This window comes from Trachypithecus francoisi, unplaced genomic scaffold, assembly GCF_009764315.1.
Source record: "Trachypithecus francoisi isolate TF-2019V2 unplaced genomic scaffold, Tfra_2.0 Lachesis_group10, whole genome shotgun sequence".
In the NCBI taxonomy this organism is placed as follows: Eukaryota; Metazoa; Chordata; class Mammalia; order Primates; family Cercopithecidae; genus Trachypithecus; species Trachypithecus francoisi.
In genome coordinates, this window is record NW_022681455.1 from 98,059,132 (window position 1) to 98,120,079 (window position 60,948).

Consider the following 60,948-nt stretch of genomic DNA (forward strand, 5'->3'; position numbering starts at 1 on the left):
ACAAATCCACAAACCCTGGCATCTCTATTGGAGATGTGGCAAAAAAGCTGAGTGAGATATGGAATAACTTGAGTGACAGTGCAAAGCAGCCTGACATCACTAAGGCAGTGAACTGAAGAAGTGTGAGAAGGGTGTTGCTGACTCTAAGTCTAAAGGAAAGTTTGATGGCGCCAAAGTTAAAATTGCCTGAAAAAGGTAGACGAGGAAGAGGATGAATAAAAAAACCTGTTTATCCATCTCCTTGTCAATATCTTAGAGCAGAGGAGTGTCAGAATCCAGGGGTCCCCAACCCCTGGTCCATGGACCAGTACTCACCTGTGGTCTGTTAGGAACGAGGCGTCACAGCAGGAGGTGAGCGGTGGGTGAGCAAGTATTACCACTTGAGCCTCCTGTCGGATCAGCGGTGGCATTAGATTCTCATGGGAGCCTGAACCCTGTTGTAAATTGCGTGTGAGCGGGATATAGGTTGAGTGCTCTTTAGGAGAATCTAACTAATGCCTGATTATCTGAAGTGGAACAGTTTCATCCCAAAACCATCCCCCTTGTCCCCACCCCCGACCCCCGTCCGTGGAAAATTTTCTTCTGTGAAACCGGTCCCTGGTGCCAAAAAGGTTGGGGACTGCTGCTGTAATTGACTCATCTCTTATTTGAGAAGTATCTGTTGCCCTCATTAGTTTTACTTATAAAATTTGATCACGATCATATTGTAGTCTCTCAGAGCGCTCTAGAAACTGTCAGTGGTTTACATAAAGTGGCCATGGGTGTCCAGAGCACCCTGAAACTGTATCAAAGTTGTACATAATTCCAAACCTTTTTTTGTTGTTTTTTTTTTTTTTTTTTTTTGAGACAGGGTCTTGCTCTGTCGCCCAAGCTGGTGTGCAGTGGTGTGATCTCGGCTCACTGCAGCCTCCACCTCCTGGGCTCAGGCGAGTCTCCCACCTCAGCCTCCCCAGTAGCTGGGATTACAGGTGCATGCCACCATACATGGCTAATTTTTAAATTTTTTGTAGAGATGGTATTTCACCATGTCACCTAGGCTGGTCTTGAACTCCTGGGCTCAAACCATTCGCCATTCACTGGCCTTGGCCTCCCCAAGTGCTGGGATTACAGGCATGAGCCACCATGCCCGGCCTCCAAACATTTTAAAATGAAAAGGCACTCTCATATTCTCACTCTGTGCACTTTACTGTTGGTGTGACGGGACATTTAAAGATGTTTCTGGGCTGGGCATGGTGGCTCACACCTGTAATCCCAGCACTTTGGGAGCCTCAGGTGGGCAGATCACCTGAGGTCAGGAGTTCGAGACAAACTTGGCCAACATTGCGAAACCCTGTCTCTACTAAAAATACAAAAATTAGCCAGGCATGGTGGCGTACGCCTGTGGTCCCAGTTACTTGGGAGGCTGAGGCACGAGAATTGCTTGAACCCAGGAGGCAGAGGTTGCAGTGAGCCGAGATTGCACTACTGCACTCCAACAGGGGGGATAGAGCGAAAAAAAACAAAAAAATGAAAAAAAAAAAACCCAACCAAAAAAAAAAGCCATGTTTCTGTCATTTTTATAATTTGTAAGATGGTGTTAACTATGTGGTTATTGGCTGGAAATCCTGAGTTATCAACTACATACGTCTATAGTTTGTAGAAAGAATAAAACAACTGAGGCAAGTTTTGATGCTTCTTGTCTGGCGTTGAGGCTGTGGGGAAGCTGCCTTTTGGAGGGACCATAGCTCAGGGCATGCACCGTGATGCTGGACTGGTTGACTGCAGTGGGCATTCATTTAGCTTTAAGTTGTCTTGTTTCTGTATATGGTGACAGCTTTCTGCTGCCATTCTTAGCTAGGGGAAAAGGTGGGGGGTCAGCTGGCATGAGAATTGTTTAGTTTTAGTTTTGTTTTTTAGTTAAGTGTGGTGGTTTTTAAACAAACTCTAGAGCTCTTCATTGTCAGTAAAGCAAAGAGCCACTGCAATGAAAGTTCAGGAACCTTCTGTCCTTAAACACGATTTGCAACATTCTGTTATTATTATTTTTTGTATGTTTAGAATGTTGAAATGTTTTTGAAGTTTAATAAACAAACAGTATTACTTTTTTTCAGTTGGGTAAAGGATATAAACATTTGTTTCACAGGAGAAGAAATAAAAATGGATGATGAAGTTACGAAAATGTGCTCGGTTCCACTCAGAATTACAATAGGCACACTAAAACAATTTTTTGCCAATCTAGAGACATCACCTTCACACTGGAATGGAAATGGTGGGACTCTAAATTGGTACTACTTTTTAAGGGAAGCAATTTAGCAGTGTCTATGCCTTTTTATTTTAGACAGAGTCTTGCTGTGTCACCCAGGCTGAAATGCAGTGGTGCCATCATGCTCACTGCAGCCTTGACCTCCCTGGCTCAAGTATCTGTACAATTTTTAATTGCACAGTTCTATAACCTAGTAATCCCTCTTTTAGATATCTATCCTTTAGAAATAGCCACATGTGTGCCAAAATATATATGTTAATTACTGCAAAGTGTATTACACTAAAGAATAGGACCCCTAAATTTCCTTCAGTAGAGGGTTATGGCTAAATAATTTTACATTCTATGCAATGGAATTCTTGTATTAATTAAAAAGAATGAAATAGAACTGTACATTCTAAGCTGAAATGATATCCGTTATAACTTGGCAAGAGAAAGAAAAGCAAGTTGCAAACACTATGTATAGCACACTAATTCTATTTTTGTAAAACAATTGCATATATGAGTTAAAGGGATATATAATAAAATGTCTTGCAGTTACTGAATGTTTACTGTATATACCAGGAGCATTGAATTATTATTACCCCTATTCTACGTGTGAGAAAACAGGAACAGAGTGGTTAAGTAATTTGCCCAAGGCGGCACAGCTGGTAAGTTACAGAGCAGGGATTTGAACTCTGGTAACCCAACTCCACGGTCTGAGCACTTAATCCTGTACATGGCCTTATAGGCCAAAAACACTTCTGTTAACAGTGATGACCTGGAAAATCAACACTGGAGGGGCAGGGTCACTTTTTAATAAATAATTCTAAACAGACATTAAAAAAACATGAACTGGTAAAAAGGACTTATAATGAAAAGCCCCAGTTTCCTGCAAGCCCCCTCCCCAGGGGCAACCACTTCTAATAGTTTGAGCTCATGTGGCAGTTACCTCCAGAGCAATAAATAATATGCTTATACTGCCATTTCCTGATTTATTAACCTTGGACATTGTCTGTTGACTTCTACAAACACTCAGAAAAGGAAAAATCAGCTTATCTTTTTTCTCCTTTCTTCTTGTTATGTTGCTTCTTGATAACAAGGCTGTTTGCTGACACTGACTCTGGTCTAGACCCTGGACTGGACACTCGACCGCACAGTTGCCAAGACTAGGCCCACTGAGGTTCAAGACGGAAAAGGGACTTGCCCAAAGTCACTATGAGTTGGTGCTGGAGGTGGCACCCAGCCCCTGATCTGCGTGGCTCTAGGACCGGGCTGTCTCTGTGATACCCTCTGGCCCACCCGAGAGTGACTGTTACACGGGCCTCTCTCACTCTGGCAGAGGCTTAGCGTGGCTGGGGTGGGTGGCCCTGGCTGGGTTCCCGCTGAGGGCTGGCTGAGGCCTCCTGCTGCTAACGCAGGGGCAGGCGTATTTGCAGAGCGGCAGGTGCAGCCTCCCAGTGTTTGGCCAGCCAAGGGTTTTATTCTCCACCACTGCCGGGTCTAGACTTTGACCCTCAGGGACTTTTACACAGCTGGCCTTCCAGATCACTGCCCCCATAGCCTCTATATCTCCAGGGGAAAGTCTGAGCCAGTGGCTGAGACTGGCAAAGCGCCGAGCACTGGATACCTGGGACCCTAAGGGCAAAACCACCAGACTCACATGCCCTGACCCTGCAGTCACCTGGGGCCATCAGGTGGGGGTGGGGGTGAGGGTGTATAGGGGTGGAAAGAGCTTTAAAAAATTACCAATGCGGGCCAGGCATGGTGGCTCATGCCTGTAATCCCAGCACTTTGGGAGGCCGAGGCGGGCGGATCATTTCAGGTCGGGAGTTTGAGACTAGCCTGGCCAACATGGAGAAACCGTGTCTCTACTAAAAATAGAAAAATTAGCTGGGCGTGGTGGCACACGCCTGTAATCCCAGCTACCCGGGGGGCTGAGGCAGGAGAATCACTGGAACCTAGGAAGTGGAGGTTGCAGTGAGCCGAGATGGTGCCACTGCACTCCAGCCTGGGCGACACAGTGAGACTGCATCTCAAAAAAAAAAAAAAAAAAGAATGTCCTGAAGGCCTCTTCAGCCCAGAGAGACATGAGCTCGGGGGCTGTGGGCAGACAGCAAAGAAATACGGGGTTAGGGTGCAAGCCTGGGACTTATAGGGGCCCCTAGCAGTGAAGAAAGGCTTTGCCTAGCACACAGTGGCCCCTGAGAGGGTGCGGGTGGCATGGTCCCCACCCTTGTAGTCCCTTTTCCCAGATGTGAGCTCCCGGTAGCTTTATTTGGGGTAGAGGAAGGGTCCTGATCATGATGTGTCTGCATTTACAAAGGCTGTTCACTCATGAAGTCACAGACTCCCCCACCTTTCTGAACCTTGGTCTCCCCATCTGTAAAATGGGTACATGGGCAGGATTGGGGGTAGGAATTGAGGATTGCAGGAGCCTTCTGGCTTTAAAATTATGAGCCCTGAGGAAGATCCCTGAAAAACCCTCTGCTAGGTAAGTTATGACTTTGGCTGCTGTAACAAACTCAGAGTAAGAACCCATACAAACAAGAAGCTGTTTACTTCCATCCTATGCGAGGGACAAGGCTGCAAGGTGGCTGTGGTGGCTCCTGGACTTTGGGCACTCATACCCCTTCCCTTTTTGCTCCTCCAAAAGGGTGCACGTCTTTTTTTTTTAAGGGCATGATGCAAGAGTTGCAGACTTTACTTACAGCCGCATCCTATTTTTCAGAACTTGGTCATGTGGCCACCTAGTTGCAAGGAACGTTAGGTAATAATGTCTTTATTCTAGGGGGCCATGAACCCAGCTGAAAATATGGGGTTCTATTCATATAGAAAGGGGAGGTGGATATTGAGGAACACTTACAGCTTCTGACATGGAATCTGGAGGTTGCTTGCTGGAGGCCCTGTGGGTGAGATCTAGCCTTAGATAGGCTTTGTTTGGCTTAAGACAGGCTTTACATCCATTTGAATTCATCCCCAACTTATAACAATTAAGATTTTCATATTAATTGCAAATTTCTGGCTTCCTTGAAAAAACTGAAGGATCAGGCCACATGGGGCTCATATTTCCTCAAGTGACAGTTCACTGGAGCTGGGCAGTGCTTCCCCGCGTGGCCCGTACTCTCCAGTTCACCCCAGGTGCCCCCACTCTCTATTGTCTCCCACCCCGCCCCCTCCTGCTCTTGTTAGCTTTGCTGCCTGGGGACTATGGGCACTGCAGTTTGTGATTCTCGGCCCAGCACAGCCACCAGCTTCTATAAACAAGGAAATTGAGGCACAGAGAAAAAAAGGGACTTGCCCAAGGTCACCTGGTGAGCCTGGACAGAGCTGGGACTGCAGCTGCCGCCTGCACACTCAACCTCAGTGTACTTTCTGCCACACTGGTCACTTGAGGATCACCTGGGTACCCATGTGCTCAGGAGAAGGGATGGCCCAGTGGTTAAGCCATTAGGTGCTGGAATCTGATGGGTCTGGGTCTGAATTTTGGCTCTGTCACTTTCCAGGGCAAGTAACATCAGCTCTCTGAGCCTTATTCTCTTTCTTTCTTTTTTTTTTTTTTTCCTTTTTTGGACAATGGAATGGGATAATAATAAATTTGCCTAACAGAATCACATGAAGATTAAAGTGAGGTGAAGGGCCATTGGCAGTGACGGTGGGCACCTCCTTAAATGTTACACCCTAAGTATTTTGCTCTTTCCAGCCTGCACAAGGAATACTAATTACTGGGACAGGAATTCAGAGACAAGTGGAAAAGCAAAAGGCTTTATCCCTATGCAACTGGGGGACGTGGCTTCCCCTTCTGTGCAGTGCAGCTCAGTTTCCTCCCTGTAGGGCCACAGCAGCCCCAAACTGCTGAGACCAGTCTGCAGGGCGAATAGAATCTGTGTCAGGCTGCAGAGGTGGGCCTGAGCCATGTCTGTGCCGGGCTGTCCCGGAAACACAAACACCCTGTCTGTCTTAGGAGCTGCGCCCACCTGCCCTCTCTTTCTTCAGCAGCCAGAGCTGCCTGCTTGGGTTTTAGTTCTGGCATGAGTTGGCATAACCTCAGGGAGGCACCACTGCATCTCCTGTCAGCTCTTCTAAAGCCATGCCTCCAAGTATGGCGTGCTTTGGGGCCAGCTGTGACAGCTGGGGGGCAGCCCCAGTGTAACCCCACCACAGTCCAACGTTTGGTTTCAGATTCTGTTTACATAGATTTATGTACCTAGATGCTTGTGGGTTTGGTTTGGTTTTGTTTTGATTGCACAAATAACATTAGAACAGCTATAATGGAAACAATTCTAAAATGGAAAGAAAAAAAGGCACGCACAATGCTATCGGTTGGTTTGGCTTCCTAAAAGCACTGCTTAAGTGCTGGCAATAAGCCTGACACTGTGCTGTCTATGGTTGATCTCACTAAAGCTGCACAACCACCCAGTGAGGAAGAAACCTGTCACAGATGGAGAAACTGAGGCACCAAGAGGTAGGTCACTTCCTCAAGGTCACAGAGCGAGGACTGGAATCCAACTCCAGGGTCCTGTGCTCGCCCCCTCCTCAGGGCTGCCTCTCCTTGCCTCTCATCCCTGCCACCTCTCAGCTTGCCCTGGAAGCATCAATTTGACATCATTGTTCACTCTGTGCAGAGCTTTTCCAAGCGGCCCCTGGGTAGCAGCCCTGTCTTTGAGTGGGGAAACAGGTCCCTGAGATAGGTGGAGACATTGCCTTTGTTTTCTGCTTATTTCACTGAATTTTATATTACAGTCATCCCCCAATATCTGTGGGGGACCAAATTGTAGGATGCTCAAGTCCTTCAGTCATGCCCCCCACGACTTGTGCAGAGGGCTGACTGTATAAGCGTTTTCCTTTTGTTGTGACCACATGACCATGAGCTGGGGGTGACCAGCTCTCTCAGTTTACTGGAACTGAGGGATTTCCTGGGAAGCAGAGCTTTCAGTGCTAAGCGGAGACAGTCCCCAGCAAAATGAGATGGTTGGTGACCCCAGAGGACAAAACTGGGTTGTGCTTTCTGAGCCATCTCCTGGCTCAGCTGAGCACTTGGACAACTTCAGCTCTCCACTGGTCAGGCTGGACAGCCCTGTGACCACAGCTTGTCCCTGGAGTGTCTTTTCTTCAGGACCCCTCCTGGGTAGGAGGAGACCAGGCTTTGGAGGGTCCTCAGAGGAGATGTATGGGACCTGAGTACAGCTTTCCTGACCCATCGCTCAGAGGAGCCTGCAGGGAGGTGAGATGGGGACCCAGGACAGGGCTGAGGGCAGGCAAGGGCCAGGGGCGTGCTGGAGCTTGCTGTTTTGGCTTGCAAGAACTGGTGGTTAAATTTTTAGGCATTTTGTGAGTTGGTTGTTAAACATAGCCACTGTTAAGAATTAAATTACATACACAAAATTAAATTACAGTCATGCATTGCATAATGATGTTTTGGGCAATGACAGACCACATAGATGATGGTGGTCCCATAAGATGATATGGGGCTTGTAGAGAAAGCTACATATAGCACTTGATATTGGCCTTGCAGATCAACTAGGGGGAAATGATTGATATTCAGTAACGGTGCTGGGACATTTGGTTTTCCATGTAAGAATATATACATGTTAAAATGCATCCTCTAGGCTTGGATAAGGGCACTCTATGATGTTTGCACAACAGCAAAATCACCTAATGACACATTTCTCAGAACGTGTCCTTGTTGAGTGACTCATGACTGTATATTTAAAAAGATAATAAATACTCAGAATGAAACACTTTCTGATTATTTTACCACCATCATTCATTGTAATGGATTGAATCCTGTTCCTCTTTGTCCCAAATTCATATGTTAAAGTTCTAACCCTGAGTACTTCAGAATGTGAGCTTATTTGGAGATAAGGTCTTTACAGAAGTAAGCAAGTTAATTGGCGTTTATTAGCATGGGCCATAATCCAATATGACTGGTGTGCTTATAAAATGGGGGAATCGGGCAGAGACACACACACACAAGGAGGGCACCATGTGAAGATGAAGGCAGAGATTGGAGTGAAATTTCTACAAGCCAAGCAGTGCCAAAGACGGCCAGCCAACCACCAGAAACCAGGGGAGAGGTGTGGGACAGATTCTCTTGCATAGCTCTCAGAGGCACCAACCCTGCCGACACTTTGATCTTGGACTTCTAATGTCTAGAACCGGGAGAGAATACATTTCTGATGAAGCCACCCCGTTTGTAGTCCTTTGCTGTGATCGCCATAGCAAATGAATCCCTCTGTGCTCTTGAGGTTGCCATCTGTTGCATTTGTAGAGTAGAAAGAATGGTGAGTTTCTGTGCACCTTTTCCAAATGCTGTGTTCCTTTGCTATCTTGCAATTGGCCATGGCAGAAGTATTTATGTATTACAACTTTTTTTTTTTAGGTAGAGATTGGGGCGAGTCTCAGTAGGTTGCCCATGCTGGTCTTAAACTCCTGGCCTCAAGCGATCCTCGCACCTTGGCCTCCCAAAGTGTTGAGATTACAGACACTGCACCTAGTCAGAGAATATTAAAACCATGGAAATCTACAAATGTTACAAATCAGGACTTGCTTTGTTGTTTTGTTGATTGTCTAGATAGAGTTGACAGTGGTGAAATGTTACTACAGCACATTCCATGCAATCGATGTGTCATGTCTGTAGCAGTTACATCATGAACAGCACAATTTGAAAACCATGATTGGATTCAGCCAACTATTCAAAATCTGTGTTCAAAATCAGATTCAGCAAAGATTCCAGTATCTGAAGACTATTATCCCACTTGGCAAAAAATTGCTCACGTCATTGATGGACAAATGAGATACTGACATATCTTTGCTGTTTCCCTTTTTCCTTGTTAATGTAAATGAAAAATAGCAATATAGGTATCCAAACAACACTTAGAGAGCCAGTTGTTAATGTTTAGCAGCCCACCACTAATGTGGGGTGGAGGAGGCCAGCTCTGGCCCGTCCAGGACTGAGGGGCCCAAGGCTGCAGGGCCTGTACGGGTGGGTGGACCGACTGCCTGCCTTTCAGCTGCTCTGGGTGAACCAGTTCCAGTGTCTCCTCCCTGGGAGTGGGGTAGGGGAGCTCCCTTCCTACCCTCTACTCTGGGGGACTTCTGTAAGGCTTCTGCTTGGTCCCTAGTGGCCTCTGGCTATCAGGATCCTGTGGTGTTAGTGGCTGAATTTATTTTTCTTTTTTCTTTTCTTTTTTTTTTGAGACAGAGTCTCTCTCTGTCGTCCAGGCTGGAGTGCAGTGGCACGATCTTGGCTCACTGCATCCTCCACCTCCTAGGTTCCAGCGATTCTCCTGCCTCAGCCTCCCGAATAGCTGGGATTACAGACGTCTGCCACCACAGCTGGCTAATTTTTTGTATTTTTAGTAGAGACCGGGTTTCATTATGTTGGCAGGCTGGTCTCGAACTCCTGACGTCAAGTGATCCGCCTGCTTTGCCTCCCAAAGTGCTGGGATTTAGGCATGAGCCACTGCGCCCAGCCAGCAGTTCAATTTCTTGATGGGGAAGTAAGAGAAGAAATTAAAAATCAATGAAGTAATTAATCAAGTAATTCAATAAATATGAAGACAAATACATGTAATGAAAGGGCAATGAAGAAAGCAAACTAAAAAACAAAACAGTGGAGATAATTATGCCTGGTCTGGCATGCAGGAGAGGCTGCTTGGCCTAGCATTGATCAATAGCCTTTATCTCATCAGAGCAGGGCTGAGTCCTTCAGCTATCCTCCTTGAAATATAAAGCGGTCCCCTCACTCCCTGTTTGAATCCACCCATGGCTTCCTGCTGCCCTGGGACTAAAACTGTACTTCCGTTTCTGTCTTCACAGCCTGGCTCTTTGCCCTCATCTCCTTTGCCTCTGTGCTCCAGTCACAATTACCAGATGCTAGTTTCTCCAACATGCTGAGGATATTCCTTACTCTGAGCCTTTGCACATGCTGTTCCTTCTGCCTGGTATGCTGAGCCCCAGGCCCGCTCTTTCCAAGGCTGGCTCCTCCTTATCCATCAGGACCTTGTTACAAACGTCACCTCCTCCAAGAAGCCTTCCCTAATTACCTGGCTAAAGTGAATTTTCTATTTCATTTCATTTTCACTCTTTTGCTGTTTAGGTTGCTTTTTAAATTGCCCTCCCATTACATGTATTTGTCTTCATATTTATTGAATTATTTGATTAATTACTTCATTGATTGTTTAATTTCTTACCTTACTTCCTCATCAAGCTATCAGCTCCATGAAGGCGGGGATGGTTTCTGGGCTCTGTCACGTATGCAGAGCCCAGCTTGAGGCCTGGCACTTGGTGGATGCTTAGGAAATGTTCGTTGAATGAATGAATAAAATACATTCACTGAGAAACTGTATGACCTAGAGATAAATCATGGACCTATGGTCCAACAGAGATATGGATTCAAGTCCTGTCACTGGCACTGATTGCTGGTGTGCTCTGGGGCAGGTTCCTAAATCTCTTTAAGCCTCAGTCTCCCTGTCTATAACCCCCTACGTAATTCCCTTCAAATGATTGTTATGGTGATTAAATAAATCAATCTATGCAGTTTTAGGAATGGGCCTGGCACAGAGAGGTGCTTGGGACTGTTAGATGTCAGTATTCTTATAAGTAAAGGGATGTGGGACTTTGGGGTTCAGGGGTTCAGGGGTTCAGAGCCTGACTTCCCATAAAAGAGGATGGAGGAACTCCAAGAGGACTTCTTGGAAGAAGGGGCACTTGAACTGGGCCATAAAGGGGGGTGGATGGCATTTCTCTAGGCAGAGATGACAGTAGGGAGATCAGGAGCAGGAGGGATATCTGGTCCCAGAAAGAGATCTGCGGGTAGGCCAGGCCTGCTCTGGGGCTGGGAGGAGAGCCACTGGGTGCCAGGGATATGCTCAGTGTGAACTGCTTTGTTCTAGGCCACAGCCTCTGCCCCTAGTCTTGACATTTGGTTTTCACCTGTTTCCTCTGTGTAATTGACACAGCAGCTGTTGACTCTGAGGAGGCATGGGGAGGCCTGGCTGAAAATGCCCCCAGAAGAGGTCACTCAGTTGCTCCTATCTCGACCTTGGCAGAACTCAGGTAACTCAAAACACAGGGCAAACCTGGAGAGGCCCCCGATGCTATGCCAGAAAAGCTCTGCAGTGTCAGGGAACACATGGAAGCGGCCTGATGCTACTGACTCATGGAGGCTTGGCGGATTGCTCTGAGTTGTTTTCGGTCACCCTCCATCTCCTTGTCTGTAAAACGGGATAGGCACTCCTCAGAGCTGCTGGGTCAGTCAGGGGAGCCTTTTGGTTGGCGCAGTGTGTTTCAGAGTGGTTCTGTGTCCCCTCTGCCCCAGGTGTCTTCATGTGATTCGCTTGAAAACACAGCAGGACAGGTCCTGTCATTATCCCCATTTCACAGATGAGGAACACTGAGGCTCAGAGGAGGGCCCTGACCTGCTCAGTACCACACAGCTGGAGAGTGATAGACCCAGGGCTGGAGTCAGACCCTGGACAGGGCACAGATGGATGATCACATATTGACAGAACTTGGGTGTGACCACAGGATACAGAGAGTGGAGAACTGATCTGACGAACTGATTGCAGGAGGAATGATAATACCATTTCCTTTCTAGAAAGCATGGTGAGGATGGTGGGGCTGATCCTAGTGCTGCCTGCAGAGCAGTGGCATGGAGACCACCTTCCAGATGTGGCCAGAATGGAGGAAAGTTTTCCTATTGTTCTAATATGAGGAGGCAATACTGCAGCCAGAATGGTTTAAAAGGTCAGTAACTTATTTTTATTTTTATTTTTTGAGACAGAGTCTCTCTGTCACCCAGGCTGGAGTACAGCGGCACAATCTCGGTTCACTGCAACCTTTGCCCCCTGGGTTCTAGTGATTCTCCTGCCTCAGGCTCCCAAGTAGCTGGGACTACAGGTGTACACCACCATGTCCGGCTACTTTTTTGTATTTTTAGTAGAGACAGCGTTTTGCCATGTTGGCCAGGCTGGTCTCAAACTCCTGGCCTCAAGTGATGCACCCACCTCAGCTTCCCAAAGTGCTGGGATTACAGGCGTAAGCCATTTCGCACGGCCCAAAGGTTAGTAATTTAAATTCTCCTCTGGATTTTGATGTGGCAGATGTTTACTGAGCACTCAGCCACGTGCCAGCCATAGGTGGAAGCGCTTAGCTTGTCTCGTTTAGTCCTCACAACTCCATGGATAGATACTGCTATCACCTCCATTCTGCAGATGAGCAGACTGAGGCTAAGGGAGATAAACCAGCCGGTCAGTGGAGCTGGATGCCGACCCAGATGGTCTGCTCCAGAGCCCCAAGGCTCATCACGCCTCTGCTGCCTGCTCTGTGGACTGTTTGTTTTCTAAATAAATCTAAGGCCCTGGTACCCAGTAGTTGCTGTGCAAATATCAGGTTAGTGGATGCATACATGAATTAGTGAAAAATGGCCCAAGTGAAATAACCTGTGAGTAGGAAGAGATTTTAGAGACCATTTAGACCTCCCTGTAGATGTGGCAAGTGTCTTATCTGCAATGCCCTAGCTGAACAACTCCTTGGCTTCCCTCTGAGACAGGTAGCTCACCCCCTGACCTTGTGGACAGCACCAGCTCTCAGAGGGAGCAGGGAGGCTGAGCCTGCAGCCCTGCTGGAGCATGAGATGTCAGAGCTGGGGACCCTTCCCGCCCCTCCACACCTCCTAAGTGCCCCAAGAGGGAAGGAGTCTGCATTTCCTGAGGCCCTCCACTGAGTGGGGGTGAGGGGTGTGCAGGCTGAGACTGGCTCTATAAGGGGCCTGGAGTCCTGGTGGGAGTTCTGGAGTCAGACTGCCTGGGTGGAACCTCTGTTGTGTTCCTGAACCCCCTGTGCCCTATCTGTAAAACCCACATTATAAAGTGTCTCCCTGAGGTCAGGAGTTCGAGACCAGCCTGGTCAACGTTGTGAAACCCCATCTCTACTAAAAATACAAAAAGTAGCCAAGTGTGGTGACACAAGCCTATAATCCCAGCTACTTGGGAGAATGAGGCAGAAGAATTGCTTGAACCCAGGAGGTGGAGGCTGCAGTGAGCCAAGATTGCATCACTGCACTCCAGCCTAGGGGACAAAGTGAGACTCCATCTCAAAAAAAAAAAAAAAAAAGTTGTAAAGTGGCTTCTGCCTCTTGGGGTATGGTGAGGAGTCCCTGGGCTGATCCCTGTAATGGGCCTAGCACAGTGCCTGGTTGCCAGGATTACATAATAGCTATTATTATCATCTGCAGCCACCAGACATAGAACTGGACACTCTCTGGCTCTACCCCTTCATCCCAGGGGTGCTGGGCTAGGTCCTGGATTGGTGGTGGGGAAGGAGTCCCAGAGACAAAGCCCTCACCTCACACATGCTCCCTAGGTACCTGCTGAAGCAATTTCCTGACTCTGTCTCTTTTCTTCCCTTTATTTATTTTTTATTTTATTTTATTTCATTTATCTGAGACAGAGTTTCACTCTTGTTGCCCAGGCTGCAGTGCAATGGCACGATCTCAGCTTACTGCAACCTCCACCTCCTGGGTTCAAGCGATTCCCCTCCCTCAGCCTCCAGAGTAGCTGAGATTACAGGCATGCGCCACCACCCCTGCTACTTTTGTATTTTTAGTAGAGACAGAGTTCACCATGTTGGTCAGGCTGGTCTCGAGCTCCCGACCTCAGGTAATCCACTCGCCTCAGCCTCCCAAAGTGCTGGGATTACAGGCGTGAGCCACTGCGCCCGGCTTCTTCCCTTTACTTTTAGAAGGCAAACAAGGCAAAGGCATGTGCCCTCATTTACTAGATGATCTGAGGCACAGAGAGGTTAAGAAACCTCCCCAGGTGCACCTAGCAAGTGAAGGTCCCAGCCCGGGGTCTCAGGCCCAGCCCCTGCTGCTCTATCACAAGCCAGGGGCCCTGAGGCCAGACGGCATGGGGCATGGAGCATGGGTGTCGGGGTGGAGGAGTTGCCAGCGGGTAGACAGGAAGTCACTGGGACTCCCCTGGTGTCCTTATCAGGGTAGGTGGCGTCTCTGGGGCTGTGGGGAAACCCCGGAGCCTAGAGGTCAGGCTGTCATCCCGCAGATCCCCCTTTCTCTGATACTCCGTCTCCCTTCTGGTACCCCAACCCTGTCTGTACTCAAGCAGGAGACTTGTAGGGCAGAGCAGGCCTGCAGGCCCATGGTGCAGCAAAGGTGGCATCCGCCGTTGGGAATTTGCCATGGGGAACAGGGGCAAGAGGGAGCTGAGACTAGGAATGCCAGTGGGGTCTGGGCGGGTCTCCAGGAATGGATCTGGGCTGTGGCCAGCAGATACCCCTTCTTTACCACCTTGGGGAGTCAGAGAGGGCTCCAGTCTAGACCTGGCTCCAGCAGACCTGGATTCACCTCTGCTCCCATCTGACCATCTGTCCACCCATCCCTGTTTCACCTCTTGCATCTCACCTCTACCTCAGCTCCTTTCTTCAGCTGTGGAATCGAGCTGGCCTCCTCCTTGCTTCTTTTTTTTTTTTGAGACGGAGTCTCGCTCTGTCGCTGAGGCTGGAGCGCAGTGGCCGGATCTCAGCTCACTGCAAGCTCCGCCTCCCAGGTTTATGCCATTCTCCTGCCTCAGCCTCCCGAGTAGCTGGGACTACAGGCGCCCACCACCTCGCCTGGCTAGTTTTTTGTGTTTTTTTTTTTTTTTAGTAGAGACGAGGTTTCACTGTGTTAGCCAGGATGGTCTCGATCTCCTGACCTCGTGATCCGCCCGTCTCGGCCTCCCGAAGTGCAAGCCCTGGCCTCAAGGGATGTCCCAAAGGCCACTTTCCTCACCATATTCAGTCCTCATGTGTCCCTTCCCAGAGAGCATCTAAGCTGCCCCACCCCACCTCCATCACTCTTTCCCCTTTCCTGGCTTAATTTTGCTCCATAAGTCTTACCACTGGATTTATTTGTTTATTTATTTGAGACTGAGTCTCATTCTGTCACCCAAGCTGGAGTGCAGTGTCACAATCTTAGCTCACTGCAACCTCCTCCTCCCGGGCTCAAGCAATTCTCCTGCCTTAGCCACCTGAGTAGCTGGGACTACAGGTGTGTGCCACCATGCCTGGCTAATTTTTCGTATTTTTAGTAGATACAGGGTTTCATCATGTTGACCAGGCTGGTCTCGAACTCCTGACCTCAGGTGATCTGCCTGCCTCAGCCTCCCCAAGTGCTGGGATTATAGGTGTGAGCCACTGCACCCCACTGCCACTGGATATATTTAATACTTATTTGCTTATTCATTTCTTGTATCTCTGCCCACAGTTCTGAGGGCAGAGGTTTCTGTGTTTTCTTGGCTGCAGGATCCCCCATGCCTGGCACAGGGCCTGGTGCACAGCAGGCCCTCAATAGACACTCGCTGAAGGCATGGTGCATCCCCTGCCTGTCCGCACTTCCATCCATCCACTGTCTATGCTTTCTTCCCACACTTCTTCACCCATCAAACACCCAGAATTTCTCAATCCCAGGCCCTGTGCTGGTTCTCGGGTTTGGTGCGCTAGCAGGGCACACAGATCAGGAAAGAAAGAATTCCCACACTTAGGGGTTGGTCCCAGTCGAGGGGGAGCCTGGGGGACTGTGGGAGAAGCAGTGGGCTGAGGGGAGGTGAGGGAAGGTTCCTAGGGTGCATTTAGGTGCATGCAGCACCTTGCACCAGCTGTGACCCACAGTGGCACCTGATAGAGACTTTGTAGAATAAATCAGCCATTGCCCGGATGGCTTTTAGAAGGGGTGGCAGGGCTCAGATGGTGTTCTCAATGTTGGGGATGTGACGTAGGAATCAGAAAGCATCTGGAGGAGGGGTGCCTGGGTGTGAGAGCTTGAGAAACTTCCCCTGGAGAATTGCCGGACTGAGACAAGGAGTGAAGGGTGGGGCAGGGGCCAGGGAGGCAGGGTTAGGGGTGAGTGGGCCAGGGCCTGCCTGGAGGACTCCACTCAGCACCGTCCCAGGACGCCTGGAGCAGTGGCCACTGAGCTCTTTCCAGGAAGAGGCTTCCATCCCTGCCCCTTTTTCTATCTCAGTTCTCCCTTTGTCCGGTGTCCTGCAGGAGCCTGGTCACTCAGAGAGCAGAACGAGTAGGACTCCCCATCCCCCTCACTTCCTGCCTCCTGACCCCACCAGCTGCTGGCTGGGGCCTGTTTTTATTACAGGCAGGTGAGTCTGGGCCCAGGATTCCAGGCGGGGCCTGGACTGAGGGAGGAGGTAGGAAGAAACTCACAAAGAGTTGGCAGATTACGGATGGAGGGCAGCATTTCCCAACAGCCTGGGCAGCCTCTGAGACCCAGAAACACCCAAGGACGCTCCCAGGCTCATCCAGCAGCCTCTGCTTCCCAGGAAAGAGGTGCTGAAGTCCATGGAGAGGTGAGGGGTGGGGGGACTCAGCACCTAAGGGCCAGGTTGGCCCCTGCAAGGACACCTGGGAACAAGAGAGGGTGGCAGCTGCAGTGACTGTGGGGCAGCCGGAAATGGAGCGAGACAGGCAGGCGGAGCCTCACCTGGGGCTGCCCGCCAGCCCAGACAAGCTCAGACTGGGTGCCTTTGGCCCCGGGAGGAGGTGGAAGGGGAGGAGCAGGCCACACAGGCATAGGCCGGTGAGGGACCTGCCCAGACCTGGAGGTAAGAGATGGGTGGGGGACAGGGGTGGGAAAGATAAGTGGGGTGCCGCTGCCAGCCTGTCCCCTTGACCTTGGCCATCCCTCAGGTCTAGTTCAATGCCCTGAGGGTCCCGATGCGTCTGGCCTGGCCCTTGGCCTGTTCAGGGTACTAGGCGTCTCTCAGTGGAGGCCCTGGCTGTTCTGGGGTTACCCCTTGCAGTGCACAGCGTGGCTGGGCATGCTGGTATAGTGGTCATCCTGGCACCGGGAAGCTGGCAGGTGTGAGGTGTGTTCCCGGTGTCCAGAGGAGGACACTGCAGGACACAGGGCAAGGGTGACGCTGTGGAGCCTGAGCGTGGACGGGAGGCAGGCGGCAGGACCTGAAGCCTCCTGCCTGCTTTCTGCAGCGCCCTGAGCAGCTTCCTGTTGGGATCCCACAGAAACTGGTTTGGGAGCAGGTTGGCCCAGGTTGTTTGACTTTTGACGGGGGAAGAAGGCAGCCTCCCCTGGCGAGCCAAGTGGAAGGAACGGGGTGCAGGCCTGGGGGTGTGCCTGGCCAGTGGCCAGCAGAGGGTCCCCCTGCTCCCCCCAGTTCCCTGCACCCAGCAGCACAGCCCTCCCTGCCCTGGCTGCAAGAGGCAGGAGGAGAACTTCAAACGGTCCCTCCCTCCACCGGCTGCTTGTCTTCTCTGGGCCAGGCCCCTCGATGGTGTCTGAGGACTCTTTGGAACAGGGAACTGTCGTGGAAGAAGGGGCCCGGCTCTGCCACTGCCTCCTGTGGGACCCTGGGCCAGGCTTCCCTTCCCTCCAGGCCTGTTTCCCTGTCTGTTCCATGAAGGAGAGGCAGGGGCACTGGTCTGTAAACCCATAAGCTGCAGCAGTAGGCCCCTCCCCTGGTCTCACGGGCCACACACTCCAGCCAGCCAGAGGTGGGTGTCTGGAGTTGCGGGTGGGGTGCTGGCACCGTGCCTTCTCTACCAACTTGGCTCCTTGGGGTGTGTGGGCAGCAAATGGGTCCCCCTGCATTCCCTCTGTTAATTAGGCAGCGCCTGCTAATGAGTGGCTATCATCATTGCTCCATTACGCCTTCTGAGCCATCTGTGCCCTAGCACTTAGGGGGAGACCCCAGGGGCTCCTGGCTACTGGGCACAGGCACATGCAGAGGGCGGCATTTCTGGGGGGCTGGGCGCTCCGTGGGCTTTCCACAAAGTAGTTTCAACCGCAGCTCTTCATTTTACCAAGAGAGAAGTGGTGGCAGCCCTGGTGTCCAGGTGAGGAAACAGTGGCGTCCTCTTCATGAGTCTCCCAGTGGGAGGTCTCTTGTAGCCAACACCTTAACGCATTCTGTGCTGGGCACTAATGGGGTATGTGTATGTGTGTAGGGAATTGGGGGTGAAGGTGGGGTGCACAGGGAGATCAAAGCTGACATCCGGGAACACTGTGGCATCGAGCGAGATGATACACGGTCCTCTGAAGATGGACCAAGTCCTGCCATCTTTGCACACTGCCGTGCTGCCTTGTGGGTAGTCACTAAACCTCTCTGGGTCTTATTTGGCTCCCTTGGCACAGGAGCGATGATGCCTCACTGCCTGACCAGAGGCACCTGACCCAGGCCTGGCATCCGAGCAGCTGCCACTCACACCTCACAGGCCAGGGCCAAGGATGCTGCTGATGCAAGAGGCACAATTTTAGAGGCAAGAGCAGCAACTGGGATGGTCTTGAGGTAAGGGGTCTTGCTGACCCCATGCCAAGGCTGGGACCCCTAGTTCAGGAAGGGAGGCTTCTACAGAGAAGTCAAATTCTCCACTGGGGGAATTTGGATTTTAAAAGAGAACCCAAGCTGGGTGTGGTGGCCCACCTGTAATCCCAGCTCCTCTTGAGGCTGAGGTGGGAGGATCATGTGAGCCCAGGCGTTTGAGGCTGCAGGGAGCTCTGATTGCACCACTGCACTCCAGCCTGGGCGACAGAGCAGGATCCCATCTAAAAAAAAAAAAAAAGAGAGAGAGAGAGAGTGGGAAGTTCGTGCTAAACCAAACATACAGCAGTGGCAGTGACAGGTTCTCTAAGATAGGCGGATATCCCCATTTTACACATGAGAATGCTGAGGCACAGAAAGGTCAAATTTGCTGCAAAATCTCACGGTTGGCTATTCGGAGGGCTTTAGGGTGACGCTGGTGGCATCTAGGTGGAGTGATGGGCAGTTTGGAGCCTCCCAACCACTGGCGCTCCTCCAGACAAGGCTGCTGTAGCTGGGCGCCAGGCAGGGATCCTCCCAGGAGCCACACTCAGAGGAGGGGCTGTGCTTCTGGCTCCGATCCCCTGAGCTGCAAAGGACACTGTGACATCCAGGGATGTGTAGTCTCACCCAAGAACCCAGACTTCTGGACGCCCAGCCGTGCACACTGCAAGAGGGGCCCAGGCTGGCAGCCATATGATTGGGTGAGGAAAGGGTTTGTTAGAGGTGGCCCAGTCTTGCTCTGGGCTCAGGGGCTTCTGAAGGCTGGGAGCAGGGGTATGGCCAGAATGACCTATTCTGGATGGATCCAACCTTCCTGCCAAGTGCTCTTGGGAGGTAGGCAAAAGGTCAGACATTCCGTCATGCTTAGGAAGAGGGGGTGGCCATGCAGCCCTACCTTCTATCTCGGGCAGCAGGGCACCCAGGCGTGCCTTCGCCGCTGGGGAGGTCAGCAGACGGGGGTGGGCCTTGGAGGCCCAGCCAGCCTGAACCCTAAGGAACTGCATTCTGCAGTGGCCCCTTCCCGGCAGGGCAGGGACAGGGTGACCCTGGGGGAGGGAGAACGTCTGCCTGCATCGGGCTCAAGGCCATTTTTTGTTGGCAGGTGGTCAAGATGCCATTGGAACCAAGAAGTGGTTATGGAAGGGAAAAGCAGGGCTGAAATAAGGCAACTCTAGCCCTGTGTGACCTGTCAGCCCCTTTCCCTCTCTGAGTCTCAGGCTTCTCCTCTCACAAATGGGGCAAATCCTCCTTGACAGAGTTGTGGGGGAAAATGCAAGTCACCTGTCTAGCACAGTATAAGTGTTCAACAGAGGTCCACCTGCTCCAAGTCTGGAACCTTCGGGGGGTGGGGTGGATAGAGGCCAGTGCTGTAGCCAGGTGTGGACACAGGAGCCTGACTGGCATCCGGGCAGTGCCTCCTCCCTGACCACAAGCTCCAGCGCTTTTGAAACCAGATGCAGGTTAAATATGGGCAGGGCACCTGCCCAGGCTCCACTCACCAAGGGAGCCAGCTAGATGGAGTCTGTCCTTGGAGCTCCAAATAAGGTATCAGAAAATAGGCTTGGACCTGGGCACGCTCGCCCCTCCTGTGTGCCCAGCCTTTCATTCTATCATCTGAACTGGCACCAACCTCTTGCATCCCAAGGCTAGACCTGAAGCGCCATTAGATTTGTCCCATTTTAGCGGTGAGGATGACCTTGCTTCCCCCGCATCTCGGCTAGGCCAGGCTCCCTGCTCTTTCCCTGACTGGGGGATGGGCAGTGGGTGGGGGAGGCAGGCCTAGGGAACCAGACACACAGCTCCCTTTGTGAAGGAGGCTGAGTCACACGTGCAACGCAATCCCTGTCGGGCCCCGGGGCGGGTGTGATGGGAGATGGCGTTATCATGGGACTGTGGGTACCCCCACGTCTGTGTCCCGGAGGCTTTCCCACAGGAGATAGCAGGGAGATGGCTGGGAACACTGGCCGCCAAACACATGGTCTGAGCTCAGGTCCTGATTCTGTTGCCGACTTGCTGCAAAGCTTTGGGAAGGTCCTCTGTCTGAGCCTCAGTTTTCATCTCTGTTAAATGGGAATGATCATCACTGTTTTGTGGAGGAGGTAGTAGATGTGAAAGGGTTCTGCAAGCTGAAAATGGTGGAGTGCTGGGCCTTTGGCATTCATGTGGGCTTTATGATAATAATAATGATGTTGGCCAAGATTTATTGAGCACCTACTGTGTGCCAGGCATTGTGCTCAATGATTTACATGGTCACTCAGCTTGCAAGGGGAGAAGCCTGGATGTGAACAGCTCTTGTCTAAAAATACCCACCTCTGAGGCTGGGCACAGTGGCTCATACCTGTAATCCCAGCACTTTGGGAGGCCAAGGTGGGAGGATTGCTTGAGCCCAGGAGTTCAAGACTAGTGTGGGCAATGTAGCAAGACCTTGTCTCTCCAAAAAATACAAAAGTTAGCCTGGTGTGGTGGAACATGCCTATAGTCCCAGTTACTTGGGAAGTTGAGGTGGGAGGATCGTTTCAGCCCAGGAGATTAAGGCTATAGAGAGCTATGATTGCATCACTACATTCCAGCAAGGGCAACAGAGCGAGACCCTGTCTCGAAAACAAACAAAAAACCCACTTCTGAGCTGGCAGTGGTTGCTGATGGCCATTTGCACAGGTGGGGACAGCTTTTCACTCTTTGCTATGCTGGTTCCCACTAAATGCTGCTGCTCTGGCTGGAGGGTTAGAGGTAGAACAAGGGACTGAAGACCTCCTCCTAACCCTCCCAGCCTCACCATGTCTTCCTACTCCCCCAGGCCTCAGTCACAGCAGACAATAAGGATGCCCTAACCTCTTATCCCTGTCCTGAGGCTGTCATGTTCTTGGAGATCTCCTACCTCCCTGGCAGCCCCCTCTCTGCCTCCTTTGCAGGCCACTCTGAATGACAGTGTCCTGGCCAATGCATCAGGGTGCCCATTGTCTGCCAGGCCTGGGCTGCAAGATTTACGCATGTGGCCTCATTTAGTTGCCCCAATAGGAGGTGCTATTTTGGTCCCCACTTGGCAGGCGAGGAGATAAATGGATGGAGAGATGCTTGCCCAAGTCATCCAGCTGGCCCGCTGGGAGTAGGGGCCAGCTGGCCTGAACCGGAGTCTGTGATCAGAGACTCCGGGCTCAGAGAGGGGGCAGCAGCATTGCCCCCTCTCCTCTGTCCCTCAAATGAAGGGCTTCCTGCACCTTCAGCTTTCTGCTCTGTTATAGAAAGGCATGGGTACCTCCCTGTACCTCGATTCCCCTTCTGTAAAGTGGGGATAGACTGTTGTGAAAACCAAAGGAGAAGATGAAGTGCCTAACAGGGGCCAGATCCCTGGTGTCCTGTGTTTGGTTACAGTCCACGCACCTGGAGGCCCAGCCAGGTCCAAGCTGTGCGATCTTGGCTAAGTTACTTCATGTCTCTGACCATCTCTAACATACAAGTGGTACCCAGCCCACAGGGTTGTGTGGATAAAATGAGAATGATCTGCATAAGCAGAGCATCTGACACCATAAAACCTCCAGACATAGCAGGTTATTATTAGTCCTGTTATCAGCACTCATAACAGATAGTGTTGTGTTTAATAATTCATTGAATTTCTCCCCGTTTACTCCCAGAGCCCCCCTGGATGCTGAATACCAACTCTGGGTATCACTGTGATGAGAGCCAGGCTTGTCTCCCTAGCCAGACTCAGAGCTGGGGGCCTGCTTCCTCACCTGCCTGCCCCTAGCTCCTAGTAGGTCTCTGCAAAGCCAGATGGTGAGAGAGGCAGGCAGAGCTGGGCAGCCAACTCCTGCCCAGCCAGGCGGCCCCACAGGCCTCTCCTATGTGGCCAGAGTGGCAGCTGGCTCTGCACTCTCTTCAGCCATCTGCAGAGAGAGTGGTGCCTTCAACTCTCCATCTGTGCTCTTCTGGTTGGCACCCTCTGTGGGGTGTGTGTGTGGTGGTGGGGCGGGGGGGACAGCTGCCCTGTGGGCCTGGTCCCTGGGGAACAGCTGAGGCTGCCCCGGTTACCAATTGATCGGGCCCTGAAGGACTGACCTTGGGGAAACTGAGGCAGAGGTGGTGGTATGTCAGGGACTCCCCATCCTCCGCTGGATAACTCACTTGTCCTGCCTTGTTAGTAGGCCCCCCAGTTTAGGCTGGTCCCTGCTGCTTTGGCAATAAGGGAGCTCCCACTTCAGCCCTAGGAGGGAGCAGAGGGCCTGACATGGGCCCAGTACTCATGGTGCCTCCCTGCCCCAGGCATTGGCCCACAGCCTGGACTGGGGGCTGTGAATGTGGGGAGCACAGTGCTGTTTTCTGGAAGCTCTCACCTTGTGGCCTCCCTGCACCTCACAGGGTGGCTTTGTGGCCCTTCCTTTCTGCAGCTTGATTTCAGGCGGGTAGGTGAGGAGTGCAGTTCAGCTGCGACAGCCCCGGCTCCCAGGCTGCCCGAGACGTTCCATTCATTCTTCCTCCACGTGGCATTGGGAAGCTTTTCCAGACCCCCTCGTTTAGAAGGCAGATCTCTGCCGGAGAGAAGGAATCTCAAGTTCCCCAAGCATCCACGTGTCCAGGCCCCAGGCTGAGGCCTGGGGAGCTGGATTGCTGAGTGGTTAGGATACCTGGCTATGGAGCCATCCCAACTCGGGCACCTCCCTGCTGTGTGAACTTGGGCAGGTTCATTCTCATCTCTGAGCTGCATGTCTCTGCCTTAAGCTCCCTCTACTTCATCACCACATTCACAGGGAGTATTTATTGAGGGCTTGGCAAGTAGCGGGCAGCGGCGCTAGTCTGAGCAGCAGGTTTGACTTCTCTCCACTGCCAGGGGCGCTGTGGAGCTGGAATGCAGACGGTGATCAGCGAGTGTAATTACTGTTGTTGTCACCACTCACCCTTCTGACACTGTAAAATCCTCCCAGCATGTCTGACTGAGGAATCATCTATCCTCATTGCTCGGAGGAGGGCAGATGGGAGCCTCTGCAGGGAGTGTGAGTTATCCAAAGCCTCTTGACTTGAGAAGGGCGCTGAACCCCAGCAGCAGGAGGCACTGCTGACAGACAAATGACCAGAAAGGGGATGGGGCATGGCCCATTTCCACTCTCTGAGCTTTTGGGGCCATTGGGAATGGCTCTTCACCCAGGCCTCGGTTTCCCCTTTGGCTCAGCAGATGGATTAAAGGAGGCCATTTCCAGAAGCCCCTGGGGTCTCAGAGTCCAAAATGACTTGGGATATTGAAACTGCGGGTGCTTGAGGAGCACTGAGAGGGGAGATGGGTCACCCCCGAGAGGGGACACGGGTCAGCCGGTCCATCGTGCGTGGCCTGGCTGGCTTCCTGCCCGGCTGCCTGTCACCCGCTCCCTCCTGACTGCCTTCCGCTCTGCCGGTCAGCACTGGCTCCCGTCGGCTGCCAAGGAGGCTGGACTCTCCTTCAGGAAAGGGCAGTTGTTGCCCTGACCTGGGGGGTGGGTGGACAGCATCCAAGGACCCTGTTGCCATGGCAACCCTGGCCGCTCTGTGGGAACTTTGGGGATACTGGCCCTGGGAAGCCACCGATGGAGGCTGAGGAAGCAGAGTGATCCCCAGCCCCTGCCTGTCCCTGAAGTCTGTCTGCCTGGATGAGGGGTGAGGCTGAGGTGCCCCCTTGCCCGGCGCTGAGTCATGGGCATCCCCCAGGGTCACTGCCTCAGCGTTCTCAGCCCTGCCCCCTCCTGGTCTCCCTCTGAGAAATCCATGACTCACATATATCGTCCGTCATCCCCAGTCAAGCTCAGGGAGGAGGGAGGAGCCCAGCTGGGGCAGGAGGGGGGTGTCTCCCCACCAAACACACCCGGTCCCTCCCTCTCCGCACTAGCTGCCTGCCCTGCCCTGCCGTAGGAGATGGGCTGGGAGCCTCCCACACTCTCCAGCTCACTCGGCAGGCAGCGGGGACCAGGGCTGGCAGGTTAAGCCTCTGGGGGTGGATCCTGAAAGGTGGTCCAGCCGCCTGGCCCTGCGTGGGACCTTCCGCCTGGCAGCAGGTACCCAAACACGGGCTGGACAGCAGGTGGGAAGAGGAATAGTGTGTGAGTGAGTGTGGGTGTGTGCATCCATGCACGGGTGGCTGTTGGGCAGTGGGTAGGGGTGGTGGGGAAATGGGGAAATGGGGGGAGGTCTTGGTATCTTGGTGGGATCTAGCCCAGATCAGCATGGATGTGCGGGGTCTCTAGAGTGCGGGTGGACCCACAGGGAGATGCCTGGGAAAGGGCTGGGGCCCAAGGGGAGTGGCACCTCCCGGGGCTCCCAGGCATTTCATAGCAGGGGAAACTGAGGCTCAGAGTGGTGCAGTCACTGGGCCCAGCAAGCTGGGGTCTGCTCTCTGGGCTGTGAGATCAGTGCTCCCACCACACAGGTGGGAGAACCGAGGCTCTGGGAGGGCAGGTGGCTTGCCCAGGGTCACCTAGCACATCCAGGGATAGAAAGCCGGGGGCCAGGCTCAGGGAGGAGGGGGCACTTGAGGGGACTCCTGAGGGCAGCTTTCCTGCAGCTGCCCCTGGGGCTGGGTCCGGAGTCCCCACTAAGCTAGGGACAGCTGTGCTCTTCATCACCAAGGCCAGCTTTGGGAGGAGGTGGCCCCGCGGGGTCTCTGAACATGGGGCACCTGGGTGAGAGTCCTGGAACCGGTGACACGCAGACGGGAAGCGCAGGCTGCGGGCTGAACACCCTGTCGGTTACCACCAGACCTCAGGGCTCTGGCTGCCTGGGACTGATAGGACTTCCCACTGGTCCCCGCGCGGGCTGGGGGTGTGTAGGAAACCGATGGTTCCTGTCCTCCCCCGTACCCCAATCACCTCCGCTGTGTGGTAGAGTTGGGGGGGTCTCCCAGCGCCCCACCGGGAGGGGTCTGGTGCTCATTTTACTGAGTGGGGAGGAGGGGATGGGCCAAGGCAGGGCCGTCCCACTCCCCACCAATGTGGAGCAGCTATGGCCTGGAGTCCACGGGCTGGGTAGAAATAGCCTTTGTGGCTCTTTCAGCGGACCAAGGAAGTTATTTATAGAAGCATTTATTGAGCGCTTACTGTGCGCTCTGTACTCTGTTGGGGACATGGCCATGAGCAAGGCGAATAAGGTATCTCAGAGCTCGTGAGTGGCCCAGACCCCAGAGCCAAGCCCCCCGCCCCTCCCAGAGGGTAGCCCCGGGCAGCCCGTTGGCTCCTTGGGGTCAGAGACTGTGTGAGAAGGAGCATATCTGGGCTTTAATAACCATGGGCTGCCAAGTTGGCTCCCCAGAGCCCAGGCAGGGTCCTGTTGGGCTCTTTTCTGCCAATGTCCAGGTGTGGAATGAGCTCTTAGGGCCAGACCTGACCCCTTCTTTGCTGCAGGGACCCGAGATATGGAGCCACCGTGGTCACGGCATCACTGTGGCCTCCTTGCCCTTCCTCTCCTCTGGCCTCAGGAGCTCAGCTGTTGAATGGGTATGTAGGGGTGATCACAGCTGCCCTGGCTCCTGTAGGCCTGGGGCTTGGCTCTGAGAGTGCCGGGTGATGGAGAACACAGCTCCAGGTGTGATCTGTGACGGACAGGCTGTGTCCCCACCTGGGCCACTGGGCAAGGGCCAGTCAGCCTGGCATGACACTTCCTTTTGTCAGGGACACAAACAAACAAAACCGTTAGGAGGTGAAATGGAGGCGTGAGATAAACTCGCTAACCGGAGGCCCAGAGAAGGGGAAGAGGACCAGGGAGGCTCTGCGGAAGGCACTTAGGCTGGGCTTGGGAGAAGGTGGGAGGGGAAGGAGCTGATATCTGTATGAGCACTGCAGGGGGAGTCCTAGTGGAGGAAACTAAGTAGGAAAACACCTGGGGAATGATACAAGCTGAGGACCATGGGGAAGGTGTTACCGGGCGCCTGGCATGGGGAAGGTGTTACCGGGCGCCTGGCATGGGGAAGGTGTTACCGGGCGCCTGGCATGGGGAAGGTGTTACCGGGCGCCTGGCATGGGTCATTTCATGGGACTTGATGAGCCAGGCCAGCAGGTCCCAATCTGCTCTGTGGGGGGAAGGGAGGCAGGAGGACTCACCAGGTGGGTGCTGTGTGGGGCTGGGGGCCCAGGCTACAAACCCAGCAGGACGGGGAGGGGCAGGATAGGTGTGCAGTGTGAGGTTGACCAGGCAGTCCCAGTATCTTGCTGCTGGGTTAAGGCTGAAGCTTGGGGGCAGCTTCACGTATGAGGGAGATGAGGTGGAGGTGGCACCCTGTCGAGGGGAAGGGCAGGAGAGAGGTGGCAGAACTGTGGCAGAGTTGGTATGGGGGGTGGCCTCCTGGCAAGGCCCAGCATGACAAAGGCAGGTGTGGGGAGTGGGCAGAACAGCCGTGGAGGTGCCACTGCGGACTGTGCTCCAGCCGGACTGGGATGCGGGTTCCGCCATCCTGTGCAGAAGCTGTGTACAGGTGGGACCTGGGGGGCTGTGCTGTCTCAGGGATGTGGGATGGGTTTCCATGTGGTAGGGCTCCCAGGGAGGCCGTGGAGAAGTTGGGTGGAAGTAGGGAGGAGAGGGAAGTGCGACAACAGAGCCCAAACCCCAGCACCACCTCCTTCTCCCAGACAGGAGCCTGAGCAGGGCTCAGCCCCTGTCCCCATGTGGGGGGTGGCCCTGTGGACCCCGCCTTCTGACTCACAGCAGATGGGGGCATCATGTGAGCAAACCCAGCAGTCGGGGGTGATCAGACGCAGCAACCGGGCAGATGGCAAGTGGGGGGCAGGGCGGGCTGGCACAAAGGGGTCTCTCAAACCGGGTGGGGCGGGGCCCTGGCAAGGCCTCAGCCTCCCAGGCCTGCTTTCTCCTGAGCCGTCACTCGACTGAGACCCTGCCCCTCCTCCTGTCTCTGGTGCTCCATCTGGGGTGCCTTGAAGCCCCCAGGGGAGCCCTGTAGATTCTGGGCTTAGGCCTGGACTGCTGGGTAGAGGGGCCAAGGGTTGGGGAGGAGGAAGGCACACACATTTTCTGACCACTGCCTCGTGCTAGCCTGCCCTGGCAGGAGGTCGGCTAAGCCCCAAACTCTCCCCGATTCCCCGATGGCTGAGCCTGGACGGGAGCAATCCCGGACCTTCCCCGACGTCAGACTCTACCAGGCCTTGGGCTCAGTGCCTTGCACACGACACCCACTTTTCAGATGAGGACACTGAGGCAAGGGAGGCAAACCCACATCTCTGGGGATCCAGAATGTGGGCTCTTGTGTCTTGGTGGAGAGGAGGCTCCTCAGCCAGCCGGGCACATGTCTTGAACCCCGCCCCTGCCACTGCCAAATCCGCACACCTGTAGGGACACCCTTACAGACAGCAGGGGTGGCTTGCCCAGGGAGAATCTCGGCTTTGTTTCTCTCTGGTTGTGTGAACGTGGGCCTGTGCCTCCGTTTCCTCATCTGTAAACTGTGGATTACAGTCACATCTACTCCAGAGGCTGTTATGAGCATGAAGAGAGTTGATATAGGAAAGCATAAGGGACAGTGCATTTCCCATACGTGGGAATGTTAAACCTTTTTTATTACCTCTCCCATTGAACAGATGGGTGTATTGAGGCCCAGAGATAACCTGTAATAACTGTGAGCACTTCTCCCTGTCCCCGCTACTACTGGGAGAGCTGTGGTCACCTGGACACCAGTGGCGCTCACTCACCCACCTCTAGCCTGACTTGTGCTTTGGTAAGGAGGCCAGTGTGGTGGACGTCGGGCTCCCAAGCTGGCGCCTGCGCAGGCTCAGGCAGTTTGTGGTATGCTTGGCAGTTCCAGGCAGAGATAAAAGCTCAGCCCTGGAGGAGCTGGCATGGTTCCGGGCACCAGTGGACGGGCCTCTCTGCATTAGTGGGAGATGGCCTGGCGGTGGGGAGACGGCCTCGCTGTCCAAGAGCCAGCCCAGACCTGGTGGCCTGAAAAGTTCTGTGGTGAATGGCTCTGGTTTGGCTTCCCAGACTCAGGGCCACTTACACCAACTCCAAAACAAGAAACAGTGAGATGGAGAGCTGCCTCTGCCACCTCCCAGGCCCTCTCCCCTCCCGTTCCCAGGTCTCTGTCCTCCTCCCAGTACCCCAGCCTGGATGCTGAAGGCCCACGGAGGAAAACTGACTTTTGAGAGAAGCTGTGGAGGCTTGCATTCCACTGTCAAAGATGACAGCTTCTCTGGACCCGTTTCCCTGCCTGTAAATGGAGATAACAATACACCCCTTTGCAGGGTTGCTGTGGAATTTGGGGCAACAAATGGCTGCAAAGTATGTACCTAGCACAGTGCATGACTTCAAGAGGTCCTCCCTAAACCTCAGCTCAAGGTTTAATCTTCCAGGTCATGGGGTCGTTGAGTTAGGTTCAAATCTTTGAAAAATGACTTAGAGCAAGCGGCTGCATTTCTCAAAACTTCATTACTTGGGCTGTGAAAGTCTCTGATATCTAAATGCGGCCCTGTGGGGATGAGCCGAGACAGCCACATGTTGTAGGGGCTCATGAGATGTAGACCCTGTCCCCAGCTGGCCCAGAACTTTGCTTTTCCATCCCCCAGCCAGGCTGCCCCCTAGGAGAGGCAGCACGAGGTGGGCTGTTAGGGGCATGGGGTCCTGGCGCTGCCTGATTCTGTCCCAGCTTCACTGGCTGTGTGACCTGGGACAGGTATATTAACTTCTCTGTGCCTCATCTTCCTAATTGTAAACATGAGGATGGTAATGGCATCTTGAGAGGGTTAAGTGAGCCTCTAGATGTTAAGTGCTGAGTGCAGGGCCGGGCACACCTCAAGTGCTGTTGTCATTGCCCCTTCTGGGCCATGGCCAAGCCTTGTTCTTAGAGAGCAACAGAGACTTTATCGGGAACAACGATGCCATCCTCCCAAGATGTTACTGGGAAAACCACCAATCCTGTGACAGCTTCCCCTTTGGACATGCCCATTACTAGGGTCTTGATCTGCTGCCCCGAGGCATTGTCCAGCCTGGGGCTCCTTCATGTTCCCTAAGACCTGAGACCTGACCCAGGTTTTGGAGTGAGTTGATATGACCCTGGGCTGGGGAACTGGGCTGCAGCCATTACCCACAGAACTGCTGACCTTTCAGGGGACCAGAGGCCGTGGCACTAGCCCTGGAGAGGAGGCCTGGGTTCCAGTCGAGCTGGTTTCCTGGGACAGAACAGCACTGTGGTCACTTCTCTGCTGGGTGAATTCCTGGGGCCCCTGGGAGCTAGGCTGAGCAGCTGACCCCTTCTGGGTCCTTGGCAGAATCTGGGCCTCAGGGTGTGGCTCTGTGGCTGGCACCTTGGGTCTCAGACCCTGTGGCAGGGGGTCAGACAACTGCCCAGACCCACCTGCTTTGATGGTGACAGATGCTAGGGGTGAGCCCCAGGGGCTGGCGGGGGCCCCTGAGTCATGCTCAGCCCTGTGCCCTCTGCCAACTGCTCCTCTGCTGTGTCACCATCTGGGCACGAGCCAAACAGTTCAGGGGCGACTCACAGCCCCAACCTCCACCCCTGGGGCATACACTTCACTGCCTACAAAGACCCTCATTCAATCTTGAGTTCTGCTGGCCCTCTAAGACTTGAAACTTTATCCACATTTCACAGATGGGGAATCAGACCCAAGAGCTCGGAGCAGTCAGTGGTAGCAGGGCCCAAACCCAGTCTCCGGCCTATTAGCCTGGACTTTTCCCCACAGTGCCACAGATGGCCATTCCCATGGTAGGTAGTGAGTTCCCCATCTTTGTAGGTGTTCCAGTGTGGCAGGGGAGTTGCAGAGGCAACTTGGATATTGCACGGGGCTTCTCTTCACGGCGCCTTCCAGCCCCGAGCTTTCCCAGCCTTGGGGGAGACGGGCACCGGATTCCCACGTTCCCCCGAGTCGTTATGTCTGTAAGCGGCACATGGGTCGTTCTAGCTACATCAGGCCGTGCTTGTGGGCAGGTGGTGCCTCTATCTGGAAACTCTCTTCATAGCCTGGCCGACTGGCAAGGTTTTTCCAAGGAACCTCCACCATGAAAGCCGTGAATACATCTTCAGAGACTCGTGTCCATGTGTAAATAACTCAGTAGGCTGGATGGGAGGGAGCAGAGGGGGAGAGGGATCCAGCTGAAGAGGACTGGAGTGAGCTGGGAGAGGCTGATGGAGGTCAGGAGGGGCAGGACACCTACCTGGCGAAGCTTCAGGGCCCCTTGCTCTCCCTTATCCAGTAGGCTTGAACCTGAATAGGGGCCGTCCTGACTTCATGGCACTCCCGCAGCCCCCTACCTGCCTAGAGCCATGGACAGTGGGCAAGGCTGGAAGAAACCCTCATGTACAGTTTCCTCAAAGCTGTACTTATCCTACACCATGGCCGTGCTGGCCACACCCTCTGGGGGGCTATGCCACCTGTGCGCACACCTAGGGGACCAGATGCACATGGTCTGTCCTCCAGCTCCTCTCCTGCCTGTGTCCTGGCACCTTAACGGGAGGTGGTGGGAGCTGGGACCAGTGCAGCACTCTCGCCAGCCATGGTGGGGGGAGGACAGCCAATGCCTCTTCATGGAGACCCTGCAGCAGGTGGTGGCATGCCCCAGGGTCCTGTCTCTGTCCCTCTACCTGGGTTTGGGAAACTGGAGTCCGAAGCTTTAGTGACTGTGATCGAGGAAGGACAGTAGTGTTTGCAAACCACATGAGCAAAGGAGAGAGCAAGGTCCGGCCCCGCCCCTGTTCCTGGGCCATGAGGCTTTGGGCCCTGTGGCTCAGCACTTCTGAGCCTCCCTTTCCCTCTCTATGGTGTAGCTTCTGCTGACTCTCCATGTTGATGCCAGGGCATGCAGGACAACAGAGGCAGCCCAGGGAAAGGAGTACATCATGCTCCTTTGGATCCAGTTTTACCAGCTCTGTGTCCCTGGGCAAGCTCCGTGTCCCTGTGTCCCTGCTATAAAATGGGAATGATAGTACCTCCTCACAGAGTGGCCCTGGAAGCATGTGAGGCCAAGTGCATATTCTATGGTTTGCACTCATGCATGGCTCCCTTCCCTGCCCCAGCTGCCTCATGAATCTCTGCAGACTAGTCATTGGGACACACCCCAATCCCAGCTTGCTAGACTGCAGGACCCCATGGCCATAAGCATGTGCCCTTTCTCCTCCTTGCTTTACTTGGGGGAGTCCATGGGGAGCACAGGTAGGAGCTTGGTGTCTGCAGCAATGGGAACGTGCCCCACTTTCATTGGCAAATCTGCTACCTGGGCTCCACTTAGACCCGAACCACAGGAGTGAGGCTTTGAGGGTCTTGGGGGTGGTAATTTTGCTTTAATGTAGAGAGAAAATCCAAGGTTCAGTGCTCACAGATTCAGATGGAATCTCAGACATCTTCTAATGCAGCACTCATTAAAACTGTCTATGGCCCTAAAGGCATAGGAAAGGCATGGGCTCCCAGGCTTCCATGCCGCAGGACTTCTCAGAGCCTTTACCAGGAAAGCAAAGGAGAGTTTGCCTTGTGTATCAGATCCTATCAGGCTATGCACAGTTTTGGGAACCCTTCTCTGGCCAAGCACCCAGCGAGGTGTGTGTGCTCCTGATCGTGTTAGAGGCTGGGGAGTGGAGATGACTCAATGCTCAAACCCTCTCCATCCCCTATCCCCCACCCCTCACATAGCCTGAGTGGCACTTTTGGGTTGGATCTTCTAGATCTATGGTATCTATGAGGAATGGCTCCTTTTAGGAAGAGGTGTGGAGCCTGCCTGCCCTGGGTTAGAGTCCCAGCTCCGTCTCAGTCTTCATTTACTCATCTAGCAGTCACTGGGATCATCTGTGGACCAGGCACTGTGCTAGGTACTGGAGATGCAGGTGGTGAGCAAGATAGGTGAGACAGCAAAGCTGAGCAAGGGATAACACGTAAGCAAATCGCAGAGTCTTGTCAGTGTTGGGTGCCGTAAGGGTAATAAATCACAGTAATACATCACATGGAAGCAAGTGATGGATGTGGAAGATAATTTTAATTGGCTGGTCATGGAAGGCTTCTCACAGGAGGGGACATTTGAGTTGAGGCCTGAGAAGGAGGCAGTCAGGGATAGGGTCCTGGAAAGGATGTGCTATGTTGAAGGAAAGGTGCGTGCAAAGACCCTGAGGTGTGTCCGAGGATAGAAGTCTAGAGTGGCTGGAGTTGGCGACTGCAAGGAAGGGATGGGGTGACATAAGGCTGGGGGATGGGAGTAGGCTTGTGGTCACTGGCTCATGATTTCAGCAGTCCTGCTGCTCCCTGAGCCTCAGTTCTCTGACTTACAGAATGAGCTTCATCATTTTTGTCCCCCGCCCACCCTGGTGGGGAATGTTGTAGGTGTGAGGTAAGACAGTGCTTTGGCTTTTGGCTCTGGGCAGCGATGAGCTATTGCAGTTATTTTTTTTATTACCATGAGTGGGATGTTTAGGGACTATGGGTGGGGCTGGGGAAGCTGGGCCTCTGTTTCTCTGGGTTGCTGTTGTCAGTGAGTACTAAGTGTATGTAACAGGCGTGGCGTGCCTCGTCTGTACCTCCCCCCAGGTCCCCTGAACCACAGCCCCCTGCCAGCTCTCTTGAAGCCCAGGATCCTTTGATGCAACAGAGGCCGCCTTCTCCGGCCGGCGAGCCCTGTGAGCCTTTCCGGGAGAAGGTTTCACCAGAGAACAGCAAGTCCTTTCTTTGCTTTCTTTTCCTCTTCCTCCGGGGGCCAAAAATAGGGCCTGAATGGGACCCAGCTCTGGGCCTGCAGTGAGACAATAGCGGCCTCCTGACTGAAGCTGCCTCCTGGCTCTGCTCCACGGAGGGGCGGGGGAGGAGGGGAGTTGCAGAGGCGCCATCCCCTCAGCACCAAGCCCCTGCTGCCTTTCCCATGGCCTCTGCCAGAAATCATCCCAAAGCCCCTTCCTCTGTTGGACTCCCCTCGGAACATGATTGCCAGTGGGGTTCCCTGCTTGTGTTCTGAGAAAGTGCTTATAGCTGGTTGACTGAGACCCCAGGACCTTTTGCACCCCTGAGCAACCCCACCCTATCTGCTGGGCTGTTGCTGGTCTGGAACCGAAAACCTCGGTGGGGGTTCTAACTCCTGGTTCTCTTCTGCACCCTGTCTGGGGAATACCACAGTTTTTATGCCCCCTCCCCTTTGATTCAGTGGGTATGAAAAACTTAGAGATCAAAGGAATGTGCCCTCTTGGAAGAGAGTGAGCTCCCTGTCACTGGAGATGTTCAAATAAAGTTGGCCAAGCATTGAACGTGGGGGAGAGTTAGGGATTAGTCAAGCGCCAGATGGACAACTGGTCTTGATATCTTCATGTCTCAGAGAAGATCTCTGTTTAAATTCCATACCCCTCCCTTACCAGCTAGGAGGCTCACAGCAAGTCACATCCCCGAGCCTCTGTTTCCCCATCTGTAAGGTGGGTCCTACAGGGCTAACCTTGCAGAGTGGTAGAAATGGATCTCCAAAATGCCCAATGTAGTTCCTGGCACACAAGAGGAGTTTCAGAAGCTCTGCCTCTATTTTCCTCCCTCCCCAGACTGGAAAAAGAGAATCTGAGCTCCTAGCCCCCTGGGAGCTCTAGAAGGAAGCCAGGAGGAACCTCCAGGCCTAGGGCTAACTCAGAAGGGGGATTCTTGGTAGGCTGTGGCAATCTGAGAAGGCTTCCTGGAGGAGGTGGATCCTAAGGAGTTTTCAGAGAAATATGATGCACACATTGTGCTCACAAAAGCCAATGGTGGGATTAGAGGGAGTTCTGCTTGTTTTGAGGCCAGGGCCTCAGTCTGGCAGCTTCTAGAAGCAAATCCAGCTATTGTTAGGCATAACTTGGTTACTGGGTGGCCTGCACTGGGTTCTAAAGAAGATTTGGTTTCGAGTTGGGTGCAGTGAGTGGCTCACACCTGTAATCCCAGCACTTTGGGAGGCTGAGGTGAACATATCATGAGGTCAGGAGTTCGAGACCAGCCTGGCCAACATAGTGAAACCCCGTCTCTACTAAAAATACAAAAATTAGCCAGGCATGGTGGCGGGTGCCTGTAGTTCCAGTTACTTGAGAGGCTGAGTCAGGAGAATGGCTTGAAACCGGAAGGCGGAGGTTGCAGTGAGCTGAGATCGTGCCACTACACTCCAGCCTGGGCGAAAGAGCGAAACTCCGTCTCAGAAAAAAAAAAAAAAAAAAAAAAAAAAAGATTTGGTGTTAAAGTCAATGTTGACAAACTTGCAGATTTCATGTAAAAACCTGGGGCCCTGCCTCTCTGGAGAAATTGGAAGCTCTGGCTCTTTGTGGTCCCTTCAAGACAGGCAGGTGTCCCTCAGGCTCTCCATAAATCGCTGTCCTAACCCCTGCCCTCCCTCCTGCCAGCTCCCTGTCTGGCCTGGGCAGCGTCTGAGTTGAGGACTTGGGCACAGGACAAGTTACGGGGCCACGTTGCTTTGCTGGGTCTGAGCCAGGCTGTGACGTAGTCCCTGCAGCTGCCAACGGTTGCCAGGGCAACGGTTGCCAGGGGCTGCTGTCACCTGCGCCCCTTCTCCCGCGCTGGCGGCTGGGGCTTCTCAGCCTCTCTTCCCTGGCTGTCCCCTTTGTTTGAAGCTCCAGTGAGGGAGCAGTGGCTGGGGTGGCACAGCTTCAAAGTCTCCGTCCTCTTGAAAAGAGGTGGTGGAGGGGAGATTGACACCAGACCCGCAGGCTACTGCCTGCAAACAAGAACCCTTCATCTGCCATGCACATTCTTAATGTATCTATAGTCCGCTTGATGCCACAAAGGAGTCCAGGTACGATTCTCCTGCCTCCTCTCCTCCCCATCCCTCTCACTCCTGCTCCCTCTCCCTGCTCCCCACTTCTCCCCTGTCTGCCTCCTTCACTCTCCTTCCCCTCCAGCTCCCCTCTTTCCTCCCATCCCTTCCCCTTTATCTTTTTCCTCTCCCCTGCATCCCCCTTCTACCCAACATTGATGGTGTAGCCAGTGGGTGGGGCGGCACTAGGGACCCTGAGGGGTCAGACAGTACTCCAAGGGACTTGGGCAGTTAAAGACAGCAGCTTCAACTAAAAGGAAGTGGTTGGGGGTGAGAGTTCTACACCCCTTCCTGCAGCCCAACCCTTGCTGAAGATTCTTTTGGGTCCCTGGGCTGCACCCCAGGGGTCAGAAATAAGCCTCTGACAAGTCCAGGGTGTGAGGAGACTGGAAGGGCAGGAAACAGCCGCCAGTGGGGCTGGGATCCAAGGTCACCTGGGTGAGTTCCGATGGGCCCCCCGATTTGGGCCCTTGGGAGGATGGCGTCCAGCTGAACCCATGGAAACTCATTGTGGGAAGCTTTCTTTACTGTCACTTTCCAAGAGATACGCTTTCTAAGAGTCAGGTAAGTTCGGGGGGAAATAGGCTTCGAGATGAACAGCGTGTGTCCTGGAGCTGGCCCTGGTTCACATTCAACCTTCATTACTCACTTAGCTGTGTGACCTTAGACAGGTAACTTGGCCTCCCTGGGCCTCGCTGGCCTTATTTGTTGAGTGGGTGTGATGGTACTTGTCTCAAGGGTTTTGAGGAGGCTTAAATGTGTGAACATGTGTAAAAAGCTCACAATCCTGTTTTGCATTTTCAAAGAGCTTAATGAACACGGTTGTGTCACTGGAGGTGGTGAGCACCCCGCCTGTGGAGTGTGCAGCCCCTGATGCTCAGTGATGCTGTGCTGTGTGCTCAGGAGCTGGGATGGAACTCAGTGCTTCTAATTCCCTTCCCTGGACGGGGCCCAGGTGCAACCAGGCTCGGGCCCCCAGCCTTGGTAGGGGAGAACTTTGTCCTATTCAGCCTGCTTAATAGGGGAGGGTGCTCTCAGCCCCTCAGCCAGCAATCCAGGACCTCGAGGAGGGGGAGGAGAAAAGAAAGGGAGGGTTGGTGGCCAGTGTTGGGAATGCTAAGTGTCCTGTGCTCCAAAGATGGGAGTTTTGCCAGACCTGGGGTAGCTGAACTGCTAAACAAGGAGGGAGGTGACTGAGGCTGACCTTGAGGGCCTGGCCTTGGGCAACGTGGGAACACAGATGGGGAAGGGGAACCTCAGCCAGACAGTTGCCGTCCGGCTGTGATTTGAGAGGGAAGACAGTCTGCACAGGGCAGGGGAGACGCCTCAGCATCCTCTTTGTCCCCTGCTGCCAGCTCGGAGGTAAGCTCTGTTCTTACCTGTAGGCATCCTGAAGCCTGTGGGAGCCTGGAGGGCCCTGACTCCGGAGAAGGCACGCAGGGGGCAGGCATCAGAGTCGCCCACTTGACAGGGGAGAAAATAAGGCCCAGAGAAGGGACAGGCTGACCCCAAGCTTCCAGTTGCCTGCAGAGCTTGTCTGAACCTTATGCCCCTAACTCCTGCCACCCCTGCTCTAGGCATGTACATTCTCTGGGCAGGTACTGACTGGCGTATGCCCTGGCGCCCAGGAGGCTGGCCTCAGCTGCTTCTTGGAGACGGCCAGGTGGAGACTTGGCCATGAGCCTCTGCCTGGCTGCAGACCACCCCAGGAGCATAAGCTAAACAGGTCTGCACCAGAGTGCTCGGACTGCTGGCTGTTTGGCTCTTTGAGGTGCCTTCAAGACAGGCTGGTGTCCCCAGTGCCTTCCTAATCCCTGTTTCTCCTTTAGGTTCTAAGTCTCTTCAATCAATTCTAAAAGTTTTTTTTTTTTTTTTTCGAGACAGAGTCTTGCTCTGTCGCCCAGGCTGGAGTGCAGTGGTGTAATCTCAGCTCACTGTAACATCTACCTCCCGGGTTCAAGTTATTCTCATGCCTCAGCCTCCCGAGTAGCTGGGATTACAGGCATGTGCCACCATGCCCAGTAATGTTTGTTTGTTTGTTTGTTTAGAGATAGGGTTTCGCTGTTTTGGCCAGACTGGTCTCAAATTCCTGACTTCAAGTGATCTGCCCACCTTGGCTTCCCAAAGTGCTGGGATTACAGGCGTGAGTCTCCGTGCCTGGCCTCCAAAATTCTTCTTCTTCTTTTTTAAAAATTTTTTTTATTAATTTGTATTTAGAGACAAGATCTCACTCTGTCACCTAGGCTTGAGTACTGTGGCACGATCATAGCTCACTGCAGCCTCAAACTCCTGGGCTCAAGCAATCCTCCTGCCTCAGCCTCCCAAGTAGCTGGTACTACAGGCACGCACCACCACCCCGGATTGAATTCCAAAATTCTAAGAGGCTTTGATCTCATCTAAAACTCTTGCATCCTCATATTCTTTCTCTCTCTTTTCCAACATCCTGAGTGTCTTAGCTGCTTGAGATGAAGTCGCAGGCCCAGCTGGCCACGGCCAACTTTCATGGAATGAGGCACCTGGGGACAGCCCTGGCAGTGCCCTTTTCCCCAGGAGCTGGTGCTGCCGGCCGAAGGGAGGTGGGATAGGCCTGAATATACCCCAGGCTCACCAGGGACCTCTTTCCTGGAAGTGTCAGGGATGATGATGAGTGGCCCTGGGGAATGCCTAAGTATCTCCTCTAGCTCATCTCATGCTAGCTAATGACCTTTGGGACAGCTCAAAGGGGAAGAGCGGGGAGGGGGCTGGAGGTGCCGGTAGGCTTCTGTGTGGCGACGAGATTTCTGAGAGCTTTTCTCCGTGTGCGACGAGATTTCTGAGAGCTTTTCTCCATGTTGATAACAGGGGTCCATGCAAAAAAGGCTCTATCTTCATGTTGGGCTGGGAAACTCCCAACCAAGCTTTATGGGGTTCTTTCCTGCAGGACTTATCAGGGCCTTTGATATGCTAATATACAAGAGAAAGTACGACCCCCAACCCTTTCTCTAATATGGGCACTAGTGCTCCCTGAAAGTGCTTTGGCAAGTTACCTCATGGTTAAGATGGAGAGACTGAGTCCCAGAGAAGAGAAAGAACTCAAAAGACCACAATGGCCAAAAGTTTGGGCTCGGAGGTTAGGCAGACCTGAGTTTGAGTCCCGGCTCGGCTGCTTATTTGCTGTGTGATCTTGGGCATAACTTAACCTCTTTGGGCTTCAGTTTCCCTGTCTTTAAAGTGGGGACACTGATAGCATTTGCTCACCGAGCTGCTGCGAGGATTGCATGATTCACGGGCTCTGCTCTTAGGGTTATTGTGAGGATTGAACAATTAATTTTTTGCCAAGTGCTTTGCAGGATGCCAGCAGCTAATTGAGCACTTGGTGAGTGGAAGCTGTGATCCTCCCTCTCCTCTTAGAATCTCCCTGGATTCCAGGGCTCTTTTCACTGCACCAGATAAGACCCCTGTTTAGTCCCACTCATCATCTGGCGTCCTGCCAGGCATGGGGACTGGGAGGATGTGGGGGCCTGAGGCCAGGGCACTGGGACTCTCACAGATGTGTCACAAGGCTGGCATCACAGGGAGGAGGACCAGTGTGTGCAAAGGCTTGGAGGTGGGAGCATCCAAGACCAGGCTCCTTCCTGGCTGGGTGACTATGTGTTGGCTTCTCTGAGGCCTCTTAAGCAAATGCCCAGTTCCACATACGGGAGGCACAAGGGCAGCCGGCTTTGGACAACTGACTCTCTGGGAGGACTCAGAGTCCCTTCCCATGAGCGGGTCCTTCCCTCTCAGGCTGGCAGGGAGTGCCCCAACTTCTCCCCTTTGTCAGTCTCCCCACAGGGTGTGTCTGGGCAGGCAGAGGGTCTTGTGGCCCAAGGACTTGGCTGGATCAGAAGCTACCGGGACAGTGAGACCTGACCTGGCGGGGTGGGGGGTGGGGTGTCCAGCAGGTCTGGTGTAAGAGTGTAAGCCTCACCCTGGGCAGTGAGCAGGTCAGGCCTGGGCACCTGCTAGCCTCCGAGGCAGGTAGCTTGCTTCATTTTATTCTCCTTTATTGTGGGAAAATTCCTGAAAACTGAAGTCACTCTGCTTCCGCCAGTGATCCTGGAACACCCCTCCTGGGGAGCTCTCTGTGGTCACCTAACTTGGGCTTCAGTCATTCACTTGGGGCGTGGGAATGGGGGAGGGAAGTGGTTCGGCCTTTGCAAGCTGTTATCCCAGGATCCACGGGCGCGGCTGAGGGGCTAGGGGACTGGGCTGGGAGTGGGGCGTGGCCCTGAGTGCCACCTGGGTCTGACAGGGGCGTCTCCTTTGAGCTGTTGGGTACATGCTATTTCCAAGTAAGATTTACTTTTATAAAAAACGTTTGGAAACCGTTGGAGGGAGGGTCCTCACAGACACCACCCCACCCACCATGGGGGAAGCACCTGCAAAAGCCCTGCTCTTTGCACTGTTCCCCACCCTCCCTGTCCCCTCCCCAGCTTTGAAGTCTGTTTGAGCGGCTCCCTTGTTCCTCCTCTGCAGAGCTAACTTGCCTCCTCTGTGGTGCTCCCAGCCTTCTCTTGCTTTCTCCTCCTGGCCCCCTGGATCACTATGTATGCACGGGCACACACACTTATGCGCACACTCACACACACGCACACTCACGCACACACACTCATGCACAGGCACACACATTCATCACACACTCAGGCACATACACTGACACTCATGCACGGGCACACACACTCATGCACACCCACATGCCTGTGTAACTGGCAGGAGTTCATCCTCACCCTGCCCCCCGACTCTCCCAGGCCAAATCCTTGCTTCCAAAGGCTCAGCAGCTCCGTGTTGTGCCCCAGCTGCCCACGGGAGAGCAGCCGCGGACGGGAGGGGAGCTGGGGCAGTGGAAGTTGAGCTGGGACCTTCCCCTCTGCCTCTCCCAGCGAGGATCAATTTGAGGGGAAGTCCTCCAGGTGGGCAAGACTAGGCTGGAACCTGGAGATCGCCCCTGGGGCTCCCTCGTTCCTCCCTTCTTGACTCCCTTCCCACCCCGCCACCCCCCACCCGGTGCCTGCCCTTCTCCTGATGTCTTTCAGGAGGCCCCTTCCAGGGCCCTGCTAAATGCTAGGGGAGCCACAGAGGAGCCTGATGGGTCTGCATCACAGGGCAAGGAAGAGAACGCACGCTGCTCTGGCCCCGAGTCCAGGCCCTGCCATCTAGCAGCTGAGGGATGCGGCGCTAGTCCCTCCGCTCTCTGACCATCTCTAAACCAGGGCTGCTGGTGCCTATCTCCGGTTCATAAGCCCCTGGCTCCCAAGCCTGCAGTGTGTTGATCAGCAGGATGCTTGTTACAGCCAAGCTCCCAAGCCCACCCCATCAGACCCTCTGTGGCCGGGACTGTGTATCTGCATTTTAGCTCACTCCCAGCAGGAGGTCTGACCACCGGCAGGCTTGGGAGCCTCTGATGTGAGCATCTGTGGCAATGGGGGGAGTTGTGGGCCGGCGGGAACACGGGTTCATTTTGGCAAGGAATGGACGGGTAGGTGAGGGTTCATGGGGACGACTTGTCTCAGCTCGTCTCAAAGATGAGTGGAATGTCACAGGGCTAGGTGTTATCCAAGGCAAAGGGACAGCAAGGGGCAAAGGTCTGGGGGTGGGATGCCTGTGCTCAGGGGCGGGCAGTGGCCACTGTGTGTAAAGGGAAGAAGGAAGCAGTGGACGGCCAGCTTCGTGAGTCTTCCCGGCAGGAGACGGCAGAGAGGCGCCTGCCCGGGAAGGGTTAATCCCAGAGCCATCCAGGTCCTGTCCACTCAACTTCCACCTCCATCCTCCGAGGAAATGGGTTTTCCAGGAGCTTGGCCTGGGCAGCGGTGACTCGTGGCTCCACACGGAAGTGACTCAGGCCCCCCGGGAGAAAGTGAGCCATGGGTCCCCCCTGCCCACCGTGCAGAGGGGCAGGGCTGAGCTAGGTCTGGAGCTGGAGCCCTCGGGGTGGGGCAGGGGATGGGCTGGGGGTGGGGTGGGATCTCAGACAAACTCTGGCCATCCTCCACTCTGTTGGATCCTTGGGGAACCCCATGATGTGGCTCCCATTGTGTCAGGTTGGACCGGCCTGTTCTGTCCTGTGTGTGTTTATGGAAGGTCTGAAGTCAAGGGCGGCTGCTCTGGAAGCTGGGGGTGGTGGCGGCTTCCCTGGGCCTCAGCCCCAGCACCCTCTCTCCCAGGCTGGATTCTCTGTGCTACTCCCCATTCTCCTCTCCTTCCCTTTGGGGGATTCTAAAGCCAGGGGGTTGGAAAGGATATACGTCTCTGGGGCCTTTACCAATGCCAGCTCTACAAGGAGGGGGAGGCTTGGCATCACGCCCATGTGATCTCAGAACACACAGCCTTCCCCAGCCTCAGTGTCCACATCTGTAAAATGGTAGTAGTGGGACCCGCATCACAGGGTGGTTCTGAGGGTTTAGTGTGATACCACGGACGTTGCCACTGACATTATCATTGTGGGGATGTTGCTAGAATGCCCCCTGCTCAGCTACTCCCTCTGGCTCTGTGTGAGCCGAGGCAAGGCCCTTGCCTGTGGGGCCGTGCTTGGTACTGAGCGCCTGATGGCTGAGGCCCTGTAGCGCTGGGCTTCTGCAGCTCCAGAGGCAGAGACAGGTCAGGTCCCAGGGGCCTGTGCGGAGACTCATGCTACATCCCTGGTGCCTGGGTGGGTGGGTGGGCAGCTGGCAGCTGTGCGTGTGGGGGGCAGACCTGGAGGGGTGGCATAGGCAGGGATGAAGGAAGGGCGCTAAGCAGACAAGCGGGACAGTGCCCCCCGGCCCCATCTGCGTGGCAACTTCCTTGTGCCCAGCCCAGCTCTCCTGCCGCAGTGGGCTTCTGGAGGAGGGAAGTTTTCTGGGTGGGGTTTCAGCCTTCCATTGCACTCTCCCGGAAAGGAAGCTTCATGCTCTAAGAATTTCCCCTCAAGGTGCTCCAGTGGGTGAGCTGGCTGCTGGGGGCCGCAAGGAAGAGACGGAAACGGGGAGGAGGGGCCTGTGACAGGCCCAGGGGGCTGAGCTATTTCGAAAGTAGAGCTACTTAGCTGAGACTCATGGCGCCTGCCTCTAAGCCCTTTACAGGTATCAATTCTTTAATTCTCACAATGACCTTTGAGGTGAGCTTGATTTCTTTATTCTTCTTTACAAGTGAGGAAAGCGAGGCCCAGAGAGGGTGAGTAACTAGCCCAAGGACACACAGCTAGCAAGGGAGTCAGGATTTGAACCCAGGCAGTCTGGCTCTAGAGTCTACCCCTTAGGTTAAAGGAAGCCAGGCAGCCCCTCCCCATCAAGCCTAAAGCATGTTGATGGAGCCAGAGCTGTCCACCTTGGAGTAGTTGTTCAAACAGCTGAGGTGGAGTGGGGATGACTCAGGAGGTGGTGGGGACAGTTGGTCCCTTGTGTGTGTTTGGATTTCTTCCATGGAACCCCATGTTGTCACTTCACTTGTTTCCTACCAATGATGGGGAGCTCACTACCTGTACTCCCCTCCTTTACTCTCAAGGGCCAATCCAGGAGGGCTGAAGTGAGGCAGTGGTTCTGCTCTGTCCTTCAGCCATGCCTACTGGTAGTGAAGGCTCACTCTGAAGGTCAGTAAGCCAGGGAGAGGCATGGATTCTGGCCAGTTCCTTCCTTGCCCTCTTTGGGCCTTGGATTCAAATTCTCCAAATGATTTGTCAGCTTCGAGTTTACAGGTGGAGACTGGTGGTAGCAGTGAGGGGCTGCTTGGAGAAAGTGGCATTTGGGCTGACAATCAGAGGGGGACAGCAACAGAGACTGACAGGAAGCAGAAGGAAAGAAGGGGTCTGGGAGTCCTTGTCCCCAGATGTTGGGTTTCCTTCCGCTGGTCGGAGGTGGCAGGAGGCAGTTTCAAAAGGAATCAGAATGCTTACAAATCACAATCTGGGAAATGGTGCCCTTCCCTAAAACACTTCCACATCCTTCTTCTCAAAGGGCCCTGTGATGCCACCAGGGCAAGATGCTGAGCCTATTTGACGCATGACTGAACTGATGAGGCCTGAGAAATTGGGGTTCCATTCCACATGGTGGGACGCAGGGGATAGGCTCGTGATCGAAGGGGCCAGGTTTATTTGAGGGAGGACTGGCCCAGGAAGGAGACACCGAGCTCCTGCCTGGGACACCCTTCCTTTTAATGCTGTTCTCAATTATTTGGTTCAAAAGCCACCTCTTCCTGAAAGTCCTCCTTGGTTTCTCTCAAACTCAGACTCCATGTGTGTTCTCCGGCTTGTGGCCCATGAGTGCCTCTGTCACTGTGGCTAGCTGCCGTGCCACACAGGATGAGGTTCTGTCTGTGTCTGTGAGCATCCAGCTCTGCCATAGGGCCAGCTGGCCATAGGGAGGGCCAAGCCTTCTGGCAACTCTACAAGTGCCAGGGCCACAGGTTCCCTGCCAGGCACTACAGTCCTGACCAGGCAGGGAAAGCCCCCGGCCTCAGGAGCATTTTTGGGCAAGTCATTTAACCACATGGGCCTCAGGTTCTCCATCTGCACAATGGATCAACAGCAGTGCCCTCTTCATAGGGTTGGAGTGAGAATCAGTGCAGATGCAGGGGTGGGACGGGTCAACACAGAGGCTGGCAGATAGTAGCCGCTCAGCTAATAGAGAGCTTGGGGGGACAGATGTGCTCCATCCTTGCCAGGGCGGGGCAATACTGAGTCCTTGTCTCCAGCAGAGACCCTGGTCCCTTTGCTGTTCCAGATGCTCCGGGCCCTGGGAACTGGCGCCCCCTGGCGGTCATGATAGGAAGCGCCCTTCCCCTCTGGCTCCTGTAGAGGGCGTCGCGGATGCATTGCTCCTTTAGTTCCTTCACTGTCCATCCCCACAGCCTTTATCCGGCAACCTCTGTACAACCAGGGCCTGCCCACAGAGATGGATCAGGTGCTCCCTGGCTGACCAAGGAGGAGGGAATGCACCGTCTCCCACTACCTGGAGGAGGCTAGAGGGAGTGGGAGGGGCTTCGGCCAGTGGTGGGAACCAAAGGAGGCTGGAACTGACGCTGGAGGGAGTTGAGAAGGGCTTCCTGAAGGAGGTGTCCTCTGAGCTAGGTCTCAGGAATGATGATAGGGAGGTAGCTGGGGAGAACTCTGGGAACCCCCTTTTGTCTGTGTTCCCTCCGGGCCTGGAGGGGCAAGGTGGTGACGGTTCTAGGTAGAACACTCACACCAGATTCTAGACAAGATCACGCCATCACTCTGGGTTCAGGAGGGAGGCACTGTGATTAGCCCGGTTTTGAGTGACTTACACAAGGTCCTGCAACCGGTAAAAGGTGGAACTGAGACTGGAACTTGTTGGACTCTGAAAGTCCGCCTTGGTTTCTCTCAAACTTAGACTCCACGTGTGTTCTCCGGCTTGTGGCCCATGAGTGCCTTTGTCACTGTGGCTAGCTGCCGTGCCACACAGGATGAGGTTCTGTCTGTGTCTGTGGCATCCAGCTCTGCCACAGGGCCAGCTGGCCAGAGGGAGGACCAAGCCTTCTGGCAACTCTACAAGTGCCAGACCACAGGTTCCCTGCCAGGCACTATGGTCCTGACTAGGCAGGAAAGCCCCTGACCTTGGAAGCATTTTTGGGCAAGTCATTTAACCACATGGGCCTCAGGTTCTCCATCTGCACATCTTTTTTTTTTTTTTTTTTTTTAAAGCAGGGTCTCACTCTGTCACCCAGGCTGGAGTGCAGTGGCACAGTTATAGTTCACTGCAGCCTCAACCTCCTGGGCTCAAGTGATCCTTCCACCTCAGCCTCCCTAGTAGCTGGGACCACAGGCGTGCACCACCATGCCTGGCTAATTTTGTTTATTTATTGTAGAGATAGGGTCTCACTATGTTGCCCAGGCTGGTCTGAACTCCTGTGCTCAAGCAATCCTCCTTTCTTGGCCTTCCAAAGTGCTGGGATAATAGACGTGAGCCACTGCGCCTGGCCTCACTGCCTCTTGATAATCAGCTTCTGGCTGCTCTGGAGAGGTCCATGGGCTGTTTCCACACTTGCCTCCTCACCTCACCTCCCACATCCATGCTACACTGGCCTCCTCTTCTGCAGGGCCAGCCCAACCATCACACAGGCCACACTCCCAGCTAACACTCCTGGCCTTTTCCAGGTGGTGACTTCCAAGAGTGACTCTGTGGGAGGAAAATGACTGCCCAGTCGCTGCTGCAGATGACACTGTTCCTGCTAAGTCTGCTCTTCCTGGTCCAAGGCAAGTCTTCCCAGGGCTCCCCTGGGCTGTTGGAACGTATGTTAAAAAGCCCCTGTGCCTAGGGTGGCTGCCAGCACACATGCTAACTCCTTTAGGCAGGTACAGCTTAGCTAGCAGAGGGTACCTTGGAGAAAAGAAAAAGACACTCCTTCTTTCTGGCAGGTGCAGCCCCGCAGTGCACAGCTTAGGGTATGGAACCTGGATGGGTTACTGGTCCCACTCACCTTTGCAGCCAGAGCATTCTTGCAGTGTACCACCTGCACAACCGTCTATGGCAGCCATGGCCTCATTAAATACTTCATTGCTGTTAAGAGTATGTTTTGCCTTTGAAATTACTATTTGTTTTCAGTTTCCTTGTTTTATAGTTTGATGCTGATAAGTTTTGAGCGGGAAAGACTAATACATTTTTGTAGACCCTTGGAATGTGTGTGAGTCTCAGGCTGCAAGTTCATATGTACTCAGCCTAGGTCCTGTCCCCTTCCATGCCTCTGGTCAGCCCCTGCCACAGGGTCCCATCTGCAGCCTCTGCCTCCTCAGGTGCCCACGGCAGGGGCCACAGGGAAGACTTTCGCTTCTGCAGCCAGCGGAACCAGACACACATTAGCAGCCTCCACTACAAATTCACGTCAGACCTGCGCATCTCCATCGAGAACTCCGAGGAGGCCCTCACAGTCCATGCCCCCTTCCCTGCAGCCCACCCTGCTTCCCGATCCTTCCCTCACCCCAGGGGCCTCTACCATTTCTGCCTCTACTGGGACCGACATGCTGGGAGATTGCATCTTCTCTATGGCAAGCATGACTTCTTGCTGAGTGACAAAGCCTCTAGCCTCCTCTGCTTCCAGCACCAGGAGGAGAGCCTGGCCCAGGGGCCCCCGCTGTTCGCCACTTCTGTCACCTCCTGGTGGAGCCCTCAGAACATCAGCCTGCCCAGTGCCTCCAACTTCACCTTCTCCTTCCACAGTAAGGCAAGAGGGAATAACTTCCAGGCAGAGGGAATAACTGGGCAGTGGTCTGGAGGCAAGGAAGGCAAAACTCAAAGTGGACTGGGCTCGCAATGTCAGATCATGAAGCCTGGACTTTGCTCACAGGCACTGGGGAGCCAATGAAGGTATCTGAGGAGGGGAGGAGTGTGATCTAAGTGCTAGGATAATAGGCATGAACCATTGCTCTTGGCCCCACTGTCTCTTGATGGTTACTTTGTGGGCAGGCAGGGGTGAGGATGGAGGGGCAAGGGCCCATCCTGAGGCTGCAGAGAAAGTCTTGATGAAGGAGGATGAGGTCTGAACAGGGTGGGAGAGCAGAGACTAGAAAGGGACTGAAGATCAAGAGCCCGGAGAAAAATTCTTCCTCAGCATCAGTGTAGACTATTTATTTCCTTTCACAGAAGAGGAAACTGGGGCACAGAGAGGCTGCCCAAAGCTGCACAGCTAGCCAATGGGAGAGCCAGGATTTGAACCCAGCAGCTGATTGGAGTGGGGTGAGGGTGAGGGGCGGAGCACGAGAGGTCAAAGGTCAGGAAAGCAGTGGGGCTGACTCTGAGGTCCAGAAGCTGCATCTTCCCTGCTGAGTGTGACAGGTTCCGTGTGGCCACTGCCATTCAGCACCATTAAATGCTGAATGGTGGCCAGGAAGGGAGGAGCATCAGAAGCAGCTTGAAGGTTTACTGGGGGGGTTTCATGTCTTTCCAGCACCTTGAGTTTGAGGCAGGGCTTTCAGGGGTGGAGGGCACAGCACTTTGATTGTGTTAGTGTAACAGGCTAACTGATCATGTCCAGTGCAACAGGCAGGGCCAGGCCAATCAGTGGTGAGGCGGATCTCCACACGCCAGGCTGGGATTCTGCCCTGCAACCTGGGAGGATTTAGGGCAAAGTTGGTCCTAGTTGCAAATTGGCATTCTTGAATACCAGACTGAGCCTGGTCTTGTTTGACCTGTAAAGGGTTTTTAAAAAACATGGACCAGGGATTTCAAATCGCCTAAAACCCAGGCTTTCTGGGTTATGCATTCAAAAGATGCGGCTACCCAGGGCCTGCCTTCCTCAGTGGCACAGAAAGTATACCCTCCAACCCCCACTGTCTGTCTTCCTCATCTGACTCCCAGCTAATCCCTGGAGATACCTTAGTTGGCCGCCTTTGGGTGCAGGCTACCTGGGCAGAGGGGCCTGAGCCTGGAGTCAGGGAGGCTGGTGGGTGTGGAGTCCCAGGAACCACCACCAAACCACCAAGCCCCCCACATCCCTCCTAAGGAGACCTGGCTGGACCCTCCCTGCTCCGTGTGTGTAGCTGAGGGCGCCTGCAGAGGGTGCTGAGCAAGGCGCATCCCACCCCATCCCACTGGGGCTGGTGTTGCTGGCGGGTTCTGTAAGACACAGCCCCCGCAGGCTGGCCTCATCTGAGTGACGTTGGCAGAGTCCACTCTACTTCTTGAAACCTCAGTTTCCCCTCTATAAAGTCAAGATCGAGGCATTCAGAGTCATGTCAGGGTGGCAGGGGGCAGAATGGGAGGGTCCTGGGGCCTGAATCAGCAGCCTCGGTGGGGGCCTGTCCACCCCTCCCCCAGGTCCTCCCCACACAGCTGCTCACAATGCCTCGGTGGACATGTGCGAGCTCAAAAGGGACCTCCAGCTGCTCAGCCAGTTCCTGAAGCATCCCCAGAAGGCCTCAAGGAAGCCCTCGGCCACCCCCGCCAGCCAGTAAGTATGGCACCTGGGGCTGTGAGGGGAGCCAGGAAGGCATCAGAGATCTGGACCTGGGCATGGCGGAGATCTGGAGCGGGGGGACCACTGTGAGGCCTTCCCTGGGACTGGAATGCTTCCTTGATTGATCTTTCCGCCTTCTGGGAGTCAACACATGCCCCCCAGGCTGGGCACCTCTCCCGTCTGAGTCAGTAACCAACATTGCATCCACCATCCCAAGCCCTCCTCCCCCACGTAAAGAAGGGACAGGTGGCCCATGGTACAGCCCAGCAGACCAAGGCTCAGAGACAGCAGAGCCGCTCCAAGGCCACAGAGTGGGTTGGCACAGGCACAGCTGGGCCCGAATCCACAGTGCGGACTCCCAGGACAGCCCCCACAACCCCACTGCTCTCCTTTCCTGTGGCTCCCAGGCCCCCCGCCTCCTTTGTCTAACCGCACCCCCGGCTCATTCTTTCTCTCCCTCATGCACACAGCTGCCTGCTTTTCTCTTCTGTCTGCTCTCCACTCTCTCCTGCCCACCCAGCCCCTCTCTCTGCCTCTGCCTCTTCCCTGTGTCTCTGTCTGAGTGTCTCCTCTTCCTGCCTCAGTCTCCCTGATGGTCCGGCCCCCTCCCCACCATCACCGCCGCTTTCTCCTCCCTGCCAGGCAGTTGCAAAGCCTGGAATCGAAGCTGACCTCTGTGAAATTCATGGGGGACACGGTGTCCTTCGAGGAGGACCGGGTCAACGCCACGGTGTGGAAGCTCCAGCCCACAGCCAGCCTGCAGGACCTGCACATCCGCTCCCGGCAGGAGGTCAGATGCGGGCTGGGCTGGGGCTGGCAGGAGGTGGGGCTGTGAGCACTCCCTGAAGCCCAGTGCCCCTGCAGCCTCTCCCTGGGGCCTCCTGAGAAGGTTCCAGGCCCGAGGATAGCCATCTTCAGTCAGTAGCTCAACTGTGGGATTGAGGACCCTGCGTGGGCACAGCAGCAGGACCTTTTCCTATACCAGTCTCCTGGGGCCACCCGTATGAACAGAAGAGCAGCCCCTAAACGCCTGTCCACGCACCCCCTTTTTTTTTCGAGACAGGGTCTTGCTCTGTCACCCAGGCTGGAGTACAGTACATATCTCACTGCAGCCTCGAACTCCTGGTCTCCAAGAGTTCCCTCCCACTCCAGCCTCGTGAGCAGCTGGGACTACAGGCTTGCTGCCACACCTGGCTCGAAAAAATTCTTTGTAAGGCCAGGTGCGGTGGCTCACTTCTGTAATCCCAGTACTTTGGGAGGCCGAGGCAGGCAGATCGCTTGAGGTCAGGAGTTCAAGACCAGCCTGGCCAACATGGTGAAACCCTGTCTCTACTAAAAATACAAAAATTAGTTGGTCATGGTAGTAAGTGCCTATAATCCCAGCTACTCAGGAAGCTGAGGCAGGAGAATCGCTTGAACCTGGGCGGCGGAGGTTGCAGTGAGCTGAGATCATGCCACTGCACTTCAGCCTGGGCAACAGAGTGAGACTCTGTCTCAAAAAATATTTTTTATTTTTGTAAAGACAGGGTCCTGCTATGTTGTCCAGGTTGGTCTTGGCTTCCTGGGTTCAAGCAATCCTCCTGCCTTGGCCTCCCAAAGTGCTGGGATTACAGGTGTAAGCCACCACACCCAGCCACACCCCCGTATTGAGACTGCTTCCTGAGTGGCTGTGGTTAGCTGGGAACCACCCACACTGCCCACATGGCCATCCCCCACTTGGCTGCTGTAGGCAGAGCTGGCATCTGAAGCCCCAGACAACAGAACAGAACCACGTGGTTCTCCCAGGGCTATTTGCCCTGGAGTCCTGGATTCTAACCACGAGACTCCCCAGCCAGAGCTGGTAGCAAGGAAGGGAGGGATGAGGAGGGCTGTCATGAGTCAGGCTTGACTTCCTGAAGAAATAGGCTTAGAAGTGGCAGTGTCAAGGAAGGGATGGGTGTGTGTGTGTGCTGGGGCAGGGGGCACGGATCTGGGGGTCCACATTTGACTGAGCCCTGAAGGGACCTCTGCAGGAGGAGCAGAGCGAGATCTTGGAGTACTCGGTGCTGCTGCCTCGAACACTCTTCCAGAGGACGAAAGGCCGGAGAGGGGAGGCTGAGAAGAGACTCCTCCTGGTGGACTTCAGTAGCCAAGCCCTGTTCCAGGTATGGGGTCCTCACCCTCATGCCTCCCAGGAGAAAGCAGTTTTTTTCTGACAGAGGTGGAAAGAAGGCATGCAGATGAGCTCCTTCCTCTGGGAGTCAAAGCCTTTCCTTGTAAAGTTAGAAATTGCACTGCAATGTGCAAATCTCCCTGTGAGAGGGCTAAGCAATGTTCTTCTTACTATAGTGTAAATGACTACACGGGCAAAATTGGTTCCAGAGGGAGACGCAGCATCTCAAGGCAATGTGCTGGGAGAGAGAGTTATCTAGCGAGAGTAAGGGGCTTCTGGGCCCTTCTTCTCAGCCCTGAACTCCCTCCCTACGCTCTTCCCCTAACCCCACGTATCTAGGACAAGAATTCTAGCCAAGTCCTGGGTGAGAAAGTCTTGGGGATTGTGGTGCAGAATACCAAAGTCGCCAACCTCACGGAGCCCGTGGTGCTCACCTTCCAGCACCAGCCGCAGCCGGTGAGTGGGGACCAGCCATCGAGGGGACAAGCGCCCCTCGGCCATATCGCCCTTTCCTCTCCCGCCCTCCAGACTCATTTGTCTTTATAACGAAACGATTGCCTGATTGAGGGCTCCAGCCAGTCAGGTCCAAATGGGGCAGGTGGTGGCTTGACTGTGTTCTAGGCTTCCTCTGCCTGGCCCGTAAAGCGGGGAGAGTGTAACAGAAGCCACTCTCCTTCTTTCTTGTCCCTACAGAAGAACGTGACTCTGCAATGTGTGTTCTGGGTTGAAGACCCGACGTGTGAGTATGCAGGGGTCTCAGGGCTGGACAAGTATCTGAAAGAGAAATGGAGTCCTGGGGGGTGGGGGAGGTGGGGTTAATCACCGAGGGCTTCCTGGAGAAAGGTGGACTTTGAAGAGACAGCAATGGCAGGCCACGAGTAGGCCGGGTGGAAGAATGACACAGTCGTGCTTTTGGGGATGGGCACAGTGGGGTCCTGGAGGACCGGACTTGATTGGAGCCCCATGCTGTCCCCTCCTCAGTGAGCAGCCCAGGGCATTGGAGCAGTGCTGGGTGTGAGACTGTCAGGAGAGAAACCCAAACATCCTGCTTCTGCAACCACTTGACCTACTTTGCAGTGCTGATGGTGAGGGTCCCCGCTCCCGCCTTGCAGTCACGCCCCAGGCCGTGTGCTTGTTCTGTGCAAGCACTTTTCATATATTAAGTCATTTATTCCTCATAACAGCTCTCCAAGGTAGCTTCTATTGTTGTCCCATTTTATAGATGAGGAAATGGAGGCTCAGAGAGGTTAAGCAATTTACCCACGGCCACCAGCTAGTCAGTGAAAGAGCTGGTTCGTAAAGCCCCTGCTGTTTATTCCCAAAGTTTGGTGTGCGCTAAAATGCAGATTCCTGGCCCTCACCTAGAGTTCTGATTTGGCAGTGCTGGGGCCATGAGTGTTTCTCATGATGCCCCTGAGGTGGCCTCTAGTACCCTCAACACCGAAAAATTCATGCTCCCAGGACTGGAGGATTCTGCCCATGGGTATCCACCTGGGGCTTGAACTCCCCTGGGTGTGGGAACCTCATTCCCTCACAGGAAACCTATTCCCATGTTCAATGTTGTAGAAGAATAATCAATGCCAGGACAGAATAGGGGTTCTCTCATGAAAGGTTCTTGGCCTCTGTGGGTCAGGAAGCCACTTGAGAATGTGGTCAAATCTAAAGATGCCCCCACTCCAGAAAAATGCATTCATGGGACCACATCCTGCCCATTTGGGAGTGGGGGTTCTTAGGCTTCCGAGGCCTACCAGGGGCCCCAGGTTAGCCCCTCATGCAGGGCAAGCCTCCAGGTTGGGTCGGGGACACGGAGGCCAGCCCTCACCTGTCTCCTGGGGCCAGGTCTCCTCGGTGGAGGTGGACGCCGTGCACAAGCACTACTTGAGCCTTCTCTCCTACGTGGGCTGTGTTGTCTCTGCCCTGGCCTGCATCGTCACCATTGCCGCCTACCTCTGCTCCAGGTGAGGCCTGAAAGGGGTGGGACAGGGGAGGGGACCCTCCATTGCACACACCTCCGCCAGGGCACCACACACACCTCTGGTTGTGGCCCACCCGCATGACCTGGAACTGTGTGTGTGGTTAGGGGAGCTGTGGTGGGTACAGCATGCTGACCCCTGGGGGCCATGTCTCCTCCTCAGATCTGTGGTGTTTGGATAACATAGCATTTACAGATTTTAACTGTACACATTTTATTTATTTATTTATTTATTTATTTTTATTTTATTTTATTTTTTGTGAGACAGAGCCTTGCTCTGTCGCCCAGGCTGGAGTGCAGTAGCATGATCTTGGCTCACTGCAACCTCTGCCTCCCGGGTTCAAGTGATTCTCCTGCCTCAGCCTCCTGAGTAGTTGGGACTACTGGTGCCCGCCACCACACCTGGCTAATCTGTGTATTTTTAGTAGAGATGGGGTTTCACTATGTTGCTCAGGCTGGTCTCGAACTCCTGACCTCAAGTGATCTACCCACCTCAGCCCCCCGAAGCGCTGGGATTACAGGCATGAGTCACTGAGCCCAGCTAATTGTCAACATTTAAAATTGAGGGAGTCCACCTAAGGATCTGTTTCTTTCCTAGAGTAAGACAGGAAAGCAAACCAAAAAAATTTAAAAAAGGAAAGAATCTTCATTTCTGCCTTTGAATAAGCAGATTTGTGGGAGCACTGGGTGGACAGAATAATATCAAAGCGATAATGATCATTCTTAACATGTGTGTCCAACTTCCCACGTGCCGTGTACTGTTCTAAGTGTTTTACATGTGTGAACTCAGTTCTTCCTCACAACAGCCCTATGAAGGAACACTCAGAGAGGGTAAGTGACTTGCCTGAGGTCACACAGTGAGGAAGTGGCAGAGGTCAGATTGTCAGGTTTGACTTGGCCTACATTGGGGTTCACTTGCCCTCAGTGCTGAACCCTTTTGGAGAGAGGAGAGACACCCTCAGTTCTCACTGTCCCCAGTCACAAGGAAGGAGGAGAGGAAGGTGAAGCTGTATTTATGTGTGGGCACAAGCACGTGTGTGCATATATGACTGTCATGTGTGTGCACAGCTGTGTCCCCAGGGAACTAAGTAGGTGATGGTGATGAGGAAGGACAGCTGGGTGATGAGATGGGCCCAGCGGAAGGCTGAGGGTGGAGGCAGAAGTCCTCAACACCCAACTGCTCACAAACATGCCCAAGGACACAGCACAGGAACCCTTAGGAATTGAGCACCTTATCTGTGTCAGATGCTTTGTGTCAGTGTAACTCTCACCCCGACCCTACGAGGGCACCATTCTCCCACTTCACAGATGGGCAAACTGAGAGTCTCAAGGGGAAGGGACCAGCTCAAGATGGTGCCATGAGTTAGCGGCAGGGCAGAGTGGGACTCCAGGGTGGGGATGCTGGGACCTGCATGTTCTGCTGCACCCTCTAGGGCCATGTAGAATCCTGGAGTGGGGGTGGGAGGTGGGGTGTGCACACATTGACTTGCAAACCTCAGACAGACCGATGCGCGCAGCCCACGCTCAGACTCACAGGCACAGTCACGCAGACAGACGGGCAGACACAGAACGTGGACGGCATGGATTCTCCAACACGGTGAAAATGCCAAAGTGTTTGGCATTCTCCGACTTCGGGGGCGTCTGGTTTATTATTGTGGTTGATTTGTCTTCCTTGCTCTGCCTGGCTGAGGCTTCTGTTAAACGTGCACATGGTGCCTGAGTCTGTGGGTGCTGGGCACACAGTAGGTGCACAGGGAGATGTGGGGAACAGCTTGGCTGCAGCCACAGGAATAGGATAGGGGGCGTGTATGATTGCGTGTGTGTGTCGGACTTGGGGGCAGTCTGGGAAGGCTTCCTGGAGGAGATGTGGGCACACTCCCCTCTCTACCTTCCCACACTGGCCCACCAGGGTGCCCCTGCCGTGCAGGAGGAAACCTCGGGACTACACCATCAAGGTACACATGAACCTACTGCTGGCTGTCTTCCTGCTGGACGTGAGCTTCCTGCTCAGTGAGCCAGTGGCCCTGACGGGCTCCCAGTCTGGCTGCCGAGCCAGCGCCATCTTCCTGCACTTCTCCCTGCTCGCCTGCCTTTCCTGGATGGGCCTCGAGGGCTACAACCTATACCGACTTGTGGTGGAGGTCTTTGGCACCTATGTCCCTGGCTACCTGCTCAAGCTGAGCGCCATGGGCTGGGGTAAGTTGGATGGGGGATACCTCAGACCTGCCTCTCCCACTTGGCTCTGGTAAAACCCAGGCACCTGGTTCTGCCTCTCCACCTATCTCTCTGATTTCCCTCCCGGCCTCCTTCACTCATCCTCAGGTGTCCTTCACCTTGGCTGGGTCACGGTCCCCTTTAGGAAGAAGTGGTGAGCCCTGTCCCCAAGAAACACTTCCAAATTCTCCACATCACTCACTGCATTGCAAAGGGGATTTATGAGCAGGGCCACTGTGTGTAAATGTGCAGGTTGTGCACTGCTCAAAGGCACCCAGTTCAGAGATCAGTGGGGCTGAAATCCAGTCCCGCTCCACTCATTTCATTAACTCAGGCTGGCAATGGCCCTGCCTCAGGATCCCCCAGGACCTTGGGTAACAGATTCCCTGCGGCTTTGGCATTTTGTTCGTGGTCAATGACTGTTCAATTCCCCTGTGGCTCAGCCCTCATGTCAGACCTACAGCCCAGGGGCTCGTGATGCCACAGGTCTTTTTGGACGTTGCACAGACCCCCGACCTCTGCATGCCCCTGACTCCAGCTTGCTGCTCTCCGTGGGTTTGTCGTTAGACCCCTTCTTTGTCCATTCCCCCATTTGCATGAAATTCCTATGGAGGTGTCTCTGTATGAGGACTCTGTGTTTGGAGGTGGGCAGCCCGCTCTAGGGAGCTTCCAATCTCCACCTAACGGGCGAGGTCAAGGCCCAGTGCAGACGTCCCCTGATGGCAGAACTCTTGCTGTCCCTCCTAAACTCTCTGCCCCTCCCATCCCCCGTGACATCCAGCCCTGCAGCAGAGACCCACAGGCCTTTCTCCCAGGGTCTCCCAGGGTGATGAAGGGCAGGGCTAAGGTTGGAGGAGATGGCTTCCCCTTCTAGGGAACCCAAACTGGAACGGTAAGGGGGAGGGTCCAAGCTTGGGGGAACTTCGCCACCAGATGGGGCTGTGTTGGCTTCAGGAGCCCACACTTCAGAGGGGCCCTCACCCTCCAGACCCCCTGAGGCCAGCAGGGAAGGGGCAGGCCTCAGAGAGTGGGAAGTGGAGCAACATGCATTGTCACCCTCAGGCTTCCCCATCTTTCTGGTGACGCTGGTGGCCCTGGTGGATGTGGACAACTATGGCCCCATCATCCTGGCTGTGCATAGGACTCCAGAGAGCGTCATCTACCCTTCCATGTGAGTGGCTGTGTGCAATGGGGGCAGGAAGGTGGAGCTCTGGGCACAGAGGCCCAAGTGCAGGCCGGGCCCAGGTCATGCTGGCCATAAGACACCTGGGTTCCAGTCTCCTCAAGGAATTGGCCTGGCAGTGGCCACAGCACTAGTCTAAGAGTCATGGAGGGTGAGAAAAGGCCTGGATCCACCACTCACTCACCAGGTGACCTTGCGCAGGCCCTGGCCCTTCTCTGAGCTTCGGTTTCCTCGTGCATGAATATGGGTATGGGTTGGAGCAGATGAGCCTCGCCACATTCCTCAGCAGCACCTCTCTGTCTCCCCAGGCAGATGGGAAGACGGAGGCTCAGGGAGGGGAGAGATCCACTCTTGGTCACACTGAGGGCTGGTGTGCTGTTCAAAGGCAGGGGTGAGTGTGGTTGAAGTCCAGTGCTTCTCCACTCACCCGATTCACCCAGGCTGGCAGTGGCCCTGCCTGTGGATCCCCTGAACCCAGCCTGGAAGCCAGGGTTCCCGAGCTCCAGGCTGGGAAGGAATCCTTCCCACTGGCTCACTGGTTTTGAAATGTTCAGCTGTTCACATTGTGACCCAGTGATTTCTGCCTCACTTTTGTACTATCTGTATTATTACTTACTTGATATTTTCCTGTAAACAATCTGACTGGTTAACTTAAATGTATTTTTAAAATTACATCAACACTGCAAATAGAAAACAAGCAGTATTTGCTGTAAACAGTGGATAATCCTGAAAACAAACATGACAACCACAGCCCAGGAAATGCCGCCCCTGCTGGCTGCACACTGAACCCTCCCGCCCTTGCCCGCAGGTGCTGGATCCGGGACTCCCTGGTCAGCTACATCACCAACCTGGGCCTCTTCAGCCTGGTGTTTCTGTTCAACATGGCCATGCTAGGCACCATGGTGGTGCAGATCCTGCGACTGCGCCCCCACACCCAAAAGTGGTCGCATGTGCTGACGCTGCTGGGCCTCAGCCTGGTCCTTGGCCTACCCTGGGCCTTGATCTTCTTCTCCTTTGCTTCTGGAACCTTCCAGCTTGTCGTCCTCTACCTTTTCAGCATCATCACCTCCTTCCAAGGTAAGGAGAAGACCCGTCCTTTGGCCCAGGCAGGGTGCCTACACATGGAGCACAGGGCAGGGAAGAGATGACCCAGGGAACCTGAAGGCTTCCCTTCTCTGGGCCTCAGTCATCCCATTCATAAAATGGGGACATCCAGGCCACAGTCAACAAGTCTTTATTGAGCACCTACTATGTGCAGGCCCTGTACTAAGCCGCAGGGCTATGGCTGAGCTGGTTGGGTGTGGACCCTGTTCTCATAGAGCTCAGCTCTAGTGGGGAAGACTGAGTGTCAGCGGACAAGCATGTAGCCATCAAAGGTGGTCCCAGATAGTAGGGATGTCGTCGTGAGGACATGCTGCACAGAGCCTGGACTGGGGTGGGGGACCCCCTAAGAAGGGTGGCCAGGGAGGCCTCTCTGGATAGGAGATGTGTGAAGACAAGAGAAGGATCTCGCCATGGAGAGATGGGGGGCCTCCCTACTCCAGGTGTGGCCCACGACCAGCAGCAGCAGCATTGTTGGGAGCTTGTTGGAAATGCGGCCTCTGGGCCATCCAGGCCCTGCTGCATCAGAATCTGCATTTTCATAAATGCCTATGGGGTCATGTGCACATGACGGACTCAGGAGCCCTGGTCTAGGGGAAGGAAGCTCCAGGCAGAGGGAGAGGCAAGAGCAAAGATCCTGAAGTTGGAACCAGTTGTGTGTAGGGACAGTGAGGGAGAGCGTGGCCAGAGGGCAGCAGGTCAGGGACGGAGGGGTGGGATCCTGGGGCGGGGTTGTGAGGGCCCCGGCTTGATGCCAGCAGGGTCCCTTCCTGTTCTTATATCTATGTGTGTACATTCAGGTGCACACACAGGCATGCACACCCCTCTGTTCCTGGCCGTGCAGAATGGGAGGGGGTTTATGGCCAGGCCCAGGGCCTCACATGGGGTACAAGGCCAGCCTCCCATACAGGGTCACCCTAGAATGGGAGTTGGGAGTTGGTGGTGGGGAGATGTTACCAAAATTTTGGTTATTTAACATTCAAGCCTTCTTTCCTGCCTGTGAGATGAGGGGACTCAGGATTGTAAGTGAGGCACGTACATTCACACAGACATTCACTGAGCTGTGAATACATCATAGTGCGGTTAATTTGGGGGGTGCAAAATCACACAGTGCTTAAGTGGGTGGGCTCCAGAGCCTGTTCACCACGGTTTGAGCCCCGGCTCAGCCACATCACCTTAGCTGGGCCTCCTGGGCCTCAGTTTGTTTAAAAAAGAGAATAGTGATGAATAGGACAGGCCTGCAGGAAGCTTGTGACAGTGAGAGGCCACACGGGGACTTAGCGTGGTGCCTGGCTCATAGGAGGTGCTCGCTGGGTCCCATGGGTGTCCGACAGCACGTGCTGGGCAAACACTGGTGGGGAGGTGGGGCAGACCCGAGTCACAGTGGCTGGGGAGGGAGGAGGATGGGTGGGGCAGGGCTCCCCCACCTGCTGACCCTGTGCCCTCGCTGCCCACAGGCTTCCTCATCTTCCTCTGGTACTGGTCCATGCGGCTACAGGCCCGGGGTGGCCCCTCCCCTCTGAAGAGCAACTCAGACAGCGCCAGGCTCCCCATCAGCACGGGCAGCACCTCATCCAGCCGCATCTAGGCCTCCAGCCCACCTGCCCGTGTGAGGAAGCACAGATGCGGCCTCACTACACACTGAGTGTGGCCCCTGAGCCAGGCCCAGCCCCAGGCCAGTCAGCCAGACACTTGGGAAGGCCCAACGACCATGGAGAGATGGGCTGTTGCTGTGGTGGATGGACTGGGCTTTTGAATTGGCCTTGGGGACTACTCGGCTCTCACTCAGCTCTCACAGGGCTCAGAAGCGCACCGCCATGCTGGCTAGGGGACTGTCCTCACATCTGTCCTAACCTGGGTGGAGGCCTGGTCTCTCCTTACAACCCCTGGGTCCAGCCCTTGTTGCTGGGGGGCCAGGCCTTGGATCTTGAGGATCTGGCACATCCTTAATCCTGTGCCCTTGCCTAGGACAGAAACGGCTCCAGTTGCTCTGTCTCTCGTGGTCACCCTGAGGGTGCTCTGCATCCTCTGTCATTTTAACCTCAGGTGGCACCCAGGGCGAATGGGGCCGAGGGCAGAACTTCAGGGCCGGAGCCCTGGCGGAGGAGAGGCCCTTTGCCAGGAGCACAGCAGCAGCTCGCCTACCTCTGAGCCTAGGCCCCCTCCCGCCCTTAGACTCCCAGTCCTCCATCTTCCCTGGGTTTCTCCTCCTCTCCTAGGGCCTCCTTGCTCCTTCATTCACAGCTTGGGGTCCCCGATTCCAATGCTATGTTTCGGGGAGTGGTTTCTAGGCACTGCCTGGTGTCTGCTGTAAATGTTTGTCTATTGCACAAGCCTTGGCCTGCCCCTGACCCAGGCTCAGTACCAATGCCTGGGCTGGGCTAGGTCCCTCTGTCCATCTGGGCCTTTGTATGAGCTGCATTGCCCTTGCGCACCCTGACCAAGCACATGCCTGAGAGGGGCCCTCAGCCTCTTCTGAAGCCCTCTTGTGGCAAGAACTGCGGACCATGCCAGTACCATCTGGTTTCCATCCCAGCACTCCAAGGACTGAGACTGACCTCCTCTGGTGACACTGGCCTAGAGCCTGACACTCCTAAGGGATCCTCTCCAAGTCCCTGCAAATAGCTCCAGGCACCCTCAGTCACCCATCATGGTTAATTCTGTCCAGCAAACACACACGGGTTGATCGCTGGCCTGTGCTAGGTGGTAGGGACACAGATGACCGACCTGGAACTCCCCCTGCCAACCCTCAGTCTGGTATGTGAGGCGTGCATGAAGCAAGAGCTCCTGGAGCTATAGGCACGGGGACAGGGAGCCATCATTCCTGGCTGGGAATCCTGGAAGACTTCCTGCAGGAGTCAGCGTTTAATCTTGACCTTAACGATGGGAAGGATGTTCTTTTTACGTACCAATTCTTTTGTCTTTTGATATTGAAAAGAAGTACGTGTTCATTGTAGAGAATTTGGAAACTGTAGAGAGAATTGAGAAAAATAAAAATCAGCTGTTGTCATCACCTGGCAAACTGGCGTAAGCATTTTGGGTCATTTCCTTCTGAGCTTTATACCAAGTTTCTATTAAAAGAGTCATTGATGCAAATACCTTGAGGCCAATCAGGAAACATGAAAGAGAGAAAAGGGCTGTGTGTGAAAAAAAAATAAAAAAATAAAAATCGACTGCTGGAAACCAGGGCAAAGGGGAAGATAAATGTCAACTTGGTGTCTGTGCTGGGGAGGCAATGGAGAGTGGTGGGGTCTGTAGTGAACTGGAGACTCCCAACCCTGTGCTGAGGGGGAGGCTGCTCATCAGCTCCAGCTGGTCACTGCATTGCAGGGATGAGGGCCCATGTAGCCAGATCACCTGCCTTTTATGAGAAATGGGAAATCCAGATTGTGGTTTGAAATCCCCTGATTTTGGCGAATCCAAAACATTATCTGGCCAAAGAGATTACAGTCAAAAGCTGCCTGGTCCTGGGATTTGTGCAACCAGTTTACTGACCACTCTGCAGCAGGTGGGCTGCAAGAATGAAATCACCGGGCTTCTCTCCCATCCCTGCCTTTAACCTTGTTCCACCAAATCAATCTCTCCTCCCCCTCCTAAGGCCCAGGTTAGGCAGACCACACAGGTTCCCATCTTCCCTGTGGTGAGGGCAGTCGCAATGGATTATTGTCACTGTGTTCAGTGCAGCCAAAGTCCTCCCCAAGGCCCACAGCCCACTCTCTTCCTTCTGCAGGCTCCACCCTCCTCCCCTGGCCACTCTGGGGGTATGTCCAGCAGGGAAGAGGCTCAGGGTCTTGGATTGGACAGGGTGGGTGTGAGGCAGCCGGGTCTAGACTGGCAGTCCTCTGAGGGGCATGAATGTGGGATTTTGGGACCTGCAGGCACCAAGAATCCCTGTGCCCTGTGGCTCTCCCAACCCTCCCTCCACTCGCTCCACTGACCTCTGTCTCCACCTTTCTGCAGGTGGTGGTGGGGCTCCTCTTATGCCCCCAGTTCCAAAGGACAGAGGCCAAACCTTCCCAAGCCTCCCCTACCCCAGTGTCCGGATTGGGCAGCCCAGGGGGATCAGAGCCAGCTTCCTCCTTACAGGCCTCTGGGTCTCCATGAGGGTGTCTCTCAGAGCCCCATGGCTGGGCTAGGTCCTGGGGC

The 60,948-nt window shown here is 54.3% G+C and overlaps 1 protein-coding gene across 21 annotated transcripts; it reads left to right on the top strand.

Annotated features, from left to right (window-relative positions):
* Positions 1 to 16,438: 16,438 nt before the first annotated feature.
* ADGRG1 (adhesion G protein-coupled receptor G1) lies at positions 16,439 to 59,824 on the top strand. 21 transcript variants are annotated; one of them, XM_033218559.1, is made up of 14 exons: positions 16,439 to 16,581; positions 45,386 to 45,484; positions 46,022 to 46,444; positions 48,042 to 48,174; positions 48,823 to 48,970; positions 50,193 to 50,324; positions 50,672 to 50,788; positions 51,026 to 51,071; positions 51,314 to 51,417; positions 52,172 to 52,290; positions 54,214 to 54,500; positions 55,581 to 55,689; positions 56,510 to 56,778; positions 58,260 to 59,824. In XM_033218559.1, exons 2-14 carry the CDS (start codon positions 45,421 to 45,423, stop codon positions 58,388 to 58,390), a joined length of 2,082 nt encoding a protein of 693 aa, XP_033074450.1. In that variant the 5' UTR covers positions 16,439 to 16,581; positions 45,386 to 45,420; the 3' UTR covers positions 58,391 to 59,824. The 21 variants fall into 21 exon arrangements, with proteins under 21 accessions (XP_033074450.1, XP_033074458.1, XP_033074443.1 ...); XM_033218567.1 differs by having other exon boundaries at positions 54,232 to 54,500; XM_033218552.1 differs by having other exon boundaries at positions 16,441 to 16,581; positions 46,007 to 46,444.
* Positions 59,825 to 60,948: the final 1,124 nt, after the last annotated feature.

Excerpts from the sequence above, each read along its gene's own strand:
- ADGRG1 (XM_033218552.1), top strand. The coding sequence starts at position 45,421 with ATGACTGCCCAGTCGCTGCTGCAGATGACACTGTTCCTGCTAAGTCTG. Across the intron at positions 48,175-48,822 it reads TCGGCCACCCCCGCCAGCCA|GCAGTTGCAAAGCCTGGAAT; the intron begins GTAAGTATGGCA and ends CCTCCCTGCCAG. Across the intron at positions 52,291-54,213 it reads GCCGCCTACCTCTGCTCCAG|GGTGCCCCTGCCGTGCAGGA; the intron begins GTGAGGCCTGAA and ends CTGGCCCACCAG.